The 68,841-nt window shown below is 34.7% G+C and overlaps 1 protein-coding gene across 5 annotated transcripts; it reads left to right on the top strand.

The window, feature by feature from the left end:
- Window positions 1–16,189: 16,189 nt before the first annotated feature.
- LOC309879844 (sodium channel protein type 2 subunit alpha-like) lies at window positions 16,190–60,638 on the top strand (the record flags this gene model as incomplete). 5 transcript variants are annotated; one of them, XM_082764106.1, is made up of 26 exons in its annotated part: window positions 16,198–16,470; window positions 18,757–18,867; window positions 19,192–19,286; window positions 20,126–20,254; window positions 20,724–20,815; window positions 21,885–22,121; window positions 22,633–22,696; window positions 23,932–24,073; window positions 24,518–24,724; window positions 28,503–28,793; window positions 29,450–29,830; window positions 30,444–30,576; window positions 31,377–31,615; window positions 33,223–33,396; window positions 34,534–34,890; window positions 36,816–37,268; window positions 44,767–44,884; window positions 47,273–47,427; window positions 48,093–48,266; window positions 50,253–50,375; window positions 50,667–50,948; window positions 54,010–54,063; window positions 54,895–55,036; window positions 58,357–58,454; window positions 58,834–59,104; window positions 59,455–60,638. In XM_082764106.1, the coding sequence occupies 26 exons, from the start codon at window positions 16,198–16,200 to the stop codon at window positions 60,636–60,638; spliced, it is 5,979 nt and encodes a 1,992-aa protein (XP_082620232.1). The 5 variants fall into 5 exon arrangements, with proteins under 5 accessions (XP_082620233.1, XP_082620232.1, XP_082620234.1 ...); XM_082764108.1 differs by lacking the exons at window positions 18,757–18,867; window positions 19,192–19,286 and having other exon boundaries at window positions 16,400–16,470; XM_082764109.1 differs by lacking the exons at window positions 16,198–16,470; window positions 18,757–18,867 and having other exon boundaries at window positions 19,204–19,286; window positions 29,450–29,797.
- Window positions 60,639–68,841: the final 8,203 nt, after the last annotated feature.

The raw sequence follows: 68,841 nt of genomic DNA on the forward strand, positions 1-68,841 counted from the left end.
ACTGGATTCGAGGCAGGGGAAATTAATGATTCCAAGCAAGAAGATGGTCCTGTGACTTTTGAGTAGGTATCATTTGCAGATACTTTTTCTATGGCATTTCTCTTGAAGTGAATGGCACGCATCATGATAACCTGCTTAGTGTCCACTGTTTTTTGTTTGTTTGTTTGTTTGTTTGTTTGTTTTTTAATTGCAGTTGATGCAACAATTGCAAATATTTTGATTTTTTTCAAAGTTTGTCAAAATAAAAGCCATTAAAACAACTGTCTCCTTGCATTGAATTGCAAAGTGAAGCATATTTGGGAAAATACGGATATCTCTTATAATAATAGTAGGTGAAAAAAATCATTTAAATTATTTTTATGTTGTCAGTGACTAAAAGAGTATATTGCACCAAAACACTGCATTTACCTTTGCCTACACATTTTGATGAAATAGCTCATAGAAATTAATCTTTTTCTCATTGCCTTTCCAGAATCTTAATTGCTGAAATTTCTGTTTCTCACTACCTATAGTAGTGACATCCTTTAAATTAGACTTTGATCCATATAAATTGGTTTCAGAATACAGTTCCTTGGTTTGATTGTAGTAATAATTAATGCTTCATTAATAGCTATTAGTAATTTCAATATTTGTTAACCTCTCAGTGCTGTATGTCTTTTATTACTGCCTCTTACTCATACATAAGCTTGCAATTGATAGCAGCCAGTGCATCCTTGACTTTGAAATGTGAAGGAGAAAACCTTTTCAGTGCAAAGTAAATGATTATGAAATTAAATTCCTTCAGATCTGGATTTCCTTTTTCATTCAACAGGTTCTGTTGTTTGATTTTAGAGAATACTGCCATGTCTTTTTATTTGTTCATCCTTTTCCTTGCAGGTGCAAGGCTAGTATAACTTCGAGGTTTTGTTTTAAAATAACTTGATCTAGTTGAGTTCATTTTGTGTTGTCCATAATTGTTTATGCAAACTAGAAGGGGAATAATTTTTCAAAATCAAGTAATTAAGAAAAGTGAATTAAAGCAGGAGATGTGTTTCCAAGTTTCCTTCAAAGCCTTAGTTTTTGTGGGGTTTGTATGGTTTTCTGTGGTGGAGGAAGATTTCCTGTTTTATTCCTGTTCATTGGATGCACTTTCAAATAAATTCTAATGCAAGGCTGTCTCAGAATACAGAGTCAAGTAAAATAGAAAGCCAAGTAGGGAAAAAAGGGATGAGGGAGGACAAATCCTTCAGAAAATACAAAGACTTGGAGTCAAGCCCTGGAGAAAACTATTGCCAAAACTATCTTGCAGGTTCCTTTGTTCAGTTATTATAGAATCATAGAATATCCCGAGTTGGAAGGGACCCTTGAGGATCATCAAGTCCAACTCCTGGCACCACACAGGTCTGCCCAAAAGTTTAGACCATGATATGATCATGTTATGATCACATGAATGACTGAAAATGGCTGATACAGAGTAAGTGAATTAACATTACTTACAGAAAAGGGTTGGTGGTCATAGGGAAAAAGCTTATTTCAAAAGAAAAACAAACAAAAAAACAACAACAAAAACACCAAACACTATATTCCTTAAGAAAAGTGAGTAAAACAGTGGGAGGATAACAAGTGCAGGGCTTATTTGATTGTGAAACACCTACCATTATCATCCTAGGCTCACTAGGATATTTAAACACTTGAAATTCAAGAAACTTGTTTTCCATGTTTCTTTTCTAATCTTTCCTTCTGTGTTTCTTTAATATTTTTTTTTTTTTTTAATTATTATTATTTGGAAGTTTTTGTGTGAACTGTTCTACAGACTTGGGAAATGAATAATACTTGTACTTCCTTATTTCCCAAATGCATCTACATTTGAATGTTTATTAAGGTCATATAAACATTCCTTAATAAACATATAAATGTTTATATGTAATCAGACTTTGTACTATTTTAGTGGGTAAGAGGAAAGAAAAAGGGCAACTGAGGTTGCCAGATAAGAGTCTTTTTTAATTATTATTATTATTCATTCCATCCTTTTTAAGAATCATGTTGTCACAATTCTGCAGGCTTTGGTGGCAATCACTGTTGTGTTATTTCAGTTACCTCTGGGGAGGACATGGGGGTAGCCAGCATCTTTGTCCATTTCTGCTCCTCCATTCTGGCTTTACCTGGGAGGCAGAGTGTGATAAGGGCACTCCTCTGTCAAGGGCACTCCTCTGTGAAGAACTGAATAAGAAACTCTTGAAGTATGGTATTTTCTTGTTGCTTTATTAGAAAATAATATGTTCTGCAGTTTGTGTTGGTTTTGGTTTATGTTTTGTTTATTTTTAGCACAGATTCAAATATTTAGAAAATAAATCTTTCTATGTATGAAATGGATGCAGTAAAAACAGTGGCTTTAGGATCTCCTTCCTGTGGACACAAGTTTAGTGTTAGCTGGAAGCAGGTTAGTAAGCTGTTGTCAATGGAACCGATTCACACATCTGCTTTAGTCTTGGTCTCTCTTCTGTGATTTCCTATCATGTTGTTTAAGTGTTCTAGCATGTTTTCTCATTCCTTCTTGTGCCATCCTGCTCATTGGGAAGCAGGTAGTGAACTTTGCCAATGTGCTTGATGGCTCCAAAATCTGCTGTAGCATCACAGCACTGCATTTTAGGCTGTTAAACTGAATAATTGGTATTGAACTCTCATCTCAATTTTACAGGCTTATTCTGCTTCTGTGGGTTTTTAATAGATGCCATGAGTAAATATATATATATTTTTTTGTTGTTCTAATGAAAAATCAATAATATATTGGAGGTGCTAAATCTTTTTTGGACCTGACAGGTGAGCCTTTTTAAGAAGAACATCCTGCCGTACATCTCTGTTATAATGAATGCTGATGCAATTTTCCATTTTCAGGGTGTTTGCATGAAGATACATAAACACTGGTAGAATGTATTTGGGAATTTTGCCTCTCTATCACTCTAATCCAAGCCAGGTTTTACTGATCACCTCCAGCCTGTATCGATTTGCAGAACAGCAGCTGAGCCTCTAGAAAATTAGACAGGCACAAAAAGTAGACTCAGATTACACTAATGAGCCCATTAAGTGAGGTATAGGGAGTCTGTCTAGCCAGAATGTAGAACTGAAAGAAGTCTGGCTGTACTGCTTGCTTTATTTCTTTTGCAGTCAGTAGCCAGTTTTAACCTCCTTTATACTTGGAGTGGATGGGAGAAATGCTTCCTTCACCCCCCTGCATTTTTTTTCTTTTTTTTTCAAAGTCTTGTCCTTTCTCTCTGTCTAAGGGAGAAAACCTGAAGGGAATTGTGTTTGCAGGCTATAAAGCTTGTAAGATGGACTAAGTGTGCAAAGCACAAGTTCCATAAAGCACGCATGCTTTCTGAAATCTTTCCTGTATGTCTGTTCAGTTCTGCTGTCTCAGACCTTTTATATTTTAGTACATGGAAAATCAAAGCAGAGCAAAAGTACTGATTTTTAAAGTAGTCCTTGAAACACCTAATAAAAATCCCCCCGCCTTTATTATAGCATAACAATGCATAATACCAAATAAACTTCAGGGTTGCTTCAGAATTTCAGCAGGTTTAAAGAAATGGGAAAACTATTTTGTACTGTAGGTAGATATATTTGTTTTGCTGCTGTGGTCTAAAGGAAACAAGAACATATTGAGCTTTCTGGTACATGGAAAACCATGGTCTGTGTACATTTTAAGAATAAAAGAACATGGTTTTTGCCTGTTTAAAATCCAGTGAACCATAGGTATTGGATTCTGCAATGACTTATATTGTTAATAACAATTTGTTAACAACTTTTATCTTGTAAGGTTTTGTTACACTTACTCTGCTTTTTTATAGTTATTCAGGAAGACCTAAATATAATAATAAAAGTTTTCCTTTTTTTTAAACCTTGACTTGGTTTGGCTAATTCTTCATTCCCATTGTTCAGGAGGGAAGCTTTCAGCAGCAGTTATTTGAGAGCTGTGGTGATTCAACATCATTTATTTCTGTTAGTTTGCAATGGTGACTTGTATTAGTAATGGTCAAAGACTGGAACAAAAACAGAGAAAGAAATTTGATAACAGACCAGAAAAAGCTGCAGGAAATATTCCGGTGCCACCTGTTTTTAACACAAGTCAGGGACCTGGATGAGCAGGTAGTGCTGAACCCAATAGAGAGCTGGAAAGAGAAGCCTGGGCTAGCACAAAGAGTAGGCTGGGATGTGGTGGGCAAATTATTTACTAAGGCACCTTGGGACATCTTGAAGAGATGCAGTGGAGAGGAGGGAGAGGAAACCTGAAACAGACCCCATGAGCCTGCAGGGTTCTGTATGTAGGCCATACCAGGAGAGTAACCTTAGCCTTGTTCTGAGCTGGACTGTGGACTGTCTCACTTCCAAATGTGCTTCCCAATCTCATCTTTTCTCTGACTTTTGTACCATTATTTTACATAACTGGTTATGAATACAATACCAGAGATTTGTCAGAAACAGGCGTCTTAATTTTTTTCAGTTTAGTTGCAATCGAAAGAAACTAAGTCATTGACTTCGGACATAGCATATGTGTTCCCTCTGTGGAAAAAAGCATCTTCTAACTTCCGTGTAGTTGGTTATAACTCAGAGTAACACTTTCTGCATTACTGAAAGTTTAACAATGGGTGTTGGTGCCAGCACTGAGTGGGATCCAAGTACATTGGCTTTAATACGATAGAGGTAAAGCATTCAAGATAATTTTGTCATTGAATCAGTTTTACGGGAAAGTTATTGGAATGGGGATACTAAAAGTTTGAGCCATGTAGCAGTCTAAAGTCTGAAAAATGAATAGCAATTGGAATCACAGAATGGGCGGGGTCGGAAGGGACCTTTAAAAATCATCCAGTCCAACTGCCCCACCAAGCAAGATTACCTAGAGCATGTTGCACAGGATGGCATCCAGGCAGGTTTTGAGTATTTCCAGTGAAGGAGCCTCTACAACCTCTCTAGGCAGCCCGTTCCAGTGCTCTGTCAACCTAATGGTAAAGTGTCCCCTCGTATTGAGCTGGAACCTCCTGTGCTTCAGTTTGTGCTTGTTGCCCCTCGTCCTGTTGCCTCATCTCACTACACCTTGATGAGGTGGAATAAATTACGTAGAGGTGTTTATATCCCAGTATCTTAACATTGTTTACAAGGTTTGAGTAATTTCCATGGAGTATTCTGATGTACATGGATCGGTGGGTGAATGTGGGTGAACTTCTGATTCCACATTTGCAAGAACAAGCTAATGAAAAGATCCCGTGCTCATGGATGTGTAGTTTCTCTGCTGTGCACAGTGCTTATGTATCCTGAATTACTGTCTGTATGTAATTTATTTATTGTATTAATACTATAACTTCAGATCGAAACAAAAATTATGGGCCAGTTCTGATTTGCTGCTGAGGTGATCTCCCTGGAAAGTAAATGAACTTTGAGAGGATTTGTTTTAGTGGATCCACTGTGGAAATCCCAGCACCTAGCTATAAAAAGGTGAAAGAAACTTTTCTCCTTTTGTCCGTCCTCCCAGCCCTTTAACTTGCAGTGAAAACATACTGACAACAGTTCTGTTGGATGTGGTGAGGGGCCTGGAGAACAAGTCCTACGAGGAGTGGCTGAGAGAGCTGGGCTTGTTCCTCCTGGAGAAAAGGATGCTCAGGGGTGACCTTATTGCTCTCTACAGGTACCTTAAAGGAGGCTGTAGTGAGGTGGGGGTTGGTCTGTTCTCCCACGTGCCTGGTGACATGGGGGAATGGGCTAAAGTTGCGCCAGGGGAGTTTTAGGTTGGATGTTAGGAAGAACTTCTTTACCGAAAGGGTTGTTAGACATTGTAACGGGCTGCCCAGGGAAGTGGTGGAGTCACCACCCCTGGAGGTCTTTAAAAGATGTTTAGATATAGAGCTTAGGGATATGGTTTAGTGGGGACTGTTAGTATTAGGTCAGAGGTTGGACTTGATGATCTTGAGGTCTCTTCCAACCTAGAAATTCTGTGTCTGTGTGTGAAATGTGTGTGGGGTTCCCCCAGGCACTGATGCGGAGAGTCAACCTTCAAGGATTCTTTCCCAAATTTCATCCTTAATGGAACAACTAATTTATCTGTGGGGTTTTCCTTCTGTTCAGCATCTTCAGCTTTTCCTGCGTAATGTGTTTTTGTCTAACAATTAGTAAGAACAACCAACCAGTAAGTTTGGATAGTCTTCCAGGGTAGGATCACAGGCAGAGTTCTGTAAATATTTATACCATGATAATACATTTTAGCAATGTGAGGAACATGTCTTTTGTAAACAAATGCAAGAAATGCCTTCTTGTTGTTTTAGTCAGTTCTGTGGACCCCAGTAAGCTTACAATGATTAATAGAAAATTAGATTTGATTATAAAAAGCAAGAGCTATTAGTGTACTACTCTATAACAAGGAAACAAATAATAGTTAATTAACAAAATAGGTTTTGTTTTATGTAATGATCTTACCAGGCTTCAGTTAACCCAATATATCATAAATATTAACTTGAAAAGCCCTTTTCTTTAAAGAGCCAATGCAGATAGTTAAGATAGGTTCACCTGCTTTCCTTAATTGCAGCACATTTTCATTCATGTGGTGTGAGGTATAGCCTCCTTCTCCATTGAAATCTACTTCTTGTTGAGCTCTTCTCTCTCAGGGCAGATTCATTTAGAAGTTCAAGTCATTTGTGTCAATCTCAGACACATCATATGCTTGTTTAGAAAGACAAATCTTTGCTTGCATATAGATAGGAGTTCTATATTTCTGAAGGAAAGCAGAATACGGTAATTTTAAAAAGTTATTTTAATAATAATTTTAATTTTAATTATTGTAATTTTAAAAAGACCTATATCAGGAGACATAATTTCTTTCAATTGAAAGTCATATACCTTGTTTAATAATAACTGTTTTGATGCAGAGATCATGAGAATTGTTGTTTCATGTATCACTGCTTTTTATTAAAAGAACAGAAAATTCTGAACTATAGAAACGTATAGAAATTCCTGCATGCTTAGAGGAAATGCATGTTCCTTTTCTCAGTGCTGTTTAAAATAAGGCATTTGCCATTGTTTGGTAACACAGGTCACCGTATTTAAAGAGACAAATAAAATGGAGGTATCTCGGAACTTGTTCTGTTAGAGTGGCTTGTTGTTTTCTGGTTGCAGTACAATGCTACTTCGCTGTGTGACTGCTGTTAAGACGTCACCTTACTCTAAGAATGACTGATGCCAAGAGAAATCTGATGTTCACCTTTTTTCCCGACAGTTTTTGGCAATAGCCTCTGATTTAGCATCTTTATTCACAGTCTTGAGTTTGGGGAGATTTAACAGAAACTTTCTTCTATAATATGGTTCTGGACATAGGACTAATAGAGTAGCTGTGTCATTTTCTTCCTTTAGTTTTTTTTTTTTTTTGTTTTTGTTTTGTTTTGTTTTTATGTATATATATAAAATAAGGGTGACAAAAGGTCTCTGACAACACAACGGTTAACACGGATATTGAAAAGTATATCTTGGAGTGTGATCTCAACATGAATAAACTAAATGTAAATGTATTTAGTGTAGGGGAGTGGCATGGCTGTGGTTTTGCAATAAGTGTTCTAGCAACACAATATGGTGGCAGGCTAAATGTTATTAATCTTGTATCCAAGCCTGCTTTATTTTGCAGAAATGTTTGTATTCTATATATGAAGACATGCCTCTGCTTTTTACTGAACACATTCTTCTCCAAGTAACTCACATGAGTTGCTAAAAGATCTTATCCTGGTTTTATACGCAACTGTAATGCAAAGCAAATTTACTTGTCAAAGTTATCATTCTTGCATTAAATCAAAAAAGAAACAGTGCTTACTGTCTCCAACTTTATAACTTCTAAGTATCAATTATTTGTAAATGTTTGCTCATAGTAACAAAGACTGTTTGGGAGACTTTAACCATTTTAAACATAATTGAGTTGTTGGTTGATTTATTTATTTATTTTTTTTTAAATATCCTTCAAATGTTAATGGAAGTTGTGAGTGGCTTTGGATAAAACCAATTTAACATTAGTCACGTAATATAATGCTGTATACAATTATGCTTATTCTTCTGCTGTGCTAGAAAGCAGAGTAGCTGAGCGCCTTCCAATAAATGGTCCATTACGCAAGGAGCATCCGCATCATCAGTTTTAGATATTATGTTAAAAGCTTCAGTTCTGATATATGCTAAAATCAAATAAGAATTCCTGCTTTAGGAACTTGGAGCAAATTCTGATTCTTCAGTTTGTATTAGCGTAGCATTTAACAGATACTAAATGAACTTTTGAACATAAAAGAAACATTTCCAATATTTAATGGTGTAGTTTCTGGATTTCTTTGTACACGTATGTGAATATAAACTCTTGTTTTCTGGACCAGAGTCTGCAGCATTGTTGGGATCCAGTTCGGAAAGAAATGCTATTTTTTATTTACTACTTAGTCTCTCTTATGAAATAATTCTTAGTAATCTCCTAGGGATTAATAACCATTCAAAAAAGACATTTCATTGACATCAGTTGCTTTGTGGAGTCTTTTTTTTTTTTTTCCTCCTTTTTGTTGTTTCTACCGTTAGTTGTTATAACCCATCAGTATGAAATGATGGGAGGCAGAAGAGAATATCATAGAGCTCTGTGAGCTCAAGCATTGGTGATGATGCCATGATCTGTAAGAATTTCATAAACGTCTGGATTTTAAGTAGACAGAATGTTTTAAAGTAATTCTTCTGGCTATTGTGGCAATTCTTTTCTTCACAATTTCATTTTTGAGGCTATGTGCTTTCCTTTTTCAGCTGGCATTCATTCAGTGAAGATGAAATTTGAGCCAGAGAGCTCCTAAAAGTTTAATCTGGAAGTGTAGTACTTTCTTCTTTTCTGAAAGTGTTGTTTATTGATTTCTTGGAACCACTGTGGCAAATCTGACGTAAGAGAAATCTAACTTTGAAAAATAACTTGCAATGTTGTTATTGCCATTCTTGTTTTTCTTTTGTGTTGACCCATGTACCTTTGAGGTCTTATTCTGTAAATGTAAACCTTACTTTTTATTGTTTTTTTTTTCTTTCTTTCTTTCTTTTTTTTTTTTTTTTTTTTTAATATGTTTTTCTTTCTTCCTTAAATATGAGATTAAGTTCATATGATTTCTGGATAAAATACATTTTGGGTTGTAACAGGGACTGGCAGTTGTATCCTGAAGAGTTCTTATCACTAGAGTGAATTTAAGTAGTCTGTTCAGTTTTGTAACTGAAAACAATTATTAGGTAAAAAGTATTCAGTGTGAAAAAAACTAATTTTGTGTGATGGTTGCCTTTCCTTTCTACTCTCTTTCAGCTAATGAGTAGCAGAAAACTAAACACTGTACAAGTACCATGATTATTTGAAATACGTATAGGGACTATTGCTCTATGGCTTCAAGCAACTACAGTATGTTGTTATATCCATGGCAATATTGAATTTATTTATCTATTTATCTTAAAAGCATCGAAACAAGGAGTTAGATGCATACTCATTTACATCCACAGATACAGTATTAAAAGCTTTGGCAGTTGTCTTTACTAAGAAATTATGTAGAAAAATTACCAAAACTGATAAAGGTAAAAGTCAAAATGTGATTATCTTGATGTCATCATCTGTGGTGTAATAAAAGAAGTCTTTTGGAACAAAGGTTACCCAGCACACGTTATTGGTGCTTTGTGCTGGAAGTTGCATAAAGTCTTACTGTGCCATAAGCTGGCATGACGATATCTCATAAACTGAAGGAGGAATGTGGAGAACAGAGGATAAAAAGAACAAAATGTGATAATGAAATGTTGTAAGATCAAACACCGGTATTTACAAAAGCAAATCTGTTGTACAAAATACCATAGACACAAAAACTGTAAAAAGAAATTTCAGCAACTGATATGCTTGACTGGACTTAAAGAAGAGTTTCTCTGAACTTGCTTAGCCAGAAAATGAGATTATTTTTTTTTTTTGCATAAATACCTTAAAGAAGGAAACACAAGTGACTGATAAGTTATTGAAGATTAGTGTTACCATAGGGGTAAATTTGATACAAACTTTTAATTAGATTGTAAAAAGGATTAACCTATTGAGGAAGATGTAAATTAGGATTATTATCCAAAGACTTGGCTGCATGATTTATTAGGGCCTAAATGAAACCAGGTTCTTAATACTTCAAAATACATTTGTGTTCTGGAGAAAAAAGTCATTGGCATGCATACGAATGACAGGAATATCATACTTGCTCAAGTAAAAATGAATGCATTTCACCTTGCTGACAAAGTAAATACTGTCTTTCACTGTTTTTTATTGTATTGCTAACAGTAAACAACCACACAGTTTTTCATTTGTTATGTGTTGGCTCTATTTAAGATTTTCTGTTTAATGTGTTAGTGACTGGAATGCTTGTCCGTGAGAACTGAGTTTCCTGGATCTGAGCTTGATAGTAAGGAAAGAGACTGATCAGCTTGCCCAAGTGGTTGCAGATTCCTAAAATGATTTATATGAGATAAATCTTCTTTTTAAGATCAAGAGTAGCTTCCTCTGCCTTTTTAACACTTTGCTTTCCTGAAACATTAATACTTTGCAGGTATCTTCTAAGTATTACTATAAACTTACACACTGAATCAGAGATTCCTGAATTGAAAATAGCTAGTTTGAAATAACTTGAAAAGGATAAAGGACATGTAAGGTGAGTTGCATGTAAGAAATTGAACCATTAGAACTGTACAGAAGTTGTCTGTTTTCAGTAGGCATTTGTTTTATTCTTCAATATGATTTTTATGAGCAAACTACAAAGAAACAACTTGAAAATGAAGGGCATGGCAAAATCTTTAAAGGTGAGTTGTCCCAGTTAGTCCCATTGCATTGCCACAATATTCTGCTGAGAAGTACAAGGGATGAAATGTGCCATAGGTTTAATTCCTTCAGGTTCAGAACAATTAATAATTTAGAAATGTTTCAGTTCTTATTGATGCTTACGATCATAAGTGGCTGAATAGTGTTAGTACTGTTGGTGTCTGCACATGAAATTCTTTGAGAGGGGAAGGAAGGACACTAGATTTTTAATTGTTGATTAGAGGAGATGCTTTCTAGATTAACCCATTTTCCTAAGAACTTTCTTGGTTTGTATTATCATCAGCTTTTTGTTTTGCAGACTCTCAGAATAGTAATATTGGGGTAGTTGGAATCAAAACAGTTTCTTTTGTCTAGCAGCTAGAACAGTCTGAAGGATGCATCATTGAGTAACAGCAATATAGTAGTTAATAATGCAAATTTTAATTTATATAGTTAGTCAAATTTAGTATCCCTGAAATAAAAATGCCATATTCTTTTATATACACAGATGCAGAAAAATAAAAGAGCGTAACAAAGAAAATGTATGTAGGTTTGCTGATGACTCATCAAATGTGATCATTTGCCAAATTGAATTTCAGTGTACATCATCAACAGACTGTCATGGTAGCAGCTTCTTAGTCTTAATTAATTTTCATACTTAGGAGAATTTATTTGGTTATCGAGACTTAGTGATTTATCCAGGCTTCTTTAGTATGCTGAAAATTGCATTCAACTTTATTTAAATAGTGCTATGAAATGTACAATAGTAATTAACAGATAGAGAGAACACTGAAAATAATAATGTAAAAATTCATTTTTGTGTTATGGGATATAGGGTATCCAGCTCTGAAAAAACATGAAGGTAAATATACTATGTATGGGAGATGTATTTCCTTCATTCTGAGATTTCGATTCTATATGGTTTGGGTTGAAGTTTGAACATTATTTTTATAAATGCAAAAATAAACATTTTGTAAATGTCTGTAGAAAATGATGAACATGTCAGAAACTTTATATTGAGTTTTTCACTTAAAAATAATTATTACTCTTTGCTTTTTTTTAGGGAGGAGAGAGGGATGAAGATTTGCATAGGGACCTTTTTTTTTTTTTGGGGGGGGGGGGGAGAGAAGTGTTGGTTTTCATTTTTATTTTTTTCCCCTCCTTTCAGGATTCATATTCTTTCTTATTTTTTGATGTGATTTGTTACTGCTTCTTTGTGGTACAGTAGCCATCATGACTGCAGAAAAGAGAACATTTAAGTCATTAAACTAATCCATCTATTGTTATAATTCTTTCAGTTTGTTTCCTTACTGGATAAATGAATTTCCTTGGTGGAATGGCATAAATGATGTCAGTATTTTACAGAGTATATATTTACATTCATTTAAAAAAAAAAATCATGATGAGAAAACGTAGTCTCTGATCCATAACTCAAGATCTGTTTAACACGTGTATTGTTTTTTTTCCAGAAGTATGGGCTGCGATTAGACTATGGCAAATCATTGACAGAAGAGGTTGCTGTTAGGTATTAGAAAAGATCCTTTTTGTTTATTTGTTTTATGCTGACACTGAAATGTGATGCAGTCATTGGCTATGGTCTCACTAGAGAGAAATGCTGGATGGAATTTGTGTCAACCCTAAGAATACTACTTAAGCATTGCTGAATATACCACTGGAATATCAGCATGAAAGCAGAAGGATTGGTTTTTATTCTGATAACATCGGTAACAACTCAGAAAAAGTGTCATAAGGCCATAGTGGTATTTCGTAAAATGAGCAGACATGGACTCTTGGTTTTACGTATCACAGCTTTCTAAAGAGGAAATTTAGCCTAAGTGCATAGGCAGGCATAAGTTAGCAATGTGTTCAATTAAAAGTAGTTTCTGTGGTCATATTCATCACCTTCTGAATCTGCCTTCATAACGTCAAGGTGGAAACTCTTTAAAGCTTTTAAACATCTTCCTCCAAGTAATAAGAACATCCCCAAAAGGCTGATTGTTGTAGTAGATAACCTGTAAAACTCTCTTAGGGTTTCTCCCCTTTCTTTTAGTTAACATGGATTTTTCTGCCTTTTTTGTTTCTGAAGAAAATCAAAGCACAAAATCATGTAAATATTACTTAGACTTCCAAGCATGTCCCTACTTTTTGATAGACATTGTGAACTGGTGTGTAGATGTGCTGAAAAATCTGTAATGTCATGTAATGTCATGTCCAATGTCATCTCCACAAAGGGCAGCACTACCAAAGCAGTACTGTGTGTACAGCACTGGTTTTATTTGGTTTTAAGCACCAGTTTTATTTGCTTTAAAGATGGTTGTTTTAATGGCTGTAGGTCTTCCTGTCCTTTCTCTTCAGACTCCTCAGAGTTTGTGCAACTATCTAACCATTTCAGAAACTGTACAGTCAGTACATACAGCCATATTTATAATATGAACAGTAGTTTGCATCTCTTAATGCAGGAGAGGTAAATCTTACATAAGTACAGTTCTCAGTATCTGTAGTGACACATGCAGAAGTGATTAATTTACCATATAGGAAGTTTTATTTAAAAAACAAAACAACAAAAAACAAACAAACAAAAAAAGAAAACAAAAAACAAAAACAAAACAAAACAACAACAACAACAAAAACAGGTGTAAGCTAAATAAAGGAACTAAGGGTACCAAATCACAATGTCATTACTTACATTATTTCTTAGGTTAAAAATGGAGCTTTAAGGGAAAGGATTCTGGTGTTCTTCCTGTGAGAGTGATTTCATTTTTTGCTGGTGCATGAGTGCATGTTCCCTGGGCATCTGGCCACAGGCATCATCCAACTTCTGAAGGAAATGCTTCAATCAAAGCATTGCAGGTCAGATTTTCAGAGGCATGGATGTTAGGGATTTAGGAAGGTTCAGTGGAGAAGGCCAAACAGGAATCAAGGACTTTCCCTTTGAGAACGGTGAATCTTTTAAAGATGGAATGGATCCAATTGTCCATTTTGGAATAATTAAGGGAAGATGTGTCATTCCTGGGCTGCCTGTTCCTGAGAATAACTATCGCTCTGTGTTCCGAGGATGCTGTATAGCTGACACAAAATAAGGCCAATTTCTGTACCCCTTTAATCAGGAGATTTCTCATATCCTTACTGGCCTGTGCAAAGACCCCTTTTTTCTGTCTTTTGTCACAGTAGAGAGTACTTGCTAGGGATGCAGAAGCTGTCATAGCTCAGCTGACAATGCTAGGACTTGGATATATGCATACCCTTGTTTGGCAAATTTTGAGGGAAAAAAAAGGCTGGCATAAGGCTAGGTTTTAGTGGCTTTGAGAATTCAGTTTGTGCTGGGAAACTGTTAAAATGTAGAAAATGTTATTAACTAATTTGGAGGAGACCTAAAAGTGATTCCAGAAGAGGAAGCTGCATTAACGTTCCTGGGATTGATAGCATGGTGTGGTAATTCAGTGGGGCTATTGCACCTCATATGTAAGTATTTGGCATCAATTTTTTTTTCTTTTCCGCACATCTCTACTGTTAAGCTGACACTGTGACCAGAGGAAAAGCTATGTCTTTAAGGAACTCTCACCCGCTGTGTAGCACAGGCCTGGTCCATGACATTGGTGGTAGAAGCCTGGGGCAAATGGAGCCGTTCTAGACCAGCTTCAGGTTGTTCATTTGGGATCAAGGCCCTGACTGGTGTCCAGGCCATTCTGCACTGGGTGCCTGTGGCACCCAGTTCCTCACCAGCTTTGGTGTCTTTCAGAACCTTTATGATTCTCGATGATAGCATTCATAGCATTAATTCTGACATGATTTCACTTTTTGGCTGGCAAAATGGTTCCCTCATCTTTAACCCCTCACCCAATGTTGTGGCGCCTCTGGGAAAAGACATTCAAGAAGTGTCAAAATGCTGCATGGCAGTGTGAGGAATGATGAAAAAAGTGCATGAAACAGCCCTGAGAACCTCAAGGTCTGAGAAAGAGGTGTTCTGGGTGCCAGACATTAGATTCATCTGCAGCCTGTGGGATAGCCCATGGTGGAGGAGGTATTTCATTGCAGTCCATGGGGTACCATGCCAGGACAGATTTGTGTGCTGGAGCAGGTGGAGCTGGTGCAGTTCCAAAGGAACTGCAGCTCGTGGAGAGCACACTGTTATGAACTGGCCCCAACCCATGAGATTTTTTACTTTATTTTATCCCTCTTATTATTTTGATGAGGGAAAGTACAAGAGTGGGTGGGTGGCAATCTGGTAGCCAGCAATGATCAACCTACCACAATTTCTGAATTCTGTTGAAGTGTTGTTAAGAACTATAGCACTGCTGAATGTCACCAAGGAGGACTTGATTCTGTTTTGTCTCAGTTTATAAAATCTGTTTATCCTGAACTAATTGCACCCATGGGTATTAATTGTGTTCTCCCTGTAGAAAATAGAAATCTAGAAAGAAGTAACTTATTGAAAATGTAGCATTTGTTGAAATTTTAATGAATATATTATTTTTTTTTGAAAATACATCAAGCCTCAGAGAGTAGTGTAACTTCGGAGAGAGTGTGCCGTGTTTTTTGTGTAAATCTAAAACATTTCATCCCTCATAAATTCCTTAATTAGAGAACATAATACAGTCAAATTTACAGTTGAAAGTCAAGAAAATACTAGTCACGAAATCCAAAAATGGAAGGACTAAACCTTAGCCTAGTTGCATTCTGCTTGTGCATATGGCTTTAAATATAGTACCTGCTGTCTAATAGAGCAGTATTAGTTCAGCTATCATAATGTAAGCCACCAGGTTGAGTAGTGTTCTCATAACAAATGAAGGAAGGGAGGAATAGGAAGGACATGATTATTTTTCTTTCCGTCTTTATAATATAAATTGTAAGTGTTTTGGAGACACTAGCCCAACTTTTTATATAAATCCCTTTCCTCATAAACACTGAATAAAGTAATATGTTAACACATTTCTTAACTTTTCATAATAAGGTGTGTTTTGGATTTCTTGTTTAGATTAGGGAAAGTGAGAATGCTTTTCCTTTATCTCGTGACATTTATATTAACCTGAGATGACAAATAAATTGCATGCAAATGTTGTTATAATTCTTTTCCTTTCATGTTTTTCTTTACAACCTAAACTGTGTCTGTTTGCCATGTTGGTACTTCAGAAAAGCTAAGATAGATAATTTTCTGTTGTCTCTGAAAATTAATTCAAATCCTTCTCTTTATGTTCTTTACAATTAAAAAAGAGGCAGATAACTACTATACTATGCAGAAAATTGTTATTTGGGGAATTGTCTTGCTGTTGCACTCTCTTAATTTTTCTGTTTCTCCCCACTCCCCATCCCTCATGTTCTCCTAGGATCTTCTTGCACAAGAGCACAAAAGTGTTTAAAATTTGCAGAATGAAAAGATGGCACAGGCAATGTTCGTACCACCAGGATCTGATAGCTTCTTCCTTTTCACCAAAGAGTCTCTTGCAGCTATTGAGAAGCGTATTGCTGATGAAAAGTCTAATCGTGACAAAGATGAACATAAAGATGATGGTGGTCATGAAGAAAATCATCAAAAGCCAAGTAATGATTTGGAGGCAGGAAAGACACTGCCATTTATTTATGGTGATATTCCTCCAGAAATGGTTTCTGAGCCCCTGGAGGACCTTGATCCATATTATGCCAATAAAAAAGTAAGCATTTACTAAGATTATAATTACAATATACCTGTTGAACTGCAAAGTGGTAAATGCTGTAGTTTACTACCTGTTGAAGGTAGTCAGAAGCCCTATTGAAAGTATTTAAAAGTCTATGATACCATGTTAATTATTTTGAATGCAATATAAATATGATGGTGAGTCTTCTACTTAGGTTACTTTTTTATGATTTTTTTTTAATGTCTAAGATTTCCTTATGATGTTTTTGATTTACTGGATTTTGTATTAATGTATTTTAATCTCTTCAGATCTGATGAAATGCTGAAGCATTGGAAAACTTCATCTCTCTCTGGCTACTCTGTTACTGGGTATTTGAGGAAACATAGTACTAAGATGTAGTTCAGCAGGCTAAGAAGGAAACTAATTAAGCAGCTAAAGTTTTTGGTTTGTTTTCCTCAGAGAATTAAATTATTAGATATTATAAGAATTCTTGCACTATCTTCCAGTCTAGCAACAGATTTACTTTGGATGAAGTGCTTGTTCTGTCTGTCACCCGCCAATGTGATCTACTGTCAAACATGCCTTAAAAACTTACTGAAATATTTGGGGAAAAAAAAAAAAAGGCCAAACAAAACTCACCTGGAGTTACTTGTTAAACTCTACTTGGCTAGGGAGGGACGTAAGTAAAAAATAAAAATGTGATTATTAGCACATGTTGCCAGCTTCATATTATATGATTTCTGTGGATAGGTAACAGCTCATGTGTAGACATGAGTTCATTTTGCTTGATTTTGCTTTAGGATCAATGCACTTTTTTTTCTGAGTCTGACTGGATTTTCTGTCCAGTTACGTTTTTCCTGATGATTTTAATACCAATTTACCAGTAAGTAATCCTTCCCAGTGCTACCCCACAAGGAACACGAAGACAGTAATTGGTAGGACATCTTGAGGTCACGTGCCCTCAATATTATGTTACAGTGCAAGGAAGTTATTTAAAGTCTCTCCATCATTCCTTTAAGAGTCACTTTATATCTGCATGTATGCAGAATTTTCTTGGAAATATTACCTAAATGTTTTTTTTATTTATTTTTTCTGTTTAATGTAAAAGAGATTTTGTGGCTCATTAACAGCAGCAACAACAAAATGTCTGCAAAATAGTATAAAAACATTTGTGAGTAGCCTCTTCTGAAATAGGACTGTGTCTACTACTTCCTGTTTCTGTATTGAGCCTTGTTATAGGTCCAGAATAGACCTGAAAATGAAAAATAAATTGATGCATATTCATCTATTATAATGCAACTGAATTTCTTTTATAGAGAAACCGTTAACAAAAGGAGGCAAGATCAAGGGTGGTGGCTTTAGCAAGTATAGATCTTAGATGATGAAAAGAGAAGCAGAATGATGTTCAAAATGAAAACAAAATTGAGTTTACTTTAAAAAGGCAGTACAGAATAAGTAAGTTCTTATTTCATTGTGGAAATCAATAAAACGTTTGAATTAAAAACACAAAATAGGTTCTGGAAACACAGAATAGATAATAAACAGGTTACCATCTTCCATACGAAGCAACTTCGTTAAAGCAGTATTTTTCTAGTACAGAATGTTGAAGACTAATAATTAGGTATAGTGTTTTCAGTTACTTTAGTTGTTGTTTCTACACCATGAGCTCTACTGTCAAATGATCCATTTCTGTTACAATAGAATATTGGCATAAAACAGGAAGAATCAATATTAAAACCTACTTATTTCCAGATATTTGTCATTTGGGAAAATTATCATAAAATGTATACTGACTTAAGTTTTCATTAGATAACAGTTTTAGTCTAAATCAAAAATGTTTGTGTAAAAGGTACCAGAAATAACTGCTCAGACAATAAAGGCAGCAAAGTCTTTAAGAACCAGGATATCTAATTTCAGAAGCAGTTTCTAAGTGCAAAAATGATTAAGTAGTTGCTGATGAGTCTCCAAAAAAGGTTGATTAGGTGCTGTGTTTTGCACTGCCAGGTTTCATCTGAAGTGCATACAATACAGCTGCACACATTTTTACTGTTTTAAAAGGACAATTTTTTAATTATATTCTTCACTTACATAATCCAGGAAAATGTTGAAATGCAGACATTAAGAGCACAGAGAAAAAGAATGTATGGTTTTCAGTTTTCCTTGCTTATGAGAAAATGCACAATCAGATACTTGCTTGAATAATTTTATTGAAAATAAATTTGGCTACTTACATCTGTGTAAGTGCAGCCTCTATTTATGGTGAGGTTGCGAACATATCCTTAATTTCCTATTCTCTCTCTCTTTTTTTTTTTTTTTTTTAAGACATTTATAGTATTGAATAAAGGGAAGACAATCTTCAGGTTCAGTGCCACCTCTGCCTTGTACCTTTTATCTCCTTTCAATATTATTAGAAGAATAGCTATTAAGATTTTAGTTCATTCATATCCTTTTTATCTAGTTTGCTTAAAATGAAAACATAATAGTTACTGGTCTTTTGAAATATGTTATAATGTTTGTTTTAGTATTTAAATGTATTCATCCCCTTAATTCTTTCTCTCAAAATGAATGAAGGATACCTAGTTTACAGAATTAATAGTATAATTAATATGAAACATCTTTGATTTAAATATGGCATTTTTAGTCATTTTAAACTGATTTGTATTGAATGTGTTGTCAGTGTTCTAAAGCCCGGTCAACTACTCATGTTTTGTGTGATGCATATTCAGCATGAGGAAAGTGTAAGTTCCTTAACTGCAGTCAACATTGTTCAGCATGCTTATTATGCTCACTATTTTGACAAACTGTGTATTCATGACATGGAATAAACCACCAGATTGGACAAAGAATGTGGAGTAAGTAAAAGTGTATACATATATATTTATTTTTTATTTTTTTTAATGGTTTTAAAATGAAAAGCTAAATTAGGAGCTAAGCTGTGTGGTTTTACTTAATATCATGTGCAAACTGGTATTCTTTCTCTAGCCTGTTGATTAATACTAGCTGCAACTCAACTCACTACAGGCCTGCAGGCTGTAAGAAAAAAAGCTGTGATATTGTTACCCTTTTTCCCTGAATAAAACTGATTTAATCCTTTTGATCATAATTTTTGTACTTGTAATGTTTTTGTGCTCTCTCCCTTTTCAGCTGTTCTGTTAGCATTTTTATTACAAGAAGAAGAAGAAAAATCCTATCAAACTGACACTATTGCTTTTCAGTAAGATGCTTTGAATAGCCACTACTGAATCACCTTAATGCTTAATAAAATGTAGAAAATTAACACCCAAGCTTTTCATATCAAAATATGAGGATTACTGTCATTAAAGTCTGACTTTGGTAATGGTAGTAAACACTAAGTTTCATTTACATGTGGATTTTATTTCTGAAATGCCAACCATACTGAAATTTTCACTTACAAAAAAATATGTTATTTGTATTTGTACTGATTACTACTTTGTATTCAAATTTCAAACCCATGCGTGCCAGAAACTGCACAAATATGTTTCAGATTAAAAAGTAAAGATCCCATAACTATTCAGAAGAATTGTGGGAAAACAGTCATGTTTGATGTAAGTTTGTAATTACCATTACAGTCTGTTTAATAATCACTGCTTTTGAGTGGTTTTCTGTTATTTCTATATTGTTATATTATTAAATGACGATCTTAAACTTTTACTTTGATGTTTTCTCATAGGTACACTTTTACTGGTATTTATACTTTTGAATTTTTGGTAAAAATCCTTGCAAGAGGCTTCTGTATAGATGATTTTACTTGCCTTCGTGACCCCTGGAACTGGCTTGATTTTATTGTCATTTCCTTTGCGTAAGTATACATTTATTTACTTTAAGTAAAATACCAGCCATAACTTTTTTTTTTATTTTTTTTCCTGAAATGGTAATAATTTGTTTGGGTTATGTTAGCTCATTTAAAATGAATTATAGTCTAAATGTGTTTCAACTTCTCCCATTTTAATGTTTACCGTGATCTAGAACACAGCATAATTAGTGTACTATTGCACAGTACAAAAGAGAAGTTACAATTGAACAATCTATTATAAAGTATAAAGTACATTTAAACAATAAAATCATGGTAATCAGTTTCATATTAATTTACATTCAATGGAAATACTTAAGGGTATGCTTCCTAGGGAAAACTCCATTGAAACAGGAAAATATGAATGTAAGTCTTTCATTTAATGTTCACCCTTCCTAAAAAATAGTCTGGATTACAGGTCCAGGTAAGTAATATACACTCTATCTTAATTCTGAGTAACTGTGATTTAATTCTACAGGTATATAACAGAGTTTGTAAACCTAGGCAATGTTTCAGCTCTTCGAACTTTCAGAGTATTGAGAGCTTTGAAAACTATTTCTGTAATTCCAGGTAAGAAGTAACTGTGTAACATAGTAAGCTCTCTACATCACCTCTGTTTAATTCTGTGTGTGCTGTCATTGTGTTTGTGTGTGGAATCCCTCACTACAGATATGTGACAGAGTTTGTGGACCTGGGCAATGTCTCAGCGTTGAGAACATTCAGAGTTCTCCGAGCTTTGAAAACAATATCAGTCATTCCAGGTGAGAGCGAGGTTAAACACTGAGGCTGATTGAAATTTTCACAGAAGCTGAATTCATGTTTTTAACGGGATTTAGGCTCCGGTCTTAACTTAAACTAAACTAAACTTGATTATTTTTCTGATTCTCTAAAACACTCAGCCTCAGAGTTTAATAAATTCATGCATGAGAAATTGAATTATATAGCCCATGTATTACGTAGACTATAATTTCTATTTCGTGATGTCAAATTTTCTCTCCCACAATAAAGATCAAAATTAATTATCTTCTCATTTTTCTATTATTAATCTGAATGCTACCATTTATCAATGACATTTCAGATTGAAAATTTCAATGTATTTTAAAAGCTAAAACCTTGATAAAGGAATAAGAAATTAAGGAGTAGCATCGGGATTGCATGCTTTATTTATTATCTTGAGATGCCTATCTTCACCAAATCACCTCCAGCTGAATAGGACACATTATAATGATACCATTAAAATCTCCGCTGTGATGCAATTGTGTTTTGTTTTTTGTTTGCTTTTATAGAACCAATATATTGTGAATTGGGTAAGGACACTGGCACAGGTTTGGAGGAAGAGGCATCAAGCAGAAAATAAAACCGGAACAGCTCCCTTCACATGTAGTTAACATGTACAGGGAGCATGAGTAAAAAATGCTACTTGTTTATTTATAGAACAGGTATTTTGGAATGCATACCATTCATAGCTTCTGATTAGTTTATCAGGAGCTATGGGACTTAGTGATTTCTTTTTCCTTTGAAAAATATTTTAAGACTATTCTTGTGCAGCTGTGCATGATGTTTAATAGTGTGTTGGAGCGATCCACATTGTATTTTAGCTTAGGTAAATATTTAATAAAAAATGTGCCTCTGTTTGCAGGCTTGAAGACTATTGTGGGAGCCTTAATTCAGTCTGTGAAGAAGCTCTCAGATGTAATGATTTTGACTGTATTTTGCCTGAGTGTGTTTGCACTAATAGGACTGCAGCTGTTCATGGGCAACTTGAAGAATAAATGCTTGTTATGGCCATCAAAAAATTCAACAACTTTTGAAAAATACGTAGCTCCGTACTTTAATGGTACAGAGTTTGACTGGACAGCATACATTGAGAATGAAAGTAAGAAACACTGCTGAAATGATGTGTTGAAGTATTAGTGTATAAGCACACATACATGCACAAACACATTAGATTACCATGTCATGTTATAGGATGAAGATAAGTATCAATGAAATAGGATGACAATGAGTACATATTTTATATCTTGCCTCCCAAACTCACACTGACATGATGTTTTTTTCCTTTAACTGCGCTTTGAAACCTTAGGGTTATGTTGGAAATCACAGAATCATGCAGGTTGAAAGAGACCTCCAGGGTCATCCAGTCCTGCTGAGGTCCAGCTGCAAGGTGTTGTTAGAGCAGGCTTCTCAGCATCGTGTCTAGGAAAGTGCTGAATGTCTCCAAGGATGGAGACACCAAAGTCTCTCTGGCCTTGGAAGAAATGTTTTTTGGTTTTATTTGGGGGTGGGGGTTGTAACAAATCAAGATTGCATCTTCTGACACATTACTGTAGTTCGGTGTAGTACTTCCTTGCCTTAATTGTAATAATTTAGCATTTCTTTTCTTTTAGGTCATTTTTATCGTCTAGAAGGACAAAAGGATTATCTGCTTTGTGGCAATAGCTCAGATGCAGGGTAAGATGCAATGAAAACTACATACCACCTGTTTAAACAAAACATAAACAATACCACTATAAAGTTAAAAAGCTAATTTAGCTACCTGAATCCATAATGAAAAATGTATGGTCATGGTTCATAGTAACTAAATACTTGAATGAGTAAAAATACTAAGTGAGAAAATACTTCGCTGTAAAATTAAAAACTCTAACTAGACAAATACTATTTCAGCAGGTAGATACTGCATTATCAATAACTTGAGAGCGTACTTCTGTTTCAAAGACTTCAAGTCATTCCACATCTCTAAAAAAGGCATGGGGAACTGGGTTTTTAAGACTGACTTTTGGGAGGACATATTCAGTATTCTTCTGTCTGTGGATTTCATGCATGGCACTATCTTGGTCTATCTTTACAAAAATTCTTTGTAATAAAATAACATTACTAGACGGTACTGATATATCAGTCCATCCCTTATTTTGGGTAATTATGTCTAAAACAGATATACTTAAGCTTTTTTTTGTAAACATTTTGTGTGTAAATATCAAGTAATGTTATATATATATATATATATATATGCATATATACGCACACACATGTATGGAAAGAAATCTTTATAGTGTCTTTCCATGAAGTTTATTGTTGGCAAAACCTCCTCTAACCCTCAGGAATAGAATCATAACAGAGATACTGTGCCCACAGAATTGGATCACCTACTATCAAAACTGATACATAGAGTTTCAGGAGCTTAAAATAATATCACTGGCAGTTATTTCCTGTTGCGGAATTGTTAACTTGACTTGACTATTTCACAAACCCGAAGAAATCAAGAAACCTGGTATACCAACCCTGCAGGCATGAAAAAGTCAACAAAAAAAATATCTATACCAACTCTTTCTCTTGCATGGAAGTGTTCAATTTATGGAACCTCTGTATTAAGCAAAAATATTATCTCCATTGAAGAGGCACCTGCAGATATAATATTGATCTGTTAGGAATAAGTTTTATTTTGTGTAGAATGGTGAAAAGTTTGAAAGAAAGATTTTTGTTTACTTGTTTGCCATTTGCTGGCTTAGAAAAAAAGAGCACTGTTTTCCTCTCCTCAAAAATTTTTAAAACGTAAGCCACAAATAGCAGCAGCTACCTTGACAGATAAGGTCTAATTAATCTTTATTGGAAACTCAAGATACAGTAATTTAAAACCATTTTAATGATAAGTTTTTTTTATACACATTACAATATTTTTTTTTCCCTAGTAAATGTCCAGAAGAGTTTATCTGTGTGAAAGCTGGAAGAAACCCTAACTATGGATATACTAGTTTTGACACATTCAGTTGGGCTTTTTTGTCCCTGTTTAGACTTATGACACAAGACTACTGGGAAAATCTTTATCAGCTGGTGAGTATATGATAAAATCATTGTGTCCAACTGTCCCCAAACCAAACACAGAAAGGGCCTTTGTTTATATTACATACCACAGCTATTGATAGCAGTTGAAAAAGTGCAGTATTTATGAAAGAAAGCAAATTCAGTTGCAGAATTAAGCAGACAAGGGTTCTTAGTACAGAATCTCACATGATTTCTGAAGAGGTACGTACATTTTTTGATCCTTTCTGTCATTTGTACAATGTATATTCTCTCACAGCAAAATATGAATCTTAATTTGTCTTTGTATAAATTAGTTCTCTCACCATAGTTTTTTCATGTGTGTGAAAATTGGTTTTAACAAGTATTATCTTTAGTAATTTAAAAGTTTTGTCTTTTTAAAAATCAGTCTGTTTATGAATTGCAGAACTGATGCGTGTCTTCACCACATGGATCATTTTTCTTCTTCTCCTCTAGACATTACGAGCTGTTGGCAAAACATACATGATATTTTTTGTTCTGGTCATTTTCCTGGGTTCCTTCTACTTGATTAACTTAATTTTGGCTGTGGTTGCCATGGCCTATGAAGAACAGAACCAAGCAACTATGGTTGAGGCAGAACAGAGGGAGGCAGACTTGCAGCATATGCTTGAACAGCTGAAGAAGCAGCAAGAAGAAGCTCAGGTATTTTATAAAAAGAACTTGAGCCTTAGCATATCTCTTTGCATGATGTTTGCATGATATTATGCAACAGGTTTGAAGCCCTGGAGCTTGAGAGACCGGTAGCTGAGGAAGAGGTAGTAAGTCTACCCAGGAGGATGCCTAGGGCGAGGACGTCAACTCCACACCTCAGGACTGCCTCCACCAGGACAGAAAGAAGGGTGATTGTTGTGGGCGACTCCCTTCTCAGGGGAACAGTGGGACCTATTTGTCAGCCTGACCCTACCCGTAGGGAAGTCTGCTGCCTCCTTGGGGCCAGGGTCAGGGAAATTGCCAGAAAGCTTCACAACCTGGTTTGCCCCTCTGACTATTATCCTCTTTTAATAGTCCAGGCTGGCAGTGATGACGTTGAAGAGAGAAGCCTGAAGACCATAAAACGGGACTTTAGGGGACTGGGACGGTTAGTGGATGGAGCAGGAGTACAGGTGGTGTTTTTGTCCATCCCTACGGTGGCAGGGAGGAGTACAGAGAGGACATGGAAAGCCCACCTGATAAACACGTGGCTCAGAGGCTGGTGCCAACACAGAAATTTTGTTTTTTTTGACCATGGGGCGCTTTACTCAGCACCCGGCCTGATGGCCGCAGATGGGTCCCTATCTCTAAGGGGAAAACGGATCCTAGGCCAGGAGCTGGCAGGACTCATTGAGAGGGCTTTAAACTAGGTGAGAAGGGCGACCGGACTGAAACAAAGCTTGTTAGAGCTGTGCCAGGGGGAACAATGGCAAGGCTGGGAGAGAAGGCAATGACCCAACTGAAGTGCATCTACACTAATACACGCAGCGTGGGTAACAAACAGGAGGAGCTGGAAGCCATCATGCAGCAGGCAGGCTATGACTTGGTTGCCATCACGGAAACATGGTGGGATCACTCTCATGACTGGAGTGCTGCAATGTCTGGCTATAGGCTCTTCAGAAGGGACAGGCAGCAAGGAAGGGGTGTGGCTCTGTATATCAGAGGGAGTTTTGATGTCGCAGAACTTGAGGCTGGGAATAAGGTTGAGTCCCTATGGGTTAGGATCAGCAGGAAGGCCAGCAAGGGACGCATCCTGGTGGGGGTCTGTTATAGACCGCTGAACCAGGATGAGGAGACTGATGAGGAGTTCTACAGGCAACTGACAAAAGGTGCGAAATCATCAGCGCTTTTTCTCGTGGGAGACTTCAACTTCCCAGACATATCCTGGAAGCACAACACAGCCCAGAGAAAGAAGTCTAGGGGTTTCCTGGAGAGCGTGGAAGATAGCTTCCTGACACAGCTGGTTAGTGAGCCTACCAGGGGAGGTGCCCTGCTAGACCTTCTCTTCACAAACAGAGAAGGACTGGTGGGAGATGTGGTGGCTGGAAACTGTCTTGGGCAGAATGACCATGAAATGGTGGAGTTCTCCATTCTTGGAGAAGCCAGGATGGGGACCAGTAAAACCACTGTATTGGACTTCCGGAGGGCTGACTTTGAACTGTTCAGGACACTGGTTGGTAGAGTCCCTTGGGAGGCAGTTCTGAAGGGCAGAGGAGTCCAGGAAGGCTGGGCGCTCTTCAAGAAGGAAATCTTAATGGCTCAGGAGCGGTCTGTCCCCACGTGCCCAAAGACGAGCCAGCGGGGAAGAAGACCGGTCTGGCTGGACAGAGAACTGTGGCTTGCGCTTAGCAGGAAAAAGAGAGTTTACAATCTTTGGAAAAGAGGGCAGGCCACTCAGGAGGACTATAAGGACGTTGCGAGGCAGTGCAGGGACAAAATTAGAAAGGCCAAAGCTCATCTGGAGCTCAATCTGGCTACTGCCGTCAAAGAGAACAAAAAATGTCTTTACAAATACATTAATGCAAAACAGAGGACTGAGGAGAATCTCCAGCCTTTGCTGGATGTGGGGGGGAACTTAGTTACAAAAGATGAGGAAAAGGCAGAGGTGCTTAATGCCTTCTTTGCCTCAGTCTTTAGTGGCAAAACCAGTTGCTCTCTGGATACCCAGTACCCTGAACCAGTGGAAGGGGATGAGGAGCAGAATGTGGCCCTCACTATCCATGAAGAAATGGTTGGTGACCTCCTATGGCACTTGGATGTACGGAAGTCAATGGGGCCAGATGGGATCCACCCGAGGATACTAAGAGAACTGGCAGAGGAGCTGGCCAAGCCGCTTACCATCATTTATCAACAGTCCTGGCTATTGGGGGAGGTCCCAGTTGACTGGCGGCTAGCAAATGTGATGCCCTTCTACAAGAAGGGCTGGAGGGCAGACCAGGGAAACTATAGGCCTGTCAGTTTGACCTCAGTGCCAGGGAAACTCATGGAGCAGATTATCTTGAGTGTCATCACATGGCACTTAAAGAGCAACCAGGTGATCAGGCCCAGTCAGCATGGGTTTATGAAAGGCAAGTCCTGCTTGATGAACCTGATCTCCTTCTGTGACAAAGTGACGCGCTTGGTGGATGAGGGAAAGGCTGTGGTTGTGGTCTACCTTGACTTCAACAAGGCTTTTGACACCATTTCCCACAGTGTTCTCCTCAAGAAACTGTCTGCTTGTGGCTTGGACTGGTGTATGCTTCATTGGGTTAAAAACTGGCTGGATAACCAGACCCAAAGAGCCGTGGTGAATGGAGTCAAATCCAGCTGGAGGCCGGTCACTAGTGGCGTTCCCCAGGGCTCGGTACTGGGGCTGGTCCTCCTTAATATCTTTACCAATGATCTGGATGAGGGGATCGAGTGCACCCTCAGTGAGTTCACAGATGACACCAAGTTAGGTGTGTGTGTTGACCTGCTCGAGGGTAGGAAGACTCTGCAGGAGGATCTGGATAGGCTGGACGGATGGGCTGAGGTCAACTGCATGAAGTTCAACAAGGCCAAGTGCCGGGTCCTGCACCTGGGGCGCAATAACCCCAAGTAGAGCTACAGGCTAGGGGATGAGTGGTTGGAAAGCTGCAAGGCAGAGAAGGACCTGGGAGCATTGGTGGATAGTCAGCTGAATATGAGCTCAGGTGGCCAAGAAGGCCAACGGCATCCTGGCTTGCATAAGAAGCAGTGTGGCCAGCAGGTCTAGGGAAGTGATTGTCCCCCTGTACTCGGCTCTGGTGAGGCTGCACCTCGAGTACTGTGTTCAGTTTTTGGCCCCTTGCTACAAGAAGGACATGGAGGTGCTTGAAAGCGTCCAGAGAAGGGCGATGAAGCTGGTGAGGGGTCTGGAGAACAAGTCCTAGGAGGAGTGGCTGAGGGAGCTGGGATTCTTCAGCCTGGAGAAGAGGAGGCTCAGGGGCGACCTTATCGCTCTTTATAAGTACATTAAAGGAGGCTGTAGAGAGGTGGGGGTTGGTCTATTCTCCCATGTGCCTGGTGATAGGACAAGGGGGAATGGGCTAAAATTGCGCCAGGGGTGTTTTAGGTTGGATATTAGGAAGAACTTCTTTACTGAGAGGGTTGTGAGGCATTGGAATGGGCTGCCCAGGGAAGTGGTGGAGTCACCATCCCTGGAGGTGATGAACTGCATTCAGCTCTTTTGCATGCAATTACAATCACTGAAATTAAAAAAATAAATAAATTTACTGCTATTTTTCTTTTTTAAACTCAAATCCACCTAGGCTTTTGTCACATTTACAAGTCATGTGGTATAAACCTCAGAAACAGGCACTATAGCATTCTTAAAAGATTGTGGAATTTTAAAGCATTTGATCATTCACATATGTTTTAGACGTTGCATTAAATATAAATATAATAATATTAATAATAAAATATAAAATAAATTAAATAATTGCTTTGACAGGCAATAGCAGCAGCTGCAGCAGAGATGACAGAATTAAGTGGTGAAAGTGGGATTGGTGGACCTTCAGATAGTTCTTCAGAAGCATCCAAGCTTAGTTCAAAAAGTGCCAAAGAAAGGAGAAATAGAAGGAAGAAAAGGAGGCAAAGGGAACTCTCTGGAGAAGAGGATAACACAAAAGAGGGAAAGCTTTCAAAATCTGAATCAGATGGCAGTATCAGAAGAAAAGGTTTCCGTTTTTCTTTTGATGGGAACAAACTTGCTTATGGGACACAGCTCACATCACCCCACCAGGTACTGTGATTAGTGCAGTTTATGTTGTTGGGATTTATGATGACTGTAATATGCAGCAAACTTTGCTGTAACTTTGTAAAGTAATACAACATAGGAAAAATAATTTGCATTACTTTAATTACCAACTATATCAAACAAGAGTTTGGGTGTTACTTTCTTGTTTGGGATCTGGTGAGTCTCGACATGGTGCACAGCAGTAGTGCATTTGCATAGTTCAACTGAAGTAGAAATTCATTTTTAATTCATAAAAGGAAAATTTAAGTGTGATGCATCAGCATAGAAGACTAAGTATGAAACAATGTAATTTGACATTATGAATTCTAATGATCCATGTAGACTATGCATTAAGCCTTTATTTCCTCTATAATACAGGGATGGAAACTGCTACAGCCTCATGCATGTTCAGATTTTGTTCTCTGATAATTGTTTTAAGTGTACTGTAAATTTACCCATTCAGATGATCCTCATCTCTCATGTGCCTGAAGTCTATCTAAGGCACTGTATTAAGAGTAAAGCTGAAAGATTTTGGGGGAATATATATATAATAAATAAATAAATAAATATATACATATATATAATAGATACATATATAAAATAGATATGGATGCTGTATATTTAATATCTTCAGCTGGTGACTTTTTTTATTTCCTTTACAGTCTTTACTAAGTGTTCGTGGCTCCCTGTTTTCTCCCAGACGTAGTAGCAGGACAAGTCTTTTCAGTTTTAGAGATCATGGAAGAGAGATAGGATCTGAAAATGACTTTGCTGATGATGAGCACAGCACATTTGAGGATAATGGAAGCAGAAGAGGTTCTCTTTTTGTGCCGCTCAGACACAGTGAACGACGCAGTAGTAACATTAGCCAGGCCAGCAGATCGTCAAGAAGGCCGACACTTTTTCCGTTGAATGGAAAGATGCATAGCACTGTGGATTGCAATGGAGTGGTTTCCTTAGTGGATGGACCACCGTGTCTCTTGTCACCTACAGGTCAGCTTCTGCCAGAGGTGATAATAGACAAACCAACAACTGATGACAATGTAAGAAAGTTTTTAATTACTCCAGATTTCAGGATTAGAGATCAAGGCTGATCTGTAAAAGTTACTTTCAGAAAATAATTGCTATTGCAGAAACTTCATAGCATAAATCACATCTTATATTATGATTGAACTTGTTTGGAATTTAAGTGTTGGTAAAGAAAGCATGGGACTAGGAATGAGAAAAAATCATGCTTCCAATAAATTCACAGTGAATCCAGAGAAAAATTCATGCTTCCACTGAGAAGTATCAATTTGTTTCTTTGGCCATGGCCTCCTCCAAAATTTCCTTACATCTAGTAAGAAGTTAATAGTAAACTATAATGCAAAGATATTCTGGAAATTAAATATCAAGACTTAGTACTTTATAAGGTATTTTATAAGGTGCTTAACAGTATTCAAAAGTATAACCTGAAAATACCTGAAAATACACATTTTCTTTAAACAAACAAACAAAAAAGGTGGAAAAAATTATAATGTCATAGCACGAATATGAACCTGTGTATGTTATGAATTCATTGAAAGTGAAGAGTCTTTTTGATGCCTGTTCTGTCAGCATTTCTAAAGGTGAATTATATTTATCTCCCTCCCTTTCCCCTCCCCTTTTTTTTTATAGAGCACTACTACAGAAATTGATATAAAAAAGAGACGTCCAAGTTCATATCAAATACCAATGGATTTGCTGGAGGATCCCAATTTAAGAGAGAGAGCTATGAGTATAGCTGGCATTATCACAAATACAATGGAAGGTGTGTTACAACTACAGATTAATGAACTTTCTTGAGATAGTCATAGGTATTGTATCACATGAAAATACAGAAGACTAAAAATAAGTAGTTACTGCAAATGCATAAAATGAATGGTAGGACGAAATGAAAACAGAAAAGAAGGAGTCTGATAAACAGGCTAAACTAAAATAATAATAATAATAAAAAAAAACAACAACAACAAAAAAACACAAATTTATAATAAAACAGATAAAATGTATGTGTTCTATATTACTTATTCATATTGGAAGAAGTGCCTTGCGGTAAGTCTTCCAGTAACCTATACTGTAAGAATGTAACATAAAATTAAAAGCCAGGCCTTAGTTAATAGGAAGAAGGAAATTTGTAGTGGTAATTTCTTTTGTAGTAGTGAAACTATTATTGAAATTCATGAAAAAGCTTGAATAGTTTTTTTCTTTTTTTTTTTAACTGTTTTTGCTGAAATTAATCATATTTTTATTGCAAATCAATAGTTAGAAATTTGAGGGGTCTGTGAAGTTGGAAGTTTTTCTGTGGAAAGTGTCCTTAAATTTAAATAAGGTGTTTTTGAAAACAAGGTTGTGTGATAAGTAGACAACTTTTTTCAGTTATTAGCTGAAAACCTGTATTGATTTTCTTCTAGTCTTCTGAAACTATTTCATTCAGCAACTGTAATTTCTAAGAAGGTTCCTCCAAACATCCTTAATGGTTCCAGGAATATAAACGTGAAAAAGCAGACTAAACAAAAATGTCGCTTTCTTCACAACTTGCTTACTCTGCATTTCTTTTTTTTTTCCCCTCAGAACTTGAAGAATCCAGGCAAAAATGTCCACCCTGCTGGTATAAGTTTGCCCACACTTTCTTGATTTGGAATTGTTGGGAGCCTTGGTTAAAAGTGAAGAGTATAGTTTCATTTATTGTAATGGATCCACTTGTTGATCTTGCTATCACTGTTTGCATAATTTTAAACACATTGTTTATGGCCATGGAACATTATCCAATGACTGACGCTTTTAACAATACACTTAAAATAGGAAATCAGGTAAGTCCACCAAATGATTTAATTTGATGCAGTCTGAACATTGTTTCTCTTTGAAATATAATTACTTTTGTTTTTATTATTTTTATCATCATCCCATAATGTTCAAGGTTCCATCCAACATGTTAAAGGTTTATTTTTACTAAACATAGTCTAAAAATAACATTTGAGGTATGTTGTATTGAAGCGTATGATTTTCCACATTGACATTTCTGCAAATAGAGTTTTCAATGACCAGAGTTTGGATGACAGAAAATCAAAAGAGAAATCTGACTTGATTTTGTTTAGTATTGCAAGAAAAGTAGGCGCCAAATTAGATACTTTATACTGTAAGTATCACTAAAAGCACCAAAGCACCAGATGTTGGATATTGTTATGGATTAATATTTTGCACTGTTTTTGTTGTTGTTGCTTGTTTGTTTGGTTTTGTTTTGCTTTTTTGTTTTGTTTAGTTGTAATTTTGTTCAGAGTGTTGCTTCAACTGGTCCATAATAATTTGGAAAGCAAAGAACTTGTGACTTATACCAAGAGTGTTGATACAGTTGTTTTCCCTGTGAGATAGTTTTGTATCCTGCCTGTAGGTGGTTTGGTTTATTTCTTTGCTTGTTTTTATAATGGCAATACTACAGATCATCTGCTATACTTCTCACTTATGCTCATTTTAAGTGGAATTTCTGGTGATTGTGGTGTAATTCAGTTATTACAATAAATGAAATTCCAGTATATATTGGGAATACATTTGGCTTAAGTGCAGAGATGTTAATGTGTCAACATTGGAATTGTATCTTGATATTTTTAGCCAATACAGAGATAGTTCAATTGTTTACATGGCGTAAGAGATCATTGTGGAAGATAATCATGTCATACTGCCATCTTAAAAAAGATTCAGGGTGTATTTTAGGAGAACAGTATTTGTGTAGTTTCAGCAGTTGATTTCTTGCTTTTTGAACTCTTTGAAAGATTGACAGATATTCTTGATTTTTGTAATAAGCTTGCTTATATTTCTAGTTAAACATGGTTTTGCAGTTCTGTAGGTGCTGGTGGGCATACATTTACAGTAAATACAATGAATTTACTCCCTTTTCAGAAGTGTTGTTTGCCTTCTGCTTCTGTCAGAGGCTGAAAGGTTTTGCTTCAAACATGAGCCTTGACAGAATTGGCCTTTTTTTTGCAGCTAGCGAGAAAAGACGTGCTAATTTTACTGTGAGCTCTCCTGAAGGGTAAATAGCACATCACTCTCCACCTTATGACCAATTCATATTTTTTCCACACGTTAGCTAAAGCAGCTTCCATTGTGGCAAGAGAGACTTTATTATCTTGCTGGGGAATGTTCTTTTAATTAAATGTGGCAGATGTGGGAAGCAAACATGAGGCCCGTTAGGTATAGATTGTTCTTCATGAGTCACTAAATGCATCATGGGTTTAACTAAACGTTAATAGAGTTACTCTACAGCTCCTTTTGATTTTGCCACTTCTCTGTGATGTTCAACCTGTGATGATTTTTCTTATTGACATCCTGCTGTAAGAAGGTTGTTGCTATTAAGTCATTTTTGGTCTTCTGGTTTAACTCATACTCATCTATTAAGTAACAATAAACATTCTTCTTTTAGGTTTTTACTGGAATTTTTGCAGCAGAAATGGTTCTCAAGATAATTGCCATGGATCCTTTTTATTATTTCCAAGTTGGCTGGAATATTTTTGATAGCTTTATAGTGACCCTTAGTTTGGTGGAGCTTTTTCTGTCAAATGTGGATGGATTATCTGTTCTACGATCATTCAGATTGGTAAATAAATTAATGATTATAATTATGTATGGAATTCGGAATTTTAATTGTACCCATGTAAATAGACACAGTATTTTTATACTCATATATTTAATATTACATTAATACTATATTTTTTTCTGAACTGTCACAGGATATCTCTGCAAACAGGTTTTACAAAATTATTTGTGTTATCATGGAATAATGTGTTCCATTTTATGGTTCAGAAGAAGCTAAGTGCTTGTCAAGGGAAAGAACTGTGATACTGTTCTAATTGTATTAACACAAATGGGTAACAGCACAGTGAGTGTACAATTTACTTAGTGCATACTGAGAGAAGATGTAAATAAATAAAACATTTGTAGTCTTCTGTCTCCTCCAATGTGGAAGTTGTCAAAAGTTTATTCTTTTTTAAAAAATTGTTCTTTTAAAATGCAGGATTTATAAATTTCATAAATTAATTTTAACAGATCGTTTTTCCTCTTGGCAAAAAAATGCTTTATTTTAATAGAAAAGTAAAAAGAGAAATTAAATTAGAAACATATTTCCCATGTTTTGCATGTATTCAAAAACAAAATATGTTTTTATATAGGTTTTATTTTGGGTGGAAAGAGTGAGAATTATACGTTTTTCCTTCATAAGTTGAAAGGTTTGACTTAGGGCTTATGTTTGGTTTTTATTTCCAGACTGTAGGTCTGGTCCTTTTTCTGTTTGCTGGAGACAACATACTTTTTAAGATGCATCCTTCAAGGTTTCAGAATTTTTTTTTATTTTTATTTTTTTTTTATTTCAGCAGAATTCTGTTGCACCTTTTTTTTTTTTTTAACGCATTTCTGTACAAAATGGTTGAGATGTGTTCAGAATTCACTAGCTAAATAAATTCCACTAGTGTGCTGTTTCACTCGTGTAGAAGAGAATACAGATACGATATACAAAAGATAAGGATAAAAAGGTCTAAAATTTATAAGCCTAAAAAGAGTGGATTTTATGAAACTCCTGTTTCTGTATAAGCTATGGATGTTGGAAACCTGTTGAAGGTTATTTAGTTTTTTATTTATTTTTTCCTTATTATTAAGAGACACAGGTCTGTAATCTGTTTATTTCTATAGCATTTTTATAACTACTTATAAATAATGTCTCTGTATTTTCATTTTTCAGCTTCGAGTTTTTAAATTGGCAAAATCTTGGCCAACTCTGAATATGCTGATAAAAATTATTGGCAACTCAGTGGGGGCTTTGGGGAATTTGACCCTGGTGCTGGCCATCATTGTGTTCATTTTTGCTGTGGTTGGGATGCAGCTGTTTGGGAAAAACTACAAAGAATGTGTCTGCAAGATCTCCACCGACTGTGTACTTCCACGCTGGCACATGAATGACTTTTTCCACTCTTTCTTGATTGTGTTCCGAGTGCTGTGTGGAGAATGGATAGAAACAATGTGGGACTGCATGCAGGTTGCAGGCCAACCTATGTGCCTTACTGTCTTCATGATGGTCATGGTGATTGGAAACCTAGTGGTATGTAGTCAGAATAATTTGAGAATTCATGTAGAGAAAGAATGGTAACAGAACCAGAAATTAAGTGGTTTATAGCGTTAAATGAGTTATTTAAATGTTTTGTATGACTTTCAATGTTATGAATATGGATTCTGAAATAGAGTTTTCTGCTCGTTAGATTTCTGGTCCTATGTAGAATCCTCAAAATTAACAAATGGCCTGTCACGATATGGAGTACAATTCAGAGAATATGGGTGAGAGGGAGAAGCTTCATGTGTTCAGATTTTTATGGACTAGTACTTGTTGCTTAGAGTAGGATGGGCCCCACAAATATTACGCTCCCAAAATGGGAGTTTGCTTTTTGCAGAAGAGGACTTTCTTCCTAAGCACACTTCCAATCACACATAACCATTTTTCTTTTTTTTTTTTTTTTTTTTTTTTTTCCCCCTACTCTTTTCTGTCCAAATGACTGCTTTAAAATTCTTAGACTGAAGATAAAGCCATTTTAAACCTTGCTTGCTCCTAACATATTACACAGATAGGGTAAGGAAACTGGAATTGGAAGGCACTAGTTTTGCATTAAAACAGATGGAAATACTTCACATTTTCATCTCTTCAACTTTTTTCTTGCCACTTCTTAGGTGCTTTTTATAAACATCAGGAGTTGGACTCAATGATCCTTTTGGGTCCCTTCCAACTTTGGATATTCTATAATTCTATGATTTTAAAAGCAGTCTTTATTGCATCTTCTTTTTCTCTGAAAGTATCAGACCAGTTTGTACATTAACATGCAAAAATTTATTTTAAAATGTTTTATATTTATTAACTGAACAGCATTTGAGGCCTTCACTGCTCAGCCTTTTTCTCTGCTTTTCTCATTACACACAGAGTCTTTCCATGCAGTTCTAGATCTTTTCTTTAGGGAACTGTTGGCAGCAAAAGAGCTCTTGAATTAGCCATCCTGGTCTCATTCTTTAGTAATAACATTTCTAATAGGAATAAGCTGATTATCAAACCAGACATGCTACTAGTAGCACAGCCACTTTCTCCAGGATTTTCTGCAAATCTATTGTCTTATAATAAAAAAAAAAAAAAAAAAGCAACATATCCTCCTCAAATAACTTTGTAAACCACAAGAGAGAAATCTGTGGAAAGTACTATTGAACTCTGATTTTTTTACAGTATTCACTGTATTCTTATTTTATACCTTAGCTCTAGCAGATTTTTTTCATTTATTTATTTAGAGTAGACAGTCTCTACTCCATTTTCAGGGTTCTATTATCCAGTTGTCTTTCTGTATTCCCAATATGTAGTTTTTACCCTGTTTTCTTCAGAGGTGCCTAGAAGAGCCTGGTCTAAAGAATTTGAGCTGCTACTCTACAAGTTCCTTGGCTACTTCAATCCTAGTAACTTTTGAGCCATTGGTAAACTCTGGGTTTATATAACTGAAATTTATTCTATGTTTTGTCTTGCAGTGGGAAGAGGATGAGAGCTAAGTAAGATTTGGGGAAGGGGTTGCTTCATGTGTTTTAAGTCACATACAGCAAAATACTTATGTGGGTTTGGACCAGCCTTTAAGAAAGCTCTTTCTGGACAGATCAGCTATGCCTTACTGCAGAGGGCTTCTCTGTGCAAGAGAAGTTAAACATTTTGGATCTGTGCAGTTGGTACCAAAGATACTAATTTCTAGCCTTAATACCCTTCCACAAACATGAGCAGAAGTGGAATTTACAAGTGTCTTTGTAGTCATACAGCAACGTAAAACCACAAAAAGCAACTGCATTGGGTATTGTTGTGTTTACGTTGCATTTACATGTTATTTACTGTTTAATTTCCAGAATCATATACAGCAGAGGAGAGCATTTCTAAGCTGTTCATAATAGGTGATAGAAGAAACATGTCAATGAAAAATTGAGAAAACCCAGCTCTATTATCTTTGTTTTTAGGTGTTGAACCTTTTTCTGGCCTTGCTGCTGAGTTCATTTAGTTCAGACAGCCTTTCTCCTACAGAGGATGATAACGAAATGAATAATTTACAGATTGCTGTTGCAAGAATTCAGAAGGGAATAGATTATGTGAAGAAAAAAGCAGGTGAATGTGTCCAAAAATCTTGTTGGGGAAAACAAAGAGTTGTAAATGAAAGAACAGCAACAGATCAGTTGAATGATGAGAGACACCATTGCATTTCCAACTGTACCATTGCTGAAATAAGGATAGATACAACTTACCACAGAAATGAGAATGGAACAGCCGGTGTTGTAGGTAGCAGTGATTATCCACCATTCATAAACAACCCAAGCCTTACTGTTACGGTACCAATAGCTGTTGGAGAATCTGATTTTGAACATCTAAATACAGAAGAGTTTAGCAGTGACTCAGATTTGGAGGAAAGTAAGGAGGTAAGATTTAAATTGTTTACATTTTGTATGAATGAATGGTTTTGATCTTCTGACATATAACACTTGTATTCTTTCATAGTATGGCTCTTCCTGCTTAGAAATAGAAAGTGATTACAATTTGAAATTGTTAGACTAGACTGAAAGTGAATAAATTGTGATGAATTGGGAAAAGCGTAGCTAAAGAGAGTAGGAAATCCAAGCAGAATTATATAAAGACATATAAAACAATTTATAAAAGTGTTTTGAAAAGCAAGGTTTTCTAAATTTTTCAGGTGGATAGATAAACTGATACATATGTTTAATTAAATAGACAAAAGGCGTATTGCCTTAGTACATTATCATCATAATATTTACATGAAGTGAGGATGAAAGTAAACTGCTATTAAAAAAAAAAAAAAAAGGATATCTTAAAATAATAATGCCCTTCGTATCTGATTTTTAAAGCTTGCTGAGTTCAGAATTATTAGTATAGGATAAGCTAACAAGGTACTAACTCAGGCTAATCAGAGCAGTAAATTTTCGAGTTCTAAAGTTAGAATGATTAGGAAAAGCCAAGGAAACAATGGCAGTATTATAAGGTGAATTTACCAAATAAACAGGATGAGAAAAAATACAATGTTTACTTCTTGTTTATGGGGGTTTTGAACAAGATGATTTTGCCTTATTCTTTCTTTCCAAATTTTAGAAATAAGCTTGTTGTAGCAAAGTGTAATTACATTAAATTTGAAAGGTGTAATAAGTTGACTCTTTAAGTGTTTCTTTTATTGTACAATGAAGTATTTAATAATATTAGACTTGTTTGCTGTCTGAACAACTCGTTTCCTGACACTTGATGTCCTCCATCTGCTTTTTGGAGGTTGTACTTCTTTGTGTGTTACGTTAACCTTTCAGCTGAGAAGATCTTAGATTAACAAAAGACCTTCTCAGAGTGAAACAGAAAATATTTAAAGCTGCTGAACAGCAGCTATATCTTTTGCTTACTATTAATGTGAATAAAGGATACTGGCCTTAGTGTGTTTAAATCTTGGTTTTGCGGAATATCTGATGATATTGATGGTAATTTTTTCCTGGTTGGATAACTGTTAAATCTACACCTTGCCTGGAAATTATGCAGAAATTGAAGATACCTGGTTCTGCACTATTCTATATTTAAGAATTGGGTAACAACGTCTGTTACAATCCATAATGTACCTTAAATTATTGATATTGCTTACCCAGAAGTTTTCATGTTTGACCCAGTAAATTGATTTTGTTTTGCCATATGGCTTCTTTCTGAAAGCACATCCTAGATACACGTTCAGCATGTAGGGAAGACTAGAAATAACCTTGAAAATAAATTGCAAGGAAAAATATATCTCTGTTAATTACTAGTATTTAAAGGACACTTAAAGCTCAAATATACATGCTGTAGGTGTAGCTTTCTTTCTCTTTCTTTCTTTCCTTTTTTTTTCCTTTAAATTTCAGGCCCAAGTCCAATACACATCTGTGATCTTCAGATATTATTCTAGTTTTACCTCTTTTAATATGTCCTTAGATAAGCTTGAAGCACTAATCAATAACAATAAATGCTATGTTTTGCCAATGTGTAACATATCTTGAAAACACATATTTAAATAAGTAGGAATCCATACTTCTTCTGTATCCAGTACTCAAAAAAAAAAAAAAAAAAAAAAAAAAAAAGGTACCATGTTTTAACTTCATTGCGTACCATTCTTACTTCTCACAGGAGTAAAATCAAGCTGGATCATTCAAGAACGCAGCTCTGGTGCTTTTTAACCAAGCAGAGCAACGTGTCAGCATGTTTAAACAGGTTACCTAAACAAGTCATGCATATATGATCACTTTTGAGATTGACTGGCCTGCATGCTACTCAGCTACAATATATTTTTCCCCATCCATTGCAATGTAGTGGAAACATGCACAGCCACTGAGTCCCATGACTCATATCACAGCATGGTTGGGGGCAACCCCAACGTGTTCCTCTGTCCTTGTTACATCTTTGGTATTTTCTATACTACTGTGGCATACGCTGCATGCTTTGTAGGCTTTAGTTACTGTTAACTGAATTAAATGTCAAGACTGTTCAAGGTTTAAAGAGATTAACAGCCTATAACTTTATGAAAGTGCAAAGGTAATTTTCCCTTTTTTCTGTTCATCTGTTGAACCATGTTTTTAGCTGTCATGTAATTACAAACCTTTTCTGATCATATTCATTTGCCCATTGCCTATTGATCTTTATTATTACAGTTTTGTGTATGCTGAAATGCTTATATCTTTTAACATAAATCGTTTCATGTCTATTCACAATGTTTTTATCATTTACACTGCAGTTTTCTCATGTAAGAGAAGCTAAAATAATAGGATGAAAGACACTCCCGGGAACAATCAAACAAGCTTTTTTATGCATATGTATAGTCCTTTTGAATTTAGATATACTAATTTAGTTTTACTCATGAAGTTTGCATGTGTCTAAAATTGGAAGTTAATAACACATCAGTTTAGCTCTTTGTCAATAATAGTTGTTTTTTGTGAATTTAGTCCATTTGTTTGGGTGTTTTTTGTTGGTTTTTTTTTTTTTTTTTTTTTTTTTGAAAGACAAAACATTTTAAGCAGAAAATCTGTGTAGCATTTAGGTGTCTAAACAAATCTGTGTATTTTAAAATAATTTAAAATGAGGAAGATAAGCAAAAAAAAATGAAAGGAAAATTAAGAATAAGGCTAAAATGAAGGCATTTATTAAAAAGACAAAATAACAACTAGTACCTTCCCAAATCTCTAAACTAAGGAACTCTAAAACTACCAACTTATGTATTTCCTGTTCTTCATTTTCTCTCCTGAATAGGCAGGCAGTTCCACTTGCCATTTAGGAATCATTGAGGTATTCCTTTTCCAAATACATTTTTTCATGTGTTTTTGTTGTGGGATCCTGCATTATCTCTCATGTACTCTTTTGTACTATATTATTTACTACAAGTATTTCAGGTCTCAATTTTGTGACCAAGGAACCTGTAAGCTGTTCAGAAAGATGAACAGTCTTCCTACTGATATTTCAAACCATTTTAGAAAAGTGGGAGAGAGTAGACCATGGTAGTATTCTATCTTACAGGTGCTAAGTATGGGACAATGATTTTGTTTTGATGGATATTATTCATGTGACTCCGCTTCTGTTTCAATCTCCTACTGCCATGAATCTGGACAGGTTCAGAACAATGTGTAAAATAGCAATCCAAAGATTCAGAATGTTTTAACTCACAAATACTTGAATTTTCATTTGGCTCTTGCATCATCTTACTACTGCTTTACTTGGGTAATACTATGATAATTTATTTAAAAAAAAATTGATGTTGGACTAGATGATCTTGAATGTCTTTTCCAACCTAGATGATTCTGTGCGTGTCAGGTTTTTTTTCCCTATTACATAGAGGTGGGGAGAGTGGTTTTGATTTTATGTTGGCGAAAAAAAAAAAAAAAGTATATGGGGATTACTCTTCGAATAATAATTTGCGAGCCTTATTTAGAAATATTTATTTTCTTCATTAAAAATACTCCAATATAAATAAAAATGATTGTTTATTGTTGTTATACTTTACTGTGCTAATATATTGTGTGATCATTATATTATAATGATTATATATTCTATTTTTATTATTAATATAAATGAAAAGACCCCAATAAACCTAATTTTACTGGTTGTGCTTACACTAAAGTTCTATACTCGGGGGGCAGTCAGGCTGAGACTAAATGGAAAAATAAGATTTGAAGACATATTTCATGCTGAAAATAGAACCCGTTAAGCAGGGAAATAACTGATGGAATGTAAGTGATGTGTAACAGAGATGTGCTAAGAGTTTCTATTGTATTTCTACCTAGTAGTTGGGTTCTCTTATCTAGGAGACTCCTGAAACATATTCACCAAAGGACTGTTACTAATAGTTGCCTTTTGCTTTGCACTCTTAGAGAATTATGCTCATTGTTTTGTCCTCCTTATTTTAAGCAACACTGATAATTTATTTCCTAGCTTCTTTCTACTTTTTTTTTTTTTTAAACATGATAATTTTTCCCTTTTATATCAAATATTTACAGTTGTGTTGGTAGTATATATTCTCTTTGATTTGGAAATTGGGAACTGTATCAGATTTTCCTTTACTATTTGAATATCAAAATGTGAACTATAAGTTGATGCACAATAGTCAGCAGCATGTGAATGATCAGTGAACTACTCTTTATTCACTCTTGTTATGGAGTTTTCTGTAAATTCATCATCTGCAATTTTGCACGCTTTCATTTATTGTATGGAAGATGATGCTCACTACAGTTTGACACTTTAATTACCTCAAGCAATCCTAAGTGGCTTCAGTGGAACTATTTGCTGTAGTAAAATTATTCTTTTAAGTATAAGTGTGCCATTGTTCCTTCAGAAAAAGAAAACTTGAGCTCCAAATTTTGACCTTATACCAGTACTACAGATATTTGTATTGAAAAAGTTAACATATTCAAAATCTGAGTTATTTTCACTGCCAGTGCTAATACTTTCATCTTTAAAAAATATATTAATGAGGGATATATATTAAAGAGCAAAAATATTTTAGGTGCTGATTTGCAAACCTAATCAGCTTTTGAATATGTGAGTTGATCCATTCAATCCAGTGCTTAGTGCATATAAAACGAGGCCTTCTTACCTTAGTTTGGTAAACTTTGAAGAGCAACCAAATGCTCTGGAACATGAAGGGAATTTTTCCTAAAACTCCTGCTACTGGAGTGGTTCACAAAAACAGTTGAATCTCTGCAAACATTGTGTGTGGCTGAGAAACTACCTGAATGTTTAAATTGGTCAGAACAAGAAACTTTTCTATACATACTGATTTTTAGTGTCAGAGTTTTTTGTTGTTGTTGTTTGATACTTTTTATCTTAATGTGAGTGAAAAATGTTGGCATAAAATATGAAAAAGACAACTGTTGTTTATCCTTCAAGCCCAGGATTATATCCTACAGTGCCCCTAGAAGAAAGAGGGAACCAGACCAGCTGTTCTTGATATCAAAACAGTTCAGAACTTCCAGTTTGAAGTCTCTAGAGTAAGAGTCTCTAGACTCCATAGAGTCAAGAAAATTGTATTCTTAAACTAAAAAAATAAAAATCTCAATAATCTCTGATTAATCTCTGATTATTCTACCATGGAATAAATGTGATATGTAACTTCATGTTTTAAACTCATTGATTCTTTGCAGTTTCTTCTGTATTTACAGTTCTTCTTTTACTGTTGTTAGTACTTAAATATATATTTTTTAGTTCAATTCATGTCTTCGCTCAAATGGTACACTAATCAGCTTACAATTTAGACAACCCAGGGCACTTTATGTTGTTCTTAATTTTCATTAACACCATGACACAAAATGTTCTAACTACTAATTATATATATTTATACATATATAATTATTTAGTTATGTTTTGTAATTCAGTTCATTGTTTCAGTTTATCCACCACTGCTGCGGCATTTTTCAAAATATATGCTAAGTCGTGGAATGATGAAAGCAACATATTAATAAATTATGTGTATATGTAGAGCTATTCTCAGATTCAGTAGAATTTGTGCTTGGGAAAAGAGTTATTGTGAATATTGGTATTTTAAAATCAGCACTTCTAAAAATGATAATGACATGTTTACATTAAGTATGAATAACTTTGAGGTTTTATTTCCTATTATGCTTCTAAAGTAGCTGCAAATTGGGCAATATCAAGTTGCCTTTTAATAAAAGTTAATGCAGAACACTGAATTACTTTTTCTTATTCAGTAGTCTCCGCCCTCTTTCACAAACATAGCAAAGAAAAAAGTAGATTTTTATTTCATACTTCAAATAGATTTGTCCTCCATCATTTCAAAAATGAGGTGTAAATATTGTGAATAGTTTCATTGGATAGTGCCCGCAACTTGTCTTGTTTCATTTTAAATATCTCTTTAAGTATCTTTTAATCATGCAAGTCTAGCTAAATTCATGAAAATTCATGAAAAAACATGGTTAATTCTACAAAATTGAGGCTGTTTTACAAAGTGTGCTTACATCATTCCCTACATCCCTACAGACATTTAGTTGTGTTTCAGTTAATCCATTACTGACATTATGTACTTTTCTAATAATAAGATCATAAATTGACAGAGAATGCTGTGACCTAAACTACTTTCACTTAGTTTGGTACTCATACTCAGATCAAGTGTACGGGACACCATGGTCTTCCTTTAAAATCTCCAGAGTATGGATTTAGTGCAAGACACATTAAGATGACAAGATAAAAAATAAATTAAGGAATTTTCTTTTATTAGCATTTGTTTAGTAGTAATTTAAATTAATATCATTTTAACTATTTTAAAATACATATCCTTATTCTCTGGGTGTTAACTGTACAGGTATGTGTACCAGAGTAACAGGTAGTTTCTGAATGCACAATGTAATACATATGTGCATTGACAAAAGAGAATGCGAATTAATGCCAGTTGAAATGTATTTATCATACTTTTTTCTTTTTTGAAAATTTTAATAGATACGAGAAAAACATAAATATTCATATGGTGGTGATAATTATATGCTAATACATTGGCATATTTATTATCAATGATTAATAGTGTGTTAATATAATTAGCATATTAATAAAATTGGCATATTAATATATTAGCATAATTAATTTCATAAATGTGTTCAGATTTGAATATGAGTTTGAACATTTCCATAACAGGATTCTGTATCAATCCTGTTTTTTTTACTTTAGCACTTTGTAATCTAGATGATGATAATGATCTTAAAACCAAAAGTAAATAAATGTATTATCTGTGTTCAATGGTAACCGAATTTTATTGTCAATTTTTGTCATATGCAAAAAGTAGTTGGCTTGCATCATTCTGACGTTTAAGATGCCAGTGAAAAAGAACTGATTTTTTTTCCCTTACTTTTACATTATGAAAAAATGTCACTTTATTAAAATCAGTCCATAAAATTCTGCTTCATTTTCTTCCTTGAACAGTTTATCCTGCTTGGTCACAGTGTAACATACTACTGTGAAGGATTTACTGTCTTAAGATTGAGAAGACTGATATGATGAAAGTAGTTACCAAGATAAACGAACTTAAAACATACTGTATAACTCATATTGGTTTAAAATGTAACAATGGAGATGTATTTTAGGAAAACAGTAGAACACAAAATAAATGTATCAAAAAATCTACTTGGTAGTAGTTAGCTTCAAGGAATGCTAACATAATAGTGTAATTGGACCAGGAATTCTGAAATTCAGTGAAAGATTACATGATACACCTTGCAATCTATAGGTAGAAAGTTGGATGATTTATGCACATTTCAACAGCATTGACTGCTATATGTGGATGCTTGTATGTGACAAATATTGTTCTTACTGTTACTTGTACACTGTGTTGCATGCTTAATGTTAATTACAGTTCCAAAATGTCAACATTATTAGAGTATAACTGCTACTGTGGAATTTTATTTTCAGAAGCTAAATTTTTCCAGCTCATCTGAAGGCAGTACAGTTAATTTAGCTCTCTTTGGAGAAGAAAAAGCTGAGACTGAACCAGAAAAAGCATCAGAGCTACAGGCATGTTTTACAGAAGGTATGGAAATAAAATGTGGGGTTAGCAATTACATTTGAGTTGTTTGCAACAAGCATTCACAGTCCAAGGAAACTATTCTGTAATGCAGTCCCATATCTTTGTTTAAGTCTTAGGATATGATTAATTTTGCCCTTTTTAGATGGTTGTACTGAAGACAATAGAGCCATTTTTGTGATGCAAAATTAAATATGCGTTTGATTATTTATCGTGATGTAATTTTAAAAACTGATTCTTAGCAATCAGTATTCCTGCTGATTTAAATGCCAGTCTCGTTAGTGAAATCTGTGAGACCAAACTGTAAACCAGGTTCGCTCCACTTAATTTGAGCTACTTCACTGAGAAGCTTAAATCAGAGTCATGTGATTACCTGTGTTCCCTCCGTAGTGCTAGAAAGTAATCCAGTGGACGATTCACATCTTGGAAAGGCTGACTCAGACAACAGACTTTTTATCTTGACGTTCCACTAATGACTGGGGGCAGGAAGCTATGTGCATAATATAATACACATGTATGTGCATAAACATAATGAGGGACACAACAGGTGAATCAAATTAAATGGGTTGAATGAGATCCTACATTTTCATTCAAGTAAAGAAGTCTAATGGCATACTTAAATGTCCTTAGAAGATTGTTTGTTTCAGTTCTGCATAGCAATATCCTTTTATAGACTACTGAACTTTACTATACAGGAGCTTTTACCTTTTTTTTTTTTTTTTTTTTTTTTGTGATATTACACGTTTTACCTTCCGTTTAAGTCATGATTAAAAGAAAGTCATTCAAAATAAAATATGTTCTACATTAATGCTCTTATCTTGTAATGCATCTTATCTTATAATGCTCTTATCATTTATTGGCTATACCTTTTGATGTAGTGTTATAAAGACATTTTTGACTTAGGCTAGAGCTTTTGTCCTTGGGAGTATTTATTTTAAAATAATGTTTTGGAACATGGGGCGATGTGCAGGCTCTTGATTAAAAATATTTATACTTCTCAAATACTTCTATGTTGTATTACAATTCTTTGTTATATTACATGCTATCTGTTATTTTCGGTGTAGAGTTATTTTTTTCAATATGTAGGCATTTTGAGGAGTTGAAGGTGAATTTATTTATTATTTATTATAAATAACAAAAACATCATGCTCTTCATCATGGTGGTAGTTTTATGTGAGCTGATGAAATTCAGTGTAACCTGTAGGACACAAACCTAACAACACTCATCGGAAAACTAGAATACTGCCTTTGGGACCCATTAAAATAATTTAAACATGGTTACTTTTCTATATGATCAATCATTTTTAAAGAAAGAAAAGCCAGGTAGTGAGGTTCATGTATTTCTTAGACTGTAGGCAGCGCAAATAAACTCTTGTGGTCCCATGATGTGGTAGAGAGCCCTCCAAGGTGAGGCTTATTTTGCGAATGGCTATCATGAATCTACCATGTGGAAAAGCTTCTCCACTATACTTAGAATATATTGCTCTCATCTACTCATGTTTTTCTGAGAAATTATGATGTGTTCTTCGAATTACCTTGAATTAGTGAAAATATAAATTATTTAAAGTATTATTAATGGAAAATAATATTTCAATATACGGTTTAAATAGTTATTGGAATTGAAAATGTACCTATAATATATCTTGTTAAAATACCTATACATCTTTTTTTTTTTTCTTTGGACATTTATTTATACATTTTCATACGGTTTACATAACTTCCATGTTCCTGCTCAAGCAGGGATTTTCACTTTTGAAGAGAAAAGTCCAATCTATGGATATAAAAGTCAACTCTTACTAGGTTACCTTGGATGGGAATCTGGAAGTTATTTTATAGCTTCTAGATTATATTGCAATCTCCGTTTAAATCAGGTGTTTGTCTTGAAAGGAAGTATCATTAGTCAACTCTTGAAGTAGATATCAACCCTCAATATAACTTAAAGGGTGTTCACATCTGTGTGGTTTATTTAAACAGTAGCTGAGAGGCAAAAGTCCTTTTTAAAAAAAGCTTCTGTACTCTTGAACTAGTTCATATGAAAGTTTTTACATTGTCATGTTGTTTCTACTCCCTGGCAATTCTATGTGGTCCGTAGTTATCTGTATATAGACAGAAAATATGTTTATAAATGAGAATTAGCTCAATTAGATGACCAGTATTGTTTCTAAGCTTAATGGAGTATAAGGGTAGTAGGAAAAAAATAATCACTTCAATGCAAGCCTTCTTATATCCAACGTATTAAATCAAGAAGGCAAGTATGCTTTAAGCAGAATCCAGCAATTTGAAAGGCTGACTACATGTACCTCATGAAACAGGAGCTAGATGAAAGTGATACTGCTGTTTCAGAATAATGAGAATTCCACCTTTAAAGTGGCTTGTCATTGTTTATATTGTTAGGCTGTATACAGAAGTTTAAATGCTGTAAAGGCAATATAGAAAGCACAAAAGGAAGAATCTGGTGGAACCTTAGAAAAACATGCTACAGGATAGTAGAACACAACTGGTTTGAAACATTCATTGTCTTCATGATTCTTCTCAGTAGTGGTGCTTTGGTAAGTACACCCATAAAAACTGTGTCTATGAAGAATGTTTTATCAAAATCATGGTTATAACACATCTGTGGTCATAAAGAAAAAGAAATGGTTTGAAAGAGAGCTTGGAGTGAAGTTCCTAAAATATTTTCCCAGTGCATATAAAATAAATTATTAAAATTCTGCTGCCAAATAACCTTCTGCAGGTTAGTTTTTGATTAATATAACGTGATACATGTGAGTGCTTATTGAGATGATTTTGTTTAAATTCTTGTTTAAGAAATTATAAAAATCGTACAAAATCATGCAGAAGTTTTATGCAGTAACTGGAACAGTTATTCTGCTGTAAATTAGAATAATCTCCAGAAGTAGTACAGATACTGATTTCCTCGTGTTCTCTCATTATTCACTTCTGTTATTGGCATTCTGTGCGACTATTACTCAAATTTCCAAAACGCTTTTTGGCAACTTCAATCATTATATTGTAATCCCATTGTCAGGAGACAATAAAGTCTAAAATTTAGCATAAGCAGAGACTACAAGTACATCCTGGCTTTTCAATGTAAAACATATAAAGATGACAGCAATTTTACCTTGCCTTTTTTTTCTTCAGTTCTTGTGGCTTAAATTCTAGTTTGTAAAGACCTGTGAATATCTTACTTATATACAACCTATGTTTCCAACAGGCTTTTGAAGATATATATATTGAGCAGCGTAAGACTATCAAGACCATACTAGAATATGCTGATAAAATATTCACTTACATCTTTATTCTGGAAATGGTGCTAAAATGGGTGGCCTATGGTTTCCAAACTTACTTCACTAATGCTTGGTGCTGGCTGGACTTCCTGATTGTTGATGTAGGTATTATGGTCTCTAAGTAGCACGTTGCTTTTGTTTAGGCAGCTTGTATTATATGTGACACATGCATATGCAGTGAAGAATACAAATTGAGTTAAATATAAGAGAAAATGACGTGCTGGTGAATGTTTCCACTGTAATTGTTCCCATAAGTAACTAAATCTGACTTTGTCTGTATATGTTATTAACTTCATCTCTTCTGTCTTTGTTTTATTGCTCTGGGTCCCAATCAGGGATTGAGGTGTGTCATCTGGAAGGTCTTATGTCTTCTGGATTTGGTGACAAAGCAAAGAGGAAGGGAGAGGGAGGGAGATTTAAGTGAGCATATAGGGTTAGCGTAGGACAGTTGATCCTGAGCTTAATGAGTCACCGGTGAAGAACTGTGGGGAGAGAATATCGGGTTGTCATGAAGACAGAAAAAGAAAGGGAGGGCAAGGAGGCAGATATTGAAGTAAGGATAAGGTTTGAGGAAAACAAAGTAGTGATAGCTACTAATGAATGATTCCTAATGGTAACTGCTAATGAATGATTCCTAACTTTTTGCAATGCTCATTTTGACTATTACTGGATTGAAAGGATAATTTCAGTGCAATTCTTCCATTTTTCTTTGATTTACCTTTTTAGATTACTGTTTTGGAAGCTGAAATTACTTTGTTTGGTGATGTCTCAGATCATAGAGAATGTCCCTTTTAGCTTCTCTGAGTTATTCTAAGAGAAAAAAAACTTGGATGTTAGGTGAAAGGTCTTGTTACTCTTGTTAGAACTCTTGTTACTGTCACAGCTATTGTTTTCCAGGAAACTGCTGTCTGCTGTTACATGCATTTGAGTGCATTGCTTTTAGGTAATTGTACTAACATTCGTATTTATGTCATCATACAGTTAGTATTCATGCTTATCAGTGTCCTGTCTGATTCACCATATACCAACATGACGACTTACCATCTGCAGGAAATATTAATTGCTAGTTATTCATATTTCGTCTATTATGTGAATTAGTTCTAAGTGCAAATTAGTAGAAGCAAATGCTGCTGGGTCACATTTTATCATGTCTGTAATCATCAGTCTTAGAGTATTGTTTAGTGCTTGAATGTTGCACGCAGAATGGGATGGGTTTTTAGTACTTTACAGGCTTTGACTGAGTTTATTCAACTTATTATTATTATTATTATTATTATTACTATTATTATTATTATTCAGATTGTCATGCCCTCACAAACTTCAGGGGGGCTGATGACAGAAGTGAAAGAATGCTTGGAATTTTTTAAGTGCTGAATCTAATTGGCTACTACTTTCATTTGAACTCACTGCAAAATTTTAGTGTAACACACATCTGTGGACATACCTAATCATGTATCCTTTGTAACCAGTGTTGGAACTGCATGTGGTTTTCACTTTCTGCTTGACTGAGAATATTTTTGTGACATCTGAAGCGGAAGAATAAAGCGTTGTATTCACCAACAAATGCAATGGATTTACCATATTTAGTATTTTTTGTTTTTTCCAGCTGTTCTTTCACTAATTCTGAATCTATTTATTCCTTTGTGTTGTGTGTCTTTGTTAATATTGTATATAATGATGCACATCATCGTTTTAATTTCTAGTAGTCCCCCTAACCTATTGCAGTGGTTTGTCCTAAAATGTTGGATGAATTCCTCACCATTAAGAACTGATGAGAAATGCAAATACACTATTTAGTATGTTGTCCCAGATACCTGAGAAAAATGTTGCATGTAATTCAACACAGCCTATGCCCTGCCTTTTGTAAAATTATTATGTGCTTTTTTATATATGCATAACAACACATCTGTTATGAAAGTTTCAGAGATTTTAAAGTCTCTTTTAGTTTAAATTGTTCTGAAATTTACAGGCAACTTTATTTTTTTTTCTGATACCCAAATTGATGTTTTATTTCCAGTAGGCATTATACTTGTATTGTGAGGCTATTCTAAAATTTAAAAATGTTAATTTTATATTCTTTCATCTAGGTCTCCTTGGTTAGCTTGGTAGCTCATGCCCTTGGTTTCTCAGAACTCAGTGCAATTAAATCCCTCCGAACACTAAGAGCTTTAAGACCTCTAAGAGCTTTGTCACGCTTTGAAGGCATGAGGGTAAGAAAAAAGGAAATCATGAATTAATGTGTAAAACAAATTCATAAAAATATGCTTAATAAATTATTAAACCACAGAGGAAGTCCAATCGGCATGTGAGTTAACAAGGCACATAGTAACATGTTTTATTCTATTATGTATATTTCTATTTTTATTGGCATTTTTTTTCTGTGTATTTTAATGATTTAATCTAAATTTTCAGCTTAATTTGGAAAAATAAATGGTTGCTGATATTTATATATAGGCACACGCATGCAGATTTTAAAAAGCTTTTTTTCTTTTGTTTAACAGGTGGTTGTGAATGCTCTTACTGGAGCAATCCCATCCATTATGAATGTACTTCTGGTTTGTCTTACATTCTGGCTAATTTTCAGCATCATGGGAGTAAATTTGTTTGCTGGCAAGTTTTTTAACTGTGTTAACACCACAACTGGTGTTCAGTTAAAACCCGAAGAAGTTGATAATGTAACTGCGTGTGAAAATCTTATGAGTGCTCATCAAGACGTTCGATGGAAAAATGTGAAAGTAAACTTTGATAATGTTGGAGCTGGTTATCTTTCTCTGCTTCAAGTCGTGAGTGTATCAGTTTTGATAAATTTGTTTTCCAGCTTTAAATTTTGTAGCAGCAATATTCAGTTCCATAATTTCCAATGTTATTTTACAATATATGGATGGATAAATGATTGTTTTTTATAAATGTGTTCTATTAAGCTATTTATGGACTGTAGTGAAAATCTGATAGATTCTATGGCAATTTTGGAAGAAGAAAAATATCTAATATATGTCATATGAGTATAAAGTTCCTTTGCACCCAACCATTACTATATTTCCAAGTTCTACAGAACTAGTTAAAATCTAGTTAAAAATGAATAAATAAATAAATGCAACTAGGATTAATTTTCTGCCATGGTAGTCAAATAGATACATTCTACAGCTCATTCAAATTAGAAAGAGTACACTACTGGTATGGGGATAAGGAGATGAAGGAAAAAGTTTTTAAATTCACTTTTTCATTTCTGTTCTTTCCCTTCTTATAATTCCTATTAGTCTAGTCTAGTTATTGTCTGTCAAGTGTTGTTTGTGGTTTTTTATTATTATTTTTTAGTAGATAATTTGTAGCTCTTTTCTAGATGGGCAGTTGCCAAAGTAGAAACCTCTTTCAGAAGCAGCATGTGTAGATTGGAGCCAGTAGGACAGAAACATGTATTCGTAATCAGGTTCACTTGACACACTGCTTCTGGGAAAACATTTGTGTTCATAAGCACTTGGCCATTATTCTGTCTCTTAAACTCTCCAGCTGGTAGTGAGTAGCTTGTATTGTGCTAGAAAGTTACCATCTCAAGGATGGTAAGCTCAAGGGAGAAGTAGTAGCTATTTCTAAATGGCACTAGGCTATTGCATAATTCACTGATCTGGAGGACAGCAGTGTCTTCGCCTTTGTTACTCATCTTGCATAGAATTGTTCAGCTATGTAATGTTTCCAATAAACTAAACATTTATACCTTAATATCATGGTGGACAGGAGTATTTTCCTGGAGTATTAGGCACACCTGGATTTATTTCACTATATCTGATAAACAGTAGAAATATTTGAATTCCTGAAAATTTTTCATGACAACAAGTATTAACATTATTGTTGCCACATGTAGTCACTTCCTATTTGGGTTTCAATAGTTAGTCTTTTTATTTTATTTCTTGTAACAAAAAGTGACTTTCTGGAACACCATTTCAGGCTAAATTGTTCAGAAATCAACAAAACTGGTAGAAGGACAAAGGTGCTGGTCAGCTTCTCTTGAGACAAGGTCTTGATAAAAATGTGTTTTTTCTCAGACTCCCACAGGCATGGTTTTTGCTCATCGCCTTTCAGCACAGGAATAGCAAAAGCAGATGGAGAATCTGAAATATTTAATATTGGTGGTAGTTTTCCGCTCATCCAAAAGTCCAAAAGCTCAGTTGGGCCTGGTTAGCCATTATACTTCTGAACAGTCAATTAACTGCAGTACTGTAAATTTAAACCTGTTTATAACTTTTTTTCTTCTCCTACTCAAGCAGTTCATCTTCTGTGGGAATTCTCAGTTTTCTTTGCGAGAATTAAAGGGAGGTAGTAACTTAAATGCTGGATTCTGCATTATAGTTCCGTGAAGGACTCAGTTATACACAATGAAGTTGAATTTATACCACTCATTCAATAACTTCATTCAGTAAAAGATGTCTGGGCCCACTGTCACACCTCTTTTCTCTGTCACAACCAAAAGAAAATTGCTTAGTTAATGAAGACTTGATACGTTGAACAGGGAAGAAACATTGTTTTTTCTTCCTATGTTGTGAATAAGATACAGTGTCATGCTGTAGCCAACACTTTTTCTATACCTACTAGGCACCTCAGGCTAATAATTAACTTTTCCTTCATTTTCTACAGTCCACAGGTAAACATAAGGATTATGTTCATATTGGTAGAAAATATTAAAATGTGTTATCTCAAAGAGTATGGTAGTAGATACTATTTACCTGTTTATATAGTAGAGCTATATAATCTCTGCACCCCACACCTGTAATAGCTTACACCATGTTCTGCAATTTTTAAGCTTTGTTCACAAAAATCAGTGAGGGCAATCAGAAAGTGGTGCCCGTATTGAGACAGATCTATTACATTGATGGTGTCTGTTTTTAATCCCTTCATCTGTACTTTGTATATACTATGAATGTTACTAGTTAAAAAAGTAAAATATGTAGACATTTCACACAGGCAGAACTTTCATTCCCTTACCACCATCCTGAACCACAGAGAGGTTATTTTCAGTAATCTCACAGTCATTCTTACCAGACACAGGAGGTACAAAATCTGTGCGTAAACTGGACAGCAAAGAGATTACACATGCTAACAAATCCAGTGCAGTTATCTTATACATATTATATAAAATATTATATATATATTATTTATATATATGTGTGTATATATATATAGGGTAGGAAGGTATTTCATATTCGAAGATATATATATATAAACTTTTGAGACTGTGTAGGTAAAATTGTAGCTAAAAGTAGAGTTGCAGCAATTTTAAATAATAATTTATTTCTCTGAGTCATATAAAATGGTTAAATTAAAACTTCTCTTCACATAGTAAATGCAATAGTAACTTACTTTTTCTAGGTAGAAACCGTCTGTCTAGACAATTTAAAACTTTATATTTTCTTAAGATTTCTTGAGACTACTTATCTTAAGGACTTTCTTTCAGGACTATTTGCATATTCTGTCCGGAAAATGCCAACCAGTGGTGGCATTCTCTAGTTTTTGGTTGTCAAAAAGTTGGAGCTGAGAGAAAGACTGCAGTTTACAACAAGGCTGTTTTACTCAGATATTTATTTTAACTCATTCCACATAGAATTCATATGAATTTGCCTGAAGGCTAGAATTTGTTTATTGTTTAAGTATTAGTAACTAATAATATACCACAGTAAATTATTTTTTGTCAATAAATCACTCATTTCTTACCACCATCTCTTAATATTCCCTTCTTTTTCTGTGTGCAAGTATGTTGCAAGAAAGTGTTTTATAGTTCAGAATGTTTACAATATTTGAGGTGTCTTTTTATTTAAAGATTTGATGGAAAATGTTAACAAACTTTGTTTTTAGGCAACATTTAAAGGATGGATGGAGATAATGTATGCTGCTGTTGACTCTAGAGAAGTAAGTGCAATGTAAAATTCACTGAGTTTAAACAAATACAAGGTTAATGTGATGCTTCTTGAATGGCATTTGAAATAAAGAAACAAAGAATAAATATCAAATACTGGTATTTTTCTATATAGATCTTAAATTATAAAGTAATTAAGTGCATACATTTTAATAAGTTAAAAAAAAATATATGGAAGTAGACCTACATAAAGTTTTGCTGCTTTAATAAGTTAATAAGTAATCTATGCCTAACATTGAGTAACATAACTAGTGAAATTTGAAATTTAGTTTCCTATGGATTTCTGTCACTGAGAGTGTACAATTGTATAGATCATGTTTTTCTCGTCTCCAAAATAAATAAATAAATAAAGCAAGTGACAGCACCTGCAGCAGCTAATCCAGAGCTATATGCTGCACTCTGACAATCTCAAAAAATAAAATGGCAGAATTTTTCCCGTTTAAATGCAGGTATTTGTTTGCATCTCTCCTCTATCAAACTACTGATCTGCATACAATCCATAGGAGCTGAATTACTTTTGATACTTGCATACTTCTGTCAAATTTAGTAGGTTATACATGAAACATCAAGTGCTATTAGAGACAAGCTGGCAGACTTAAAGGGGAGGAAGGGTGGGTCTGTGGGTGCATTCACAGATGCCTGTATAAAATAAATTTGCAAGATAAAAGATTAAGTGTAGGATATGCTCCAAAATAGCTAATCTGCATCCCCCCTCTCTTTCCTTGTTGCTTTCCATCTGGTTGCAGCTTCTGTTTCTGCTCAGTCTTTTGTAATTTGTCTTCACTGTTATCAGTGATGTATTGCTGTTTTTCTGTGTTATATAGGAAGGGAAACAGCCCAAGTATGAGGATAACCTATACATGTATCTTTACTTTGTTGCCTTTATCATCTTTGGATCGTTTTTCACCCTAAATTTATTCATTGGTGTCATCATAGATAACTTCAACCAACAAAAAAAGAAGATAAGTATCACCATGTTTCATTTTCATGATACCTCATTGTCACTGAGCATCCAGCAAAGTTATATATTATATCAAGGATCCTGAAACTATTGATCAGTACTGCAAGATGAGAGAGAGTTAGAAAACTGTGTCATAAGTTGGTAGTGAGTTTGTAAGAGAAAAAAATATCGATGTGTGAAAATGTGTTCTCTTGCCTTTTTTTTTTTCCAACTGAAAAGGTTTATGTTATTCAGACAAGCACAGGTTTGTGTCAAGAACTCCAGGAGGATTAAAGTAGATCAAAATGCAAACTATGATGGCAAGTTAAGTTCTATTTGGCGTATGATGGCAAGTTAAATTCTATTTGCTGTCTATAAACTTTAAATGTTGTATACAGTAGTCTCATTTTTCTGTGCGTTCTGTTTGAAACAGAATCATACTGGAATTTTGTTTAATAAAAAGGGTGCCACTAAGTGGCAGAACATAATTTTGTAGAAACATAGACTTATTGCCTAGGCTCATACTCATGATTCTGGATGGCTTGTTAAATTTGATTCATTGTACTCAAAGAAAGATACTGATAGACTTACTGTGATGGAAAATTCCAGTGAATCTTTGCATATGCCATGTATAGAAATCTGCATGGAAGATACCATGCTGGAATGAGTTCTTGTAAAAAATCTTTAAAAAACAAAAACAATTTTTTTTACCTCTTAAACTCTTCAGATGGTCTGTTAAAGTAATCTAATCCTGACAGTAAGTTTTCTGGATAATCTTGCCTGAATAAGTCCAGTGAAATGTACTCAGTCATGGTCTACAGAAAAAGATTAAATATTTTAAGAAATCTAAGATACAAATAAATGTGTTACACTTTTGACAACTGTCTTTATATTCTCATTTGAATTCTGAGAGATTTTAACTTTTTGTCTCTTTGACAGTACTTTTCCTCTCGCTGTGCTCTGTAGAGAGAGCATAAATTGTCATAAAAATTTATTCTCTTACTGAGGTGTATGGAAATATTTGTCTCTTGGATAGGAACTTTGGTCTTGCAATTCTTTTAGTCCTCTTTTTCCTCATAGCTTTGCAGTGTTTCATTTCTTCTGATTTTTCCTCCATCTTGCTTCAATTTTTCTGTCCATTTCTCTCTTTAGCCCTCAGAAGGAGAGATCTTGGCCTATATCATAGAGGTTTCCCAGCATGGCTTTTGAAATCTAACCCTTGGAGTTAAGATTCTTATTTATTTATTTATTTATAAATCTGCCAGTTCAGTATATCTGACTACAAGGTTTTTGGTCATAAACATGAAAGAAACATGGAAAAAAGCCTACCACTTGAGATTGGAGTGTGTAGCTTTGTATTTTGCTGCTCCAGATCTTCTGAGTCTCATCTGCACACCCAAATAAGAGAAAGAGAGTTTATGCTTACAAAACTGAGGTCGTCTTTATCCTCCAGTAAGATGTCCCCATACACACACACATTGACTAACATCAGAGGCTTCTAAGACTTACAGGGTACTTACAGTTGCTTCAGTTTCATCTGATCCTGCAAGAGAAAGACTAAGGAAGCTATGTACATGCTATTGGCATTTTTGTTGGTCTGTATATAGGAAGGTGTCTTTCTGGCATTGTGGTATCCTTGTACTTTTGTAGCTATTGTAACTGTCACCAAAAAAGTTAAATGGGCTGGGAAACATTCTATTTGTGTGCTATTATTCACTTTCACACAGCTAATTAGCAATCATTACTGGCCTGTGTTTTGAACATATAGAGGCACCTGTGCTCATAGAAATGAATAGGACATGTAGGGTGTAGTTACCCAGCAATATTCTTGTCTTTGTTCTACCTTCACATCATGGAAAGCTACCTGTTTTGCGCAATGTTGCTGGGATATGAATGGGAAAGACATGTTGCAATATACTCTCCCTGTGTAGTTAAACTACGTGCATTTCTGTGGTCCCTGAGTGCAACCCACATTCAGCACATTAGTTGCCTTGGGGAAAATATATTCCACTAGCTGTCAAATTGCTGTTTCAATCCTCAAAGGCGTATAAGGTGTATGACACCTTGAGACAGCCATTCTTCCAATGAATCACAGACACAGTGATGTTCACAATTTATAGCAATTTATAGTCATCAGTGAGGCAGCAAAAGAAATGCCCAGTTCAATGCCAGTTCCTTTAAAGTGTTGTGGTTGTTTGTTTTATTTTGTTTCATTTTTATTTTTATTTTGTGTGTGTTAGTTTTGTTTTTGTCATTTTGAAATTTCTTCTGGGTAAAATCTGATAGATTCACACTTCGACCATAATCAGCGAATTAATTTCTTTTTGTTTTTTTTTTTTTTTCCAGAACCCTAGGTCTCTAATACCTGAATTTTACTTCAATATGTGGTTTATGAGGAGAGCAGACTGTACAAAATCCCTTTTGATTTCTAAATCTTCATATCTGTGTGTAGCTATAGCTGAAAGGCTACACATGTTCAGATTCATTATTACTTGACTGAGAAGGCTGACACAGTATTTGACAAAGTCATATTCAACTGTGACTGAAATTCATTTTCAAATGCTATTGCTTTGGCATCATGCATACCTGGAATGTATTTGAAATCAAGTGCATGGAAGAAAAGTAGTTACTTGTCAAAAATAATATTTTAAGAAGTATTACATACGACAGTTTTAATAGCATTCTCTTCAGATTGCTGTCCCATTATTCAGGCCAGAAAACACAAAGAGTATTCCAATGCTTTTTGATGCCCTTATTGATGGAGAGGGATGATCATACCCCAGACATGCACAGTAGTACTACTGTGGCAGCAAGCAGCTGATCAGAGATAACTGTACCCATATGATAAAATGAGGATTCTGATAGCTGACTGACGTCAGTGATTTCTTGCTCTTCATAGTTGCTCTCTGAAGACCTGTCAGCTCTAAATGAACCTTTCTATCTTTGAAGCTCTTTTATTTCTGACTGATTGATTTACAGTGTGGAGTTCATGATGTACACATCCATACAATGGATGTATTTTTAAAAGTTGTTTTTTACATTGTTTTACATACAATGTGTATTTTTACAAGTTTTTCCATACTTATTTAAATGGTTTATATTTAACCAGTTCTGTTTTTTTGTTTGTTTTACATAACAGATAAAAGTTGTTTCATATTTCATTTCCTTAATTTGTTTCATTCTTCCAGCAAGGCTTGCAAAATACTTTAATGATCTTTGATATAATTACTGTATTTTTTTTTAATATCAACATGTAAGAACAAATGCATGGTTCATACAAATGTAAATTAATTGATTTAAATACTTGGCTGTAATCAGTTTTTATTTTTATTATTTTACCTTGGAGGTCAAGATATCTTTATGACAGAAGAACAGAAGAAATACTATAATGCAATGAAGAAGTTGGGTTCCAAAAAACCACAAAAACCTATACCTAGACCAACGGTAAGAATATGTGCTACTCTGGTGTCATCTAAGTTTAGTAACAGAAGTATCTTTACTACCAAAAGTCTCCCCTAGAGTTGATTGAAATTCTCTGAATTCAAAGCGGAAACGTATATATTCTGCAGGAAAAGTCTCTCATAGTTGTTATGCCTGGGGAAATACAGAATCGAAGGATATGGTAAAGTAAATGTCTGTTGTGTTTTGAGGGGAAAACAAAAAACCTGGCAAATAGAAAAGTTACTAGAGAGTGCTTCTAGATTTTTCAGCTTTTTGCTTGGTTGTACGTTTCAGGGGAGGAAGGAACAAAGAAGTAGGATAGAAAAAAATGTTAATTACATGCAGCATACTGCAACATACGTTTTCTTTTTTCTCCCTTCAGAATAAATTGCAAGGCTTGGTATTTGATATTGTAACAAAGCAAGCATTTGACATCAGCATTATGGTCCTCATCTGTCTTAACATGGTCACCATGATGATAGAAACAGATGACCAGGGTGTAATGATGCAAAATATTTTATACTGGATTAACTTGGTATTTGTTGTCCTTTTCACTGGAGAATGTGTCTTCAAACTGTTCTCACTACGATATTATTACTTCACCATTGGCTGGAATATATTTGATTTTGTGGTTGTTATTCTCTCAATAGTAGGTAAGAAACTCTTATATTTCAAATGAAATACAGTAAGTTATATTTTAAACGTTTTATCTTTGCAAAATTTTATTGATTAGAGGAATACTTAATTTTCATTTCTCCTGATAATTTAGGAAGTACGAAGCATATTTGAGAATAGTACCTGCTCAGTAATTCTATATCAAATTTAATAGTCATATTTTCGAAGAGTGCTGGAAAAAAATCTCAAATTACCCATAGCAGAGTAAAAACTATTGACTCATCCTCCAATTAAAATTTCCAGAAATTCCACAAATAGAGTTGTTCTTTATTCTTACTCTTTTTTGTGGATTATGTTACCCTTTTAATTTTATTTTTATCTTTCACAGGTATGTTTTTAGCTGAGGTGATTGAGAAATATTTTGTGTCCCCCACATTATTCCGAGTTGTACGACTTGCCAGAATAGGTCGAATCCTGCGTCTCATTAAAGGCGCTAAGGGAATCCGCACTCTGCTCTTTGCTTTGATGATGTCTCTTCCTGCTTTGTTCAACATTGGCCTGCTGCTGTTCCTGGTCATGTTTATCTATGCGATATTTGGCATGTCCAACTTTGCCTATGTTAAGAGGGAAGCTGGGATTGATGACATGTTCAACTTTGAAACATTTGGCAACAGCATGATCTGCCTATTTCAAATCACCACGTCTGCTGGCTGGGACGGTTTGTTAGCCCCAATTCTGAACAGTGGGAAGCCAGACTGTGACCCTGAGAAACCTCATCCAGGGAGCTCAGTTAAAGGAGATTGTGGCAACCCTTCCGTTGGGATTTTCTTCTTTGTCAGCTACATCATCATATCCTTTCTGGTAGTGGTGAACATGTACATTGCTGTGATTTTGGAGAATTTTGGCGTTGCTACTGAAGAAAGTGCTGAACCTTTGGGTGAGGATGACTTTGAGATGTTCTATGAGGTTTGGGAAAAATATGATCCAGATGCCACACAATTCATAGAATATAGCAAACTGTCTGATTTTGCAGCTTCTCTGGACCCTCCTCTTAATATACCAAAACCAAACACAATTCAGCTTATTGCAATGGATCTGCCCATGGTAAGCGGTGACAGAATTCACTGCCTTGACATCTTGTTTGCTTTCACAAAGCGTGTCCTGGGGGAAAGTGATGAGATGGATGCCCTCAGAATCCAGATGGAAGATCGTTTTATGGCAGCCAATCCTTCTAAAGTCTCCTATGAACCAATCACAACCACATTAAAACGCAAACAGGAGGAAGTGTCTGCTACTATTATTCAGCGTGCTTATAGATGCTATCTTTTAAGACAGTCAATAAAGAAACTTTTATATATGTATCGCAAAGATGGGGCTGATCTCCTTAGCAAAAAATGTATGACTTTTGGTAAGCTAAATGAAAACTCCCCTCCAGAGAAAATGGATATGACTACATCCACCACATCTCCGCCTTCTTATGATAGTGTAACAAAACCAGAAAAGGAAAAATATGAAGATGACAAGTCAGAAAAAGAAGACAAGGGGAAAGACAGAAAAGGAAATAAAAAGTAAAAGAGGACATAAATATATGGTCCGTGATAGCTGTTTACAGCCTGAGAAGATGATGTTTTTATCAATAATACTTTTATTGGAGGATTATGCCAAAATGACAAATTTTTACATATTTACCCATATTTACTTCAGTCAGTGCCTGTACCAAATAATGACTTTTGTCATTAGTAAACCTTGTATGTAAGAGGGAAACAGCCTTGCCAGAAAAGTAGCTTTTATTACCAGCTGACACTAATGGAGAGAAGACTCTAAATTTCCTCTTGGACTGTATTGACCTTGAATGGGATGCAAAATTACCAGTCATAAGTCTGTATTTTGTGGAATAAATGTATCCACTGTGTACATTTCATCTGCTAAGTTCCATTTGTGTAATTTCTTTTGGTGATCTCATTTGCTTTAATTCACATACAATTATTTGTAATTCTACTGTGTTGAGGAAAAAGGTAAATACTCTTTCAGAGGAACACAAATGTTAGGAATACATACTTATGTCATCATAATGTGAACATAGTTATCTTCAAGTGACCACTTCTAAAAGCAGAAAGACAAGATTCCAGATTCTTGGGCCTCTCTAGATCAAATCAACAGCAAATGATACAGAACAGAGCTTAAAAAAATAACTTATCAGGAAACAAAACAAGGGAAGAAATCACTTTCACAGAAAGAAGGTTGGTAGTTTGATCTCTTTATTGAATCTTCATTTATTACACAGTCCTATTCAGGTAATAATTAAATAAATCATGCTATATGCAATTCCTGTTTTGAAAAATATGAAACTACAATCTAAAATCTTTCAGGGTCCAAGATAGCACTTAGTTCCTGAGGGTTTTAAACAATTCTATCACAGAAAAGCTGTAAACACCAATTTTTGCCTATAGGGAATTACTGAAATAAAGTGGTAATATTTTCTTTTCTTTCTTTTTTTTTTTTTTTTAATTTATTTTTAGGAAATCTTTAGACCCACTAATAAGTAGCTTTGATACTCCATTCTAAAGTCAATCTCTACAGGTTTTATTTATTTTGTATAAATAAAACCCATTTAAGACAATAAGAAAAGCTATATGTATAAACTGATAGCAAAATACCTACTGGGACAAATATTGCTTTAGTGTATACCTAAGGCTGAAATTTCTGTACTTTGTAGAAATGGACCATGACAGAGACCTGTACATTGGAGGTGGTTTCAACCCCTATGGCATTCTAGTCAGGTTTCCACTGTATGAAATGCAATCTTCCATACAAGGCTGAGGTGACCAAAAGGATGTGCTTGAATCAGCTTTGTCCTGCACTGTGGTTTACATCACTTTTTTTTCTCATCAGGGCTTATACTTCATATGCAAGTAAAATGTCCTCTGTTACTTAATCAGTTGTTTTACACAGTGGTATCTGTTTGAAAAGAGACAGTGACCTAAGTACTGTATTTATTGCATCAAATATGTACCCTACTAAGTGTAGCTTATAACCTTTCAATAGATAGCTTGATATATTCTGTAATACTCCAAATAATTGGGAAGCTTTAGCATTGCTTGCTTTTAGCATGCTTGCTGCTATTATCCTACAGCTATTCAAGTCTAAGATGGAAAGACATGTGAATGGTAGAAAGTAAAAAAAAAAAAAACAAACAAAAAAAAAACGTTCGAGACCATCATTCCTCATACCAGTAAGCAATAGTTTGCTGTTATTATAGAGTTTATTTTGAGTTTAGTAATCAATAACATGCAATGAATAACCAGACCACACAGGATAAATATATTGCTTAACTTGATAAAAATGTGGGGTTATTGAAAATAACTTTTATAGTATATATCTCTCAATATTGATCTATTCATGTTGTTTTGCAAATAATTTCATTTTTAAACATTTTGTACATATGAGAGGATACTACAAATATGTTCACACTGTTAGTCATTTTTATTGCTTTCTATCTGTGACAATTTATTGCTGGGAAACCTAAGATACAATGTGAATTGGCAGTTGCAATTTTTTGCAAAATAGACTTTAATAAGGAATAGTTTTAAAAGAAATAGTAGTAAAGAAAAAAGTAGTTCTTTGTATGTGACACAAGATAGAAGGCTTTCTTTTGAAATCATACTGATGTCTGTCGATTTTCAGGTTGTTCTTAGTCACAGAAACCTTATTTTTGCCATGTTAGTCTCATGCTGTCTGCTGGTCCCGTTAATTCATGCTGCAGTACTAGTATTTTAAATATAATTTGCTATTCAAAATCTTTCTTTGTGAGAATAAATAGTGACCTTCTATAATGGACAGTGGAATACCTTGCATTTCTTACAAAATAAAATATAGATGGGCTTCTGCTTTTACAGAAACTGTTTACTTGCAGTGTACTGGTGAACTGCATGCAGGAAGTTGTTTTACCAAAAGTAACAACATTACTAACAACCCAAAAGAATAAAGATAACATTTTTATGTACTCATTTTAGTCTTTGTGTTTTTATTGTATGAAGTTAATACAGTCTAACGAGTAATTGTTAAAACTAAGGGTGAACCACTTCAGCTGATGCCATTACAGGCATGCAGGAGGTTGCAAACAGGCAGCAGGATGTGGGGCAAGTGGACATGTGCATGGAGTAATTAATGATTTTTTTTCATATCTCTTGTGAAGGCTACTGTATACTTCGGTTAATAGGGCTAACAGGAGGAAAAAAAAAAAAGACAACCTCAAGTATGTTATATTTTCTAGGACAACATGTATGTTTATTGTAGTATTGTAGTTATACCTAATTTCAGTTAATTTCTTTTCTGTGCTTGTGTCCGTGTCCAGAGTAGTTATTGTTCTAATATCTTAATTGCTGAGAATACTTATACAAAACAGTAGCGTAAATGTTCTGTAAAAATTCTTGGTCATTGAATTGCTGATTGAAGGACAAAACTATTTTAAGTCAGTGCTAGATAGGTAGGTAGATAAATTTTATGTGGAATAAGCATGGAATGCTTATGTAAAAATTTTTACTATGAATATGGTAATGTGCAGAAGTGTATGTGAGATCATTTATAATATCAGTTTGATTATGGTTTCAATAAACAAAATGTTAAGTGAAGTCATTCACCATTTTTGTTGAGTCCAATTGTAAACTTTTTGGTTCTTTGCAGAAAGAGTAATGTATTTGCAGATTTGAATATTATAATATTTGAACAAACTTTGATCCTTTTATATTTCTTTGAAGTTATTCCAGTATACCTGGAAGTTATTTGCCATAATGGCAGACAGTTGACTTGCAGTCTTCCTCCTTAATGTGCAGGTATAAAGAATATTCACGTTTTAATGTTGATACATGAGAGATGTTTCAGCATAGTGGTTCAGTCATATATAAGCATGTAAAACATTAAGCAAAACTCTCACAGCAGGAGGTCTCTGCACTCTCTTACTATCATGGTTCACAGAAAATGAAAGATGAGTAAGAAAGGTTCCCTTAAAATTTTCTGAGGAAAGAGCCTTCTTTACTCTTTCTTACACACATACACACACACACACACATTATTTTTAAGCAGAAATGTATGTTCCTGATATTATAAATACATCAAATTCATTAAAAGAGCATCTCTCCTTTAGCTGTTTAGCTGCATTAAGACTTGAAATAGAAATTTAAACCTCACAGCATCCAGTAGAGGGCACAAACACCTACCAGATGATCGTGGTACTCATGGTGTCTTCTGCCACGGAATAAAGAAATAAAAATTACAGTCACTGATGCAGGGAATATCCTATAGCTTTGCACATAATTTATAAATTTATATATATATTTTTTTTATTATTATTATTTTTTCTAGTGGACATGATAATTCATCTTGTTTTGTAAAGATAGCCTCGTTGGTAATGATCTGTGACCCGGCTAGCAGCTTTTGCATTTAGGTTCTCTACAATAATATGTGGCCCTATATCTGTCTAGAGCTGACATGATGTTAAGAACTGTCACACTTGTCCAGCTTACTAAAATACAACGTAAGGGTGTCTATTAAACGCACTGGGGAATTCCACAGATAAAGTTGCTTTTATTAATATGCATTATTCAGTTCCACTGTGCACATATAAAAGAGCTTCCACCTTCTAAAAGAGTCTAATATTGATGTGTCTCATTTGCATGTCAAACAATCCTAAACATGAAGTTTTATTAAAAATGCTTTGGTTTTCTTTGGACCTAGAAAATTCTTACAATACTCATACAGTAGTATAGTATATATTCAGAAAGGCTTATCTAGCTTTATAATGCATTAGAAGAAATATCCTGAAATGTCTGCAGTGTAGGAATATATAATGGCTCACAAACCCCTGCATTAGCAACATCGTTTTCAGTGGAGGATGGTACACATCATTCTCTAAGCACAGATAGGTTTTCTGTGTGATCCAGCATGCAGTCTCTGTTACTTTGCATATTTTACATTTCCTTGCTGATCAGTGGGTGCACAGAGACACAGAGAAACACGTGTATCTTAGTGCTTGCCTAAAAAAAAAAATAAAAAAAAAATCATACTGCAGTGTAACCCAAGCAAAGTAAACTGCGGCATTCTCATCCCTCTGGAGAGGGGAAATTGCATGCTGAAGCACACAGGAGCTCTACTGCAAGAATAATGTTTGATGAAAACAAGGAATGAAGGAATGGCACTTCATCAACAATTTATAACACACAAAAACAGCAGTGCTGGATATATTATGCACTTGCATTTTCTGTTGCCTTAAAATCATGTTGCTTTCTCTTTTACAGCAATCTTGGTGATTATCTTTGTGGAATGAGACAGCCAATTAAAAATAAAACTATTTTTTTCAGAAAATATATCTGAAACAATGTAATAAACTGTTTTAATTTTCAAAGCAGTAAATATCTGTAGCATGTATGTTCATAAATGGCCAGGGAATTGCTTACCCCTTTGTAGTATTGCTTTATAAATATGTCACGCTTGTAGATACCATAGCAACCCCTGTCATGTGGTACTTTTCAATTACCAAAGTATATAATAGCTTTATGCTCATATTCTGCAGCAATACTTGCACTAATATCTATCTGTAGAAATATCTGTATATAATGTAAGTACTGCATCTTCACCCACTGAATATGGCAAATTGGACTATTGCCTGCCTGATACCACAGGCATGATAATTGCTGGCAAAAACAAAAACAAAAACAAGAAAAAGACTTTATTTAATGATAAGCACTATGAATCCCTATAACTTTATCTTCATGATGTCTCTCAATGTGATGTTAATGAGTAGAGGTTCATGCAGAATTTCTGCAAATAAAAATAGTATATTTATGTATATATATTTTAATCATAGAAAATAGGGAATTGGATGTGCTTTATATAGTGCTGGATAGGTGGTTAGATCAATTCAGGCCTCTGACAGCCTCTGTCCGGAGCTGCATGCACAGTCAAGAAATAAGAATTTTGGGAGTAGTACTGAAGAGCATTGTGAACTTGCCAGCTTTACCACTCTTGCTTTAAAAATAAAAATTAAAAAAAAAAAAAAAACAACAAAAAACAAAACAAAAAAAAACTTTTTATATGACATCTTGCAACAATCTTTTAGATTTTTGTTGTTATTGTATGAAAATAAAAAATAAATAATAAATAATAGTGAGAATGTGAAAAAAGATAGTAACCAATTCAAATGTGGAGAAGACAGATAATAAAATGTGAACATGATTTTTCTACTTGTATTTTAGGAATAAAACCTTTTTCACATTTGATTTTTTCCCATATGAGGACAGCTTCATACATAGGAAATTTCAGAAGGTACAAGAAAGAACTGATGACAGCAAAGGAAATTACAGTGCTGATACCGCTGAGAGGTTATTAATGTAAAATCTTTTGCGAAGCTAATTGGAAATTGGTGCATTCTAAAACTAAAAGAAAGTGCTAAAGAACATGACAGTGGGAAAAATCTGTAGCAGAGTATGATTAGAAATGGTTGTCTCAGTACAAAGGAATCTCTTTTTATGTGATGAGAGAGAAAAACATATTTGAAATCCTAAGGTCAAACAATATTCTACACGTTTGTTAACATCCAAATTTTATGTGTATATATGTATGTGTATGCACCCTATCTATTCAAGTCTCTTATTATATAAACATTTTGAATCAGTTCAGAGAGTAAAACTTTTCCCAATTTCCTTTAAAAAAAAAAAAAAAGTCATAATGGAGGGACATGTAGGCTCAACTTTTCTGTATTATTTGGTACCTACTTGCTCTCCAGCTTCATTTTCCCAGTCACATGCCCAGGGTATGCCACGTATGCAGCAGTGGAGAAATGGTTTTGATTATAACTAAAAACGGAAACTAATTTCCCAGTATATCCACTTCAGAAATTAGCGTGTCTTGTACAACTACATTCAGTAGAATTAAAATCAAGCCCTCGACTTACTCTTTTCCAGTTACGGAAAAAAAAAAAAAAAAAGCTTTTAAAAAAGCTTTTAAAATTATTTTTTTTTAATAAACAAATGGCTCTTTTCAAGGTATTACCAGCACCTTTTTAGGGGATTGAATTATGTACCATGTACTAGAAAGAGGTTTATTGATTTTAGATATTATTATAATTTTGTTAATATTTGTTTTGCTAATGTTCATGTACTATTAAAGAATGTCAGCTTTTCCCAACAGCTGATTTTGACACTGTGCTGTCCATGATGGTCAAGTCTAAGATGATCTCTGTATTGTCATCACATTAGTTTGATACCAGATTATGTAGAATGCCTGGTTCTACTGTCTTGACTATTTTCCAGGCTTTTACCTTTTAACATTGACAGTTATCTCATATGCGCTGGAAATGTATGAATGTATGAACTTGGGAAGCTAAGTCTGAGTTTTTATTAGCTAGGGAGCACATTTGTGTATATTGAGATATTTTTAAGGACCTGCTGTCTTTGTATTCATGACAAACCTAGAGAAAGAATAAGTAAAAAAAAAAAATGCCAAAAAGGGAAAAAAATAAAACAGGAAATATGTTAAAAGACAATCTGATGATTTCTTATTTCCTTCCTCCATCTCGAAGTAGTCAAATTTTTCAGAGGACAACCAACTGGTTAAAGCCCAGGAGAGAGAGAGTTACTTGAACACAAGTAAGTATTTAAACTCATCATGAGGGTCATGTCTGCTCATATAACCAAAGTTTAAGAGTTAAGAAATCATAAATATCTACTCACTTTAATGGAAGTGCTGTATTTATAAAGATGAGGACAACAGCTGGGCATAGGTGGCATAAGTATAAGAATACTACTACAGCAAATAGTTTGAAGTATTTTAAAACCCACAATAACCCAAAACAACAATAACAAAAGCAGCCGTCATTGGGGTCATGTATAAATATATAATCTAAATTGTGTTATTCTCAGTATGAAGTTTCTCATAAGCTTCCACTCAAAGTTTCTATTTGTGTATGTGAGATGCATTTAAAATACACATATGGTTATGATCTCATAAATAATATATGATGTGTCCATTTAGTTGAACAAGGTATAGCACTTTTTGTTCAAATGTTCAGTGAATAATCTGTTTTTGGAGAAAGTGGGAATTGGTAATATTATAGCGTGCTGTATCTCAAAACCTTTTCCAAATGCCCAAATTCTTTGATAGCCCCCAGGTCTTGGTTTTAGGATATCAAGTCCAGTGAAAAGATACATAAGAAGGCCAACAACCATATGTGAGTCAAATAAATAAGTTCTCTATCTTCCACAGTTCTGATACTAATCTCCAGAGGTAAAGAATTAGTGAATTTTTGAGATGCATGTCTAACAGCTGAAAATTTTTTAACCATCTCAAAATTCATGTAACACTGTTTTGATACAAAGGGTTTACTACTTTTATCTATAATACCATACTGAAGAGTGTACACTTGTTCCTCTAAACACAGGTTCTTTTTCTTTCAAAATTTAAGGCAGCTCTAGTGAAATATAATATAGTCTCCATTTCTTTTCCTTCTTCTTCCCTTCCTGCTTTTTCCACAGTCTAGAAGTGAAAGGACATGCCTTTCAAGTAGGAAGACCCAAAATCAATTTATTGCAGCAGATGGTTCAAACAGTGGAGCTGAAGAGTAATTGGATCAGCTGTAGCAGTTATTTCATGTGACAGCACCAGCAAACGGTGGTAGGTAACCTCATTATCAAGTAAACTTCAGCAGCAGTTAGAATAAATGTTAAAGAATGAAAAAATAAAACATTGTTCTTTAGTGAAGACATTAGAGAAAAGTTAAGTC

Source organism: Aythya marila (assembly GCF_965140915.1).
Source record: "Aythya marila genome assembly, chromosome: 6".
NCBI lineage: Eukaryota > Metazoa > Chordata > Aves > Anseriformes > Anatidae > Aythya > Aythya marila.